Source organism: Chiloscyllium plagiosum, unplaced genomic scaffold (genome assembly GCF_037043375.1).
Source record: "Chiloscyllium plagiosum isolate Xiang-an unplaced genomic scaffold, Cpla_swu_hap1 HiC_scaffold_39, whole genome shotgun sequence".
Lineage (NCBI taxonomy): Eukaryota > Metazoa > Chordata > Chondrichthyes > Orectolobiformes > Hemiscylliidae > Chiloscyllium > Chiloscyllium plagiosum.
The window spans coordinates 36,011,467-36,083,555 of NW_028270177.1; positions in this window are offsets into that span (position 1 = coordinate 36,011,467).

Here is a 72,089-nt window from a genome sequence, read left to right on the forward strand (position 1 = left end):
TGCCACACTCCAGACCCTGATCCCAGTCACCACCACACTCCAGACCCTGATCCCAGTCACCGTCGCACTCCGGTTCCTGATCCCAGTCATCACTACACTCTGGTTCCTGATCCCAGTCACTGCCACACTCCAGATCCTGATCCCAGTCACTGCCTCACTCCAGACCCTGATCCCAGTCACTGCCACACTCCAGACCCTGATCCCAGTCACTGCCACACTCCAGATCCTGATCCCAGTCACTACCACACTCCAGACCCTGATCCCAGTAACTGCCACACTCCGGATCCTGATCCCCGTCACTAGCACACTCCAGACCTTAATCCCAGTCACTACCTCACTCCAGACCCTGATCCCAGTCACTGCCTCACTCCAGACCCTGATCCCAGTCACTGCCACACTCCGGTTCCTGATCCCAGTCACTGCCACACTCCAGACCCTGATCCCAGTAACTGCCACACTCCAGACCCTGATCCCAGTCACTACCACACTCCAGACCCTGATCCCAGTCACTGCCTCACTCCAGACCCTGATCCCAGTAACTGCCACACACCGGATCCTGATCCCAGTCACTAGCACATTCCAGACCCTGATCCCAGTCACTACCGCACTCCGGATCCTGATCCCAATCAGTGACACACTCCAGACCCTGATCCCAGTCACTGCCACACTCCAGACCCTGATCCCAGTCACTGCCACACTCCAGATCCTGATCCCAGTCACTGCCACACTCCAGACCCTGATCCCAGTAACTGCCACACTCCGGATCCTGATCCCAGTAACTGCCACACTCCGGATCCTGATCCCAGGCATTGCCACTCTCCAGACCCTGATCCCAGGCACTGCTTCTCTCCGGACACTGATCCCAGTAAAGGCCACACTCCAGACCCTGATCCCAGTCACCACCACACTCCAGACCCTGATCCCAGTCACTGCCACTCTCCGGTTCCTGATCCCAGTAACTGCCACACTCCAGACCATGATCCCAGCCACTGCCACACTCCAGACCCCGATCCCAGGCATGACACACTCCGGTTCCTGATCCCAGTCACTGCCACACTCCGGATCCTGATTCCAGTGACTGCCACACTCCGGATCCTGATCCCAGTCACTGACACTCTCCAGACCCTGATCCCAGTAACTGCCACTCTCCGGACACTGAAACCAGTCACCGCCACTTTCCGGATCCTGATCCCAGTCACCGCCACACTCCGGATGCTGATCCCAGTCACTGACACACTCCAGATGCTGATCCCAGTCACTGACACACTCCGGATCCTGATCCCAGTCATTACCTCACTCCAGACCCTGATCCCAGTCACTACCACACTCCAGACCCTGATCCCAGTAATCGCCACACTCCAGATCCTGATCCCAGTGACCGCCACACTCCAGACCCTGATCCCAGTCACCGCCACACTCCAGACCCTGATCCCAGTCACTGCCACACTCCAGACCCTGATCCCAGGCACTGCCACTCTCCGGACACTGATCCCTGTAATGGTCACATTCCAGATCCTGATCCCAGTCACTGCCACACTCCAGACCCCGATCCCAGGCATGACACACTCCGGTTCCTGATCCCAGTCACTGCCACACTACAGTTCCTAATCCCAGTCACTGCCACTCTCCGGACACTGATCCTAGTAATGGCCACACTCCAGACCCTGATCCCAGGCACTGCCACTCTCCGGACACTGATCCCAGGCACCGCTACACTCCTGACCCTGATACCAGTCACCGCCACCCTCCGGATCCTGATCCCAGTCACGGCCACACTCCTGACCCTGGTCCCAGTCATTGCCACACTCCAGACCATGTTCCCAATCCCTGCCACACTCCGGATCCTGATCCCAGGCACCGCCACACTCCAGTTCCTGATTCCAGTCACTGCCACACTCCGAATCCTATTCCAGCCACTGCCACACACCTGACCCTGATCCCAGTCATTGCCACACTCCAGACCTTGATCCCAGTAACTGCCACACTCCAGACCCTGATCCCAGGCACTGCCACTCTCCGGACACTGATCCCAGTAATGGCCACACTCCAGACCCTGATCCCAGTCACCGCCACACTCCAGTTCCTAATCCCAGTCACTGCCACTCTCCAGACACTGATCCCAGTCACTACCACACTCCAGACCCTGATCCCAGGCACTGCCACTCTCCGGACACTGCTCCCTGTAATGGTCACATTCCAGATCCTGATCCCAGTCACTGCCACACTCCAGACCCCGATCCCAGGCATGACACACTCCGGTTCCTGATCCCAGTCACTGCCACACTACAGTTCCTAATCCCAGTCACTGCCACTCTCCGGACACTGATCCCAGTCACGGCCACACTCCAGACCCTGATCCCAGTCACTACCACACTCCAGACCCTGATCCCAGTCACTGCCACACTCCAGATCCTGATCCCAGTCACTGCCACACTCCAGATCCTGATCCCAGTCACTGCCACACTCCAGACCCTGATCCCAGTAACTGCCACACTCCGGATCCTGATCCCAGTAACTGCCACACTCCGGATCCTGATCCCAGGCATTGCCACTCTCCAGACCCTGATCCCAGGCACTGCTTCTCTCCGGACACTGATCCCAGTAAAGGCCACACTCCAGACCCTGATCCCAGTCACTGCCACTCTCCGGTTCCTGATCCCAGTAACTGCCACACTCCAGACCATGATCCCAGCCACTGCCACACTCCAGACCCCGATCCCAGGCATGACACACTCCGGTTCCTGATCCCAGTCACTGCCACACTCCGGATCCTGATTCCAGTGACTGCCACACTCCGGATTCTGATCCCAGTCACTGACACTCTCCAGACCCTGATCCCAGTAACTGCCACTCTCCGGACACTGAAACCAGTCACCGCCACTTTCCGGATCCTGATCCCAGTCACCGCCACACTCCGGATGCTGATCCCAGTCACTGACACACTCCAGATGCTGATCCCAGTCACTGACACACTCCGGATCCTGATCCCAGTCATTACCTCACTCCAGACCCTGATCCCAGTCACTACCACACTCCAGACCCTGATCCCAGTAATCGCCACACTCCAGATCCTGATCCCAGTGACCGCCACACTCCAGACCCTGATCCCAGTCACCGCCACACTCCAGACCCTGATCCCAGTCACTGCCACACTCCAGACCCTGATCCCAGGCACTGCCACTCTCCGGACACTGATCCCTGTAATGGTCACATTCCAGATCCTGATCCCAGTCACTGCCACACTCCAGACCCCGATCCCAGGCATGACACACTCCGGTTCCTGATCCCAGTCACTGCCACACTACAGTTCCTAATCCCAGTCACTGCCACTCTCCGGACACTGATCCTAGTAATGGCCACACTCCAGACCCTGATCCCAGGCACTGCCACTCTCCGGTCACTGATCCCAGGCACCGCTACACTCCTGACCCTGATACCAGTCACCGCCACCCTCCGGATCCTGATCCCAGTCACGGCCACACTCCTGACCCTGGTCCCAGTCATTGCCACACTCCAGACCATGTTCCCAATCCCTGCCACACTCCGGATCCTGATCCCAGGCACCGCCACACTCCAGTTCCTGATTCCAGTCACTGCCACACTCCGAATCCTATTCCAGCCACCGCCACACTCCTGACCCTGATCCCAGTCATTGCCACACTCCAGACCCTGATCCCAGGCACTGCCACTCTCCGGACACTGATCCCTGTAATGGTCACACTCCAGATCCTGATCCCAGTCACTGCCACACTCCAGACCCCGATCCCAGGCATGACACACTCCGGTTCCTGATCCCAGTCACTACCACACTCCAGTTCCTTATCCCAGTCACTGCCACTCTCCAGACACTGATCCCAGTAATGGCCACACTCCAGACCCTGATCCCAGGCACTGCCACTCTCCAGACACTGATCCCTGTAATGCTCACACTCCAGATCCTGATCCCAGTCACTACCACACTCCGGATCCTGATCCCAGTCACGGCCACACCCCAGGTCCTGATCCCTGACACCCCAACACTCCAGATCCTGATCCCAGTCACCGCCACACTCCAGACCCTGATCCCAGTCACGGCCACACTCCGGATCCTGATCCCAGTCATTGCCACACTCCGGATCCTGATCCCAATCACTGCCACACTCTCTGGATCCTGATCCCAGGCACCGCCACACTCCGGTTCCTGATTCTAGTCGCCGGCACACTCCAGACCCTGATCCCATTCACTGCTACTCTCCGGACACTGATCCCAGTAATGGCCACACTCCAGACCCTGATCCCAGTCACCGCCACACTCCAGATCCTGATCCCAGTCACTGACACACTCCAGATTCTGATCCCAGTAACTGCCACACTCCAGACCCTGATCCCAGTCACCGCCACACTCCAGACCCTGATCCCAGTCACCGCCACTCTCCGCATCCTGATCCCAGTCACCGCCACACTCCGCATCCTGATCCCAATCACCGCCACACTCCGCATCCTGATCCCAGTGACAGCCGCACTCCCGACCCTGATCCCAATCACCACCACACTCCAGACCCTGATCCCAGTCACCGTCACTCTCCGGACACTGATCCCAGTAATGGCCACACATCAGATCCTGAACCCAGTCACTGCCAATCTCCGGTTCCTGATCCCAGTAACAGCCACACTCCAGATCCTGATCCCAGTCACTACCACACTTCGGTTCGTGATCCCAGTAATGGCCACACTCCAGATCCTGATCCCATTCACTGACACACTCCAGATTCTGATCCCAGTAACTGCCACACTCCGGAACTGGATTCCAGTCACTGCCACACTCCAGATTCTGATCCCAGTCACTGCCACACTCCGGTTTCTGATCCCAGTCACTGCCACACTCCGGTTCCTGATCCCATTGACAGCCACTCTCCGGATCCTGATCCCAGTCACCGCCACACTCCGGTTCCTGATCCAGTCACTGCCACACTCCGGTTTCTGATCCCAGTCACTGCCACACTCCGGTTCCTGATCCCATTGACAGCCACTCTCCGGATCCTGATCCCAGTCAACGCCACACTCCAGTTCCTGATCCCAGTCACTGCCACAGACCAGATCCTGATCCCAGTCACCACCATTCTCCGGTTCCTGATCCCAGTCACTGCCACAGTCCAGATCCTGATCCCAGTCACTGCCTCACTCCAGACCCTGATCCCAGTCACTGCCACACTCCAGACCCTGATCCCAGTCACTGCCACACTCCAGACCCTGATCCCAGTCACCGTCGCACTCCGGTTCCTGATCCCAGTCATCACTACACTCTGGTTCCTGATCCCAGTCACTGCCACACTCCAGATCCTGATCCCAGTCACCGTCGCACTCCGGTTCCTGATCCCAGTCATCACTACACTCTGGTTCCTGATCCCAGTCACTGCCACACTCCAGATCCTGATCCCAGTCACTGCCTCACTCCAGACCCTGATCCCAGTCACTGCCACACTCCAGACCCTGATCCCAGTCACCGCCACACTCCGGTTCCTGATCCCAGTCACTGCCACACTCCAGATCCTGATCCCAGTCACTACCTCACTCCAGACCCTGATACCAGTCACTGCCTCACTCCAGACCCTGATCCCAGTAACTGCCACACACCGGATCCTGATCCCAGTCACTAGCACATTCCAGACCCTGATCCCAGTCACTACCGCACTCCGGATCCTGATCCCAATCAGTGACACACTCCAGACCCTGATCCCAGTCACTGCCACACTCCAGACCCTGATCCCAGTAACTGCCACACTCCAGACCCTGATCCCAGTCACTACCACACTCCAGACCCTGATCCCAGTCACTGCCACACTCCAGACCCTGATCCCAGTCACCGCCACACTCCGCATCCTGATCCCAGTCACCGCCACACTCCGCATCCTGATCCCAGTCACCGCCACACTCCGCATCCTGATCCCAATCACCGCCACACTCCGCATCCTGATCCCAGTGACAGCCGCACTCCCGACCCTGATCCCAATCACCACCACACTCCAGACCCTGATCCCAGTCACCGTCACTCTCCGGACACTGATCCCAGTAATGGCCACACATCAGATCCTGAACCCAGTCACTGCCAATCTCCGGTTCCTGATCCCAGTAACAGCCACACTCCAGATCCTGATCCCAGTCACTACCACACTTCGGTTCGTGATCCCAGTAATGGCCACACTCCAGATCCTGATCCCATTCACTGACACACTCCAGATTCTGATCCCAGTAGCTGCCACACTCCGGAACTGGATTCCAGTCACTGCCACACTCCAGATTCTGATCCCAGTCACTGCCACACTCCGGTTTCTGATCCCAGTCACTGCCACACTCCAGACCATGATCCCAGGCATTGCCACTCTCCAGACCCTGATCCCAGGCACTGCTTCTCTCCGGACACTGATCCCAGTAAAGGCCACACTCCAGATCCTGATCCCAGCGACCGCCACACTCCAGACCCTGATCCCAGTCACCACCACACTCCAGACCCTGATCCCAGTCACTGCCTCACTCCAGACCATGATCCCAGCCACTGCCACACTCCAGACCCCGATCCCAGGCATGACACACTCCGGATTCTGATCCCAGTCACTGACACTCTCCAGACCCTGATCCCAGTAACTTCCACTCTCCGGACACTGAAACCAGTCACCGCCACTTTCCGGATCCTGATCCCAGTCACCGCCACACTCCGGATGCTGATCCCAGTCACTGACACACTCCAGATGCTGATCCCAGTCACTGACACACTCCGGATCCTGATCCCAGTCATTACCTCACTCCAGACCCTGATCCCAGTCACTACCACACTCCAGACCCTGATCCCAGTAATCGCCACACTCCAGATCCTGATCCCAGTGACCGCCACACTCCAGACCCTGATCCCAGTCACCGCCACACTCCAGACCCTGATCCCAGTCACTGCCACACTCCAGACCCTGATCCCAGTCACTGCCACACTCCAGACCCTGATCCCAGTAACTGCCACACTCCAGACCATGATCCCAGCCACTGCCACACTCCGGATCCTGATCCCAGTCACAGCCACACTCCGGATCCTGATTCCAGTAACTGCCACACTCCGGATTCTGATCCCAGTCACTGACACACTCCAGACCCTGATCCCAGTAACTGCCACACTCCGGATGCTGATCCCAGTCTCCGCCACTCTCCGGACACTGATCCCAGTCACCGCCACTTTCCGGATCCTGATCCCAGTCACCGCCACAGTCCGGTTCCTGATCCCAGTCACTGCCACACTCCAAATCCTGATCCCAGTCACCGCCACTCTCCAGATCCTGATCCCAGTCACTGCTACTCTCCGGACCCTGATCCCAGGCACTGCCACTCTACAGACCCTGATCCCAGGCATTGCCACACTCCAGACCTTAATCCGAGGCACTGCCACACTCCTGACCATGATTCCAATCACTGCCACACTCCGGATCCTGATCCCAGGCACCGCCACACACCTGACCCTGATTCCAGTCATTGCCACACTCCAGACCTTGATCCCAGTAACTGCCACACTCCAGACCCTGATCCCAGGCACTGCCACTCTCCGGACACTGATCCCAGTAATGGCCACACTCCAGACGCTGATCCCAGGCACTGCCACTCTCCGGACACTGATCCCTGTAATGGTCACACTCCAGATCCTGATCCCAGTCACTGCCACACTCCAGACCCCGATACCAGGCATGACACACTCCGGTTCCTAATCCCAGTCACTGCCACATTCCGGACACTGATCCCAGTAATGGCCACACTCCAGACCCTGATCCCAGGCACTGCCACTCTCCGGACACTGATCCCTGTAATGCTCACACTCCAGACCCTGATCCCAGTCACTGCCACACCCCAGGTCCTGATCCCTGACACCCCAACACTCCGGATCCTGATCCCAGTCACTACCACACTCCAGACCCTTATCCCAGTCACTGCCACACTCCGGATCCTGATCCCAGTCACTACCACACTCCAGACCCTGGTCCCAGTCACTGCCACACTCCGGATCCTGATCCCAGTCACTGACACACTCCGGACACTGATTCCAGTCATTGCCACACTCCGGATCCTGATCCCAGTCATTGCCACACTCCAGACCATGATCCCAATCACTGCCACACTCCGGATCGTGATCCCAGTAACTGCCACTCTCCGGATCCTGATTCCAGTCACCGCCACACTCCAGACCCTGATCCCAGGCACTGCTACTCTCCGGACACTGATCCCAGTAATGGCCACACTCCAGACCCTGATCCCAGTCACCGCCACACTCCGGTTCCTGATCCCAGTCACTGACACACTCCGGATCCTGATCCCAGTCACCGCCACACTCCAGATCCTGATCCCAGTCACTGCCACACTCCGGATCCTGATCCCAGTCACTGCCACACTCCAGACCCTGATCCCGGTCACGGCCACACTCCAGATCCTGATCCCAGTCACCGACACACTCCGGACCCTGATCCCAGTCATTGCCACTCTCCAGACACTGATCCCAGTAACTGCCACACTCCGGATACTGATCCCAGTCTCCACCACTCTCCGGACACTGATCCCAGTAATGGCCACACTCCAGATCCTGATCTCAATCACCGCCACACTCCGGTTCCTGATCCCAGTGACAGCCACACTCCAGATCCTGATCACAGTCAGCACCACACTCCAGACCCTGATACCAGTCACCGTCACTCTCCGGACACTGATCCCAGTAATGGCCACACATCAGATCCTGATCCCAGTCACTGCCACTCTCCGGTTCCTGATCCCAGTCACTTCCACACTTCGGTTCGTGATCCCAGCAATGGCCACACTCCTGATCCTGATCCCAGTCACTGACACACTCCAGATTCTGATCCCAGTAACTGCCACACTCCGGAACTGGATCCCAGTCACTGCCACACTCCGGATTCTGATCCCAGTCACTGCCACACTCCGGTTCCTGATCCCAGTGACAACCACTCTCCGGATCCTGATCCCAGTCACCGCCACACTCCGGTTCCTGATCCAGTCACTGCCACACTCCGGGTCCTGATCCCAGTCAACGCCACACTCCAGATCCTGATCCCAGTCACCTCCATTCTCCGGTTCCTGATCCCAGTCACTGCCACAGACCAGATCCTGATCCCAGTCACCGCCATTCTCCAGACCCTGATCCCAGTCACCGCCACACTCCGGATCCTGATCCCAGTCACTGCCACACTCCGGTTCCTGATCCCAGTCATTGCCACACTCCAGACCCTGATCCCAGTCACGGCCACACTCCAGACCCTGATCCCAGTCACTGACATACTCCGGACCCTGATCCCAGTCATTGCCACACTCCAGACCCTGATCCCAGTCATTGCCAAACTCCAGACCATGATCGCAATCACTGCCACACTCCGGTTCGTGATCCCAGTAACTGCCACTCTCCGGATCCTGATCCCAGGCACCGCTACACTCCAGACCCTGATCCCAGTCACTGCCAGCCTCCGGATCCTGATCCCAGTCACTGCCACACTCCGGTTCCTGATCCCAGTCATTGCCACACTCCAGACCCTGATCCCAGTCACGGCCACTCTCCGGATCCTGATCCCAGGCACCGCTACACTCCAGACCCTGATCCCAGTCACTGCCAGCCTCCGGATCCTGATCCCAGTCACTGACACACTCCTGACCCTGATCCCAGTCATTGCCACACTCCTGACCATGATTCCAATCACTGCCACACTCCGGATCCTGATCCCAGGCACCGCCACACACCTGACCCTGATTCCAGTCATTGCCACACTCCAGACCTTGATCCCAGTAACTGCCACACTCCAGACCCTGATCCCAGTCACTGCCACTCTCCAGACACTGATCCCAGTAATGGCCACACTCCAGACCCTGATCCCAGGCACTGCCACTCTCCGGACACTGATCCCTGTAATGGTCACACTCCAGATCCTGATCCCAGTCACTGCCACACTCCGGATCCTGATCCCAGTCACTGCCACACCCCAGGTCCTGATCCCTGACACCCCAACACTCCAGATCTTGATCCCAGTCACTGCCACACTCCGGATCCTGATCCCAGTCACTACCACACTCCAGACCCTTATCCCAGTCACTGCCACACTCCGGATCCTGATCCCAGTCACTACCACACTCCAGACCCTGGTCCCAGTCACTGCCACACTCCGGATCCTGATCCCAGTCACTGACACACTCCGGATCCTGATCCCAGTCATTGCCACACTCCGGATCCTGATCCCAGTCATTGCCACACTCCAGACCATGATCCCAATCACTGCCACACTCCAGACCATGATCCCAATCACTGCCACACTCCGGATCGTGATCCCAGTAACTGCCACTCTCCGGATCCTGATTCCAGTCACCGCCACACTCCAGACCCTGATCCCAGGCACTGCTACTCTCCGGACACTGATCCCAGTAATGGCCACACTCCAGACCCTGATCCCAGTCACCGCCACACTCCGGATCCTGATCCCAGTCACTGACACACTCCGGATCCTGATCCCAGTCACCGCCACACTCCAGATCCTGATCCCAGTCACTGCCACACTCCAGACCCTGATCCCAGTCACTGCCACACTCCAGACCCTGATCCCAGTCACGGCCACACTCCAGATCCTGATCCCAGTCACCGACACACTCCGGACCCTGATCCCAGTCATTGCCACTCTCCAGACACTGATCCCAGTAACTGCCACACTCCGGATACTGATCCCAGTCTCCGCCACTCTCCGGACACTGATCCCAGTAATGGCCACACTCCAGTTCCTGATCCCAGTCACTGACACACTCCAGGTTCTGATCCCAGTAACTGCCACACTCCGGATACTGATCCCAGTCTCCGCCACTCTCCGGACACTGATCCCAGTAATGGCCACACTCCAGACCCTGATCCCAATCACCGCCACACTCCGGTTCCTGATCCCAGTGACAGCCACACTCCAGATCCTGATCACAGTCACCACCACACTCCAGACACTGATCCCAGTCACCGTCACTCTCCGGACACTGATCCCAGCAATGGCCACACTCCTGATCCTGATCCCAGTCACTGACACACTCCAGATTCTGATCCCAGTAACTGCCACACTCCGGAACTGGATCCCAGTCACTGCCACACTCCGGATTCTGATCCCAGTCACTGCCACACTCCGGTTCCTGATCCCAGTGACAACCACTCTCCGGATCCTGATCCCAGTCACCGCCACACTCCGGTTCCTGATCCAGTCACTGCCACACTCCGGGTCCTGATCCCAGTCAACGCCACACTCCAGATCCTGATCCCAGTCACCTCCATTCTCCGGTTCCTGATCCCAGTCACTGCCACAGACCAGATCCTGATCCCAGTCACCGCCATTCTCCAGACCCTGATCCCAGTCACCGCCACACTCCGGATCCTGATCCCAGTCTCTGCCACACTCCGGTTCCTGATCCCAGTCTCTGCCACACTCCAGACCCTGATCCCAGTCACTACCACACTCCAGACCCTGATCCCAGTCACGGCCACACTCCGGATCCTGATCCCAGTCACTGACATACTCCGGACCATGATCCCAGTCATTGCCACACTCCAGACACTGATCCCAGTCACGGCCACACTCCAGACACTGATCCCAGTCATTGCCACACTCCAGACACTGATCGCAATCACTGCCACACTCCGGTTCGTGATCCCAGTAACTGCCACTCTCCGGATCCTGATCCCAGGCACCGCTACACTCCAGACCTTGATCACAGTCAAAGCTACCCTCCGGATCCTGATCCCAGTCACTGACACACTCCTGACCCTGGTCCCAGTCATTGCCACACTCCAGACCATGATCCCAATCCCTGCCACACTCCGGATCCTGATCCCAGTCACTGCCACACCCCAGGTCCTGATCCCTGACACCCCAACACTCCAGATCCTGATCCCAGTAACTGCCACACTCCGGATCCTGATCCCAGTCACTACCACACTCCAGACCCTGATCCCAGTCACTGCCACACTCCGGTTCCTGATCCCAATCACTGACACACTCCGGATCCTGATCCCAGTCATTGCCACACTCCAGACCATGATCCCAATCACTGCCACTCTCCGGATCCTGATCCCAGTCATTGCCACTCTCCAGACACTGATCCCAGTAACTGCCACACTCCGGATACTGATCCCAGTCTCCGCCACTCTCCAGACACTGATCCCAGTAATGGCCACACTCCAGATCCTGATCCCAGTCACCGCCACACTCCAGATCCTGATCCCAGTAACTGCCACACTCCGGACCCTGATCCCAGTCACCGCCACTTTCCGGATCCTGATCCCAGTCACCGCCACACTCCGGATCCTGATCCCAGTAACTGCCACACTCCAGACCCTGATCCCAATCACCGCCACACTCCGGTTCCTGATCCCAGTGACAGCCACACTCCCGACCCTGATCCCAGTCACCACCACACTCCAGACCCTGATCCTAGTCACCGTTACTCTCCGGACACTGATCCCAGTAATGGCCACACATCAGATCCTGATCCCAGTCACTGCCACTCTCCGGTTCCTGATCCCAGTAACTGCCACACTCCAGATCCTGATCCCAGTCACTACCACACTTCGGTTCGTGATCCCAGTAATGGCCACACTCCAGATCCTGATCCCAGTCACTGACACACTCCGGAACTGGATCCCAGTCACTGCCACACTCCAGATTCTGATCCCAGTGACAGCCACTCTCCGGATCCTGATCCCAGTCACTGCCACACTCCGGTTCCTGATCCCAGTGACAACCACTCTCCGGATCCTGATCCCAGTCACCGCCACACTCCGGTTCCTGATCCAGTCACTGCCACACTCCGGGTCCTGATCCCAGTCAACGCCACACTCCAGATCCTGATCCCAGTCACCTCCATTCTCCGGTTCCTGATCCCAGTCACTGCCACAGACCAGATCCTGATCCCAGTCACCGCCATTCTCCAGACCCTGATCCCAGTCACCGCCACACTCCGGATCCTGATCCCAGTCTCTGCCACACTCCGGTTCCTGATCCCAGTCTCTGCCACACTCCAGACCCTGATCCCAGTCACTACCACACTCCAGACCCTGATCCCAGTCACGGCCACACTCCGGATCCTGATCCCAGTCACTGACATACTCCGGACCATGATCCCAGTCATTGCCACACTCCAGACACTGATCCCAGTCACGGCCACACTCCAGACACTGATCCCAGTCATTGCCACACTCCAGACACTGATCGCAATCACTGCCACACTCCGGTTCGTGATCCCAGTAACTGCCACTCTCCGGATCCTGATCCCAGGCACCGCTACACTCCAGACCTTGATCACAGTCAAAGCTACCCTCCGGATCCTGATCCCAGTCACTGACACACTCCTGACCCTGGTCCCAGTCATTGCCACACTCCAGACCATGATCCCAATCCCTGCCACACTCCGGATCCTGATCCCAGTCACTGCCACACCCCAGGTCCTGATCCCTGACACCCCAACACTCCAGATCCTGATCCCAGTAACTGCCACACTCCGGATCCTGATCCCAGTCACTACCACACTCCAGACCCTGATCCCAGTCACTGCCACACTCCGGTTCCTGATCCCAATCACTGACACACTCCGGATCCTGATCCCAGTCATTGCCACACTCCAGACCATGATCCCAATCACTGCCACTCTCCGGATCCTGATCCCAGTCATTGCCACTCTCCAGACACTGATCCCAGTAACTGCCACACTCCGGATACTGATCCCAGTCTCCGCCACTCTCCAGACACTGATCCCAGTAATGGCCACACTCCAGATCCTGATCCCAGTCACCGCCACACTCCAGATCCTGATCCCAGTAACTGCCACACTCCGGACCCTGATCCCAGTCACCGCCACTTTCCGGATCCTGATCCCAGTCACCGCCACACTCCGGATCCTGATCCCAGTAACTGCCACACTCCAGACCCTGATCCCAATCACCGCCACACTCCGGTTCCTGATCCCAGTGACAGCCACACTCCCGACCCTGATCCCAGTCACCACCACACTCCAGACCCTGATCCTAGTCACCGTTACTCTCCGGACACTGATCCCAGTAATGGCCACACATCAGATCCTGATCCCAGTCACTGCCACTCTCCGGTTCCTGATCCCAGTAACTGCCACACTCCAGATCCTGATCCCAGTCACTACCACACTTCGGTTCGTGATCCCAGTAATGGCCACACTCCAGATCCTGATCCCAGTCACTGACACACTCCGGAACTGGATCCCAGTCACTGCCACACTCCAGATTCTGATCCCAGTGACAGCCACTCTCCGGATCCTGATCCCAGTCACTGCCACACTCCGGTTCCTGATCCCAGTGACAACCACTCTCCGGATCCTGATCCCAGTCACCGCCACACTCCGGTTCCTGATCCAGTCACTGCCACACTCCGGGTCCTGATCCCAGTCAACGCCACACTCCAGATCCTGATCCCAGTCACCTCCATTCTCCGGTTCCTGATCCCAGTCACTGCCACAGACCAGATCCTGATCCCAGTCACCGCCATTCTCCAGACCCTGATCCCAGTCACCGCCACACTCCGGATCCTGATCCCAGTCTCTGCCACACTCCGGTTCCTGATCCCAGTCTCTGCCACACTCCAGACCCTGATCCCAGTCACTACCACACTCCAGACCCTGATCCCAGTCACGGCCACACTCCGGATCCTGATCCCAGTCACTGACATACTCCGGACCATGATCCCAGTCATTGCCACACTCCAGACTGGATCCCAGTCACTGCCACACTCCAGATTCTGATCCCAGTGACAGCCACTCTCCGGATCCTGATCCCAGTCACCGCCACACTCCGGTTTCTGATCCACTCACTGCCACACGCCGGGTCCTGATCCCAGTCAACGCCACACTCCAGTTCCTGATCCAGTCACTGCCAAACTCCGGGTCCTGATCCCAGTCACCGCCACACTCCGGTTCCTGATCCAGTCACTGCCACACTCCGGGTCCTGTTCCCAGTCACTGCCACAGTCCAGATTCTGATCCCAGTCACCACCATTCTCCGGTTCCTGATCCCAGTCACTGCCACAGTCCAGATCCTGATCCCAGTCACCACCATTCTCCAGACGCTGATCCCAGTCACCGCCGCACTCCGGTTCCTGATCCCAGTCATCGCCACACTCCGGTTCCTGATCCCAGTCACTGCCACACTCCAGATCCTGATCCCAGTCACTGCCTCACTCCAGACCCTGAACCCTGTCACTGCCACACTCCAGACCGTGATCCCAGTCACCGCCACACTCCGGTTCCTGATCCCAGTAACTGCCACACTCTGGATCCTGATCCCAGTCAGTGCCACATTCCAGACCCTGATCCCAGTAACCGCCACCCTCCAGACCCTGATCCCAGTCAGTGACACACTCCAGATCCTGATCCCAGTCACTGACACACTCCAGACCCTGATCCCAGTCACTGCCACTCTCCGGACTCTGATCGAAGTCAGTGCCACACTTCAGACCTTGATCCCAGTCACTGCCTCACTCCAGACCCAGATCCCAGTAACTGCCTCATACCGGATCTTGATCCCAGTCACTACCACACTCCAGACCCTGATTCCAGTCACTGACACACTCCAGATCCTGATCCCAGTCACTGACACACTCCGGATCCTGATCCCAGTCACCGCCACACTCCGGATCCTGATCCCAGTCACTGCCACACTCCAGACCCTGATCCCAGTCACTGCCACACTCCGGATGCTGATCCCAGTCACTGCCACACTCCAGACCTTGATCCCAGTCACGGCCACACTCCGGATGCTGATCCCCGTAACTGCCACACTCCAGACCCTGATCCCAGTGACAGCCACACTCCAGATCCTGATCCCATTCACTGCCACATTCCAGACCTTGATCCCAGTCACTGCCACACTTCGGATCCTGATCCCAGTCACTGCCACACTCCAGACCATGATCCCAGTCACTGCCTCACTCCGGATCCTGGGCCCAGTAATTGCCACACTCCAGACCATGATCCCAGTAACTGCCACACTCCAGACCATGATCCCAGTCACTGCCTCACTCCGGATCCTGATCCCAGTCACTGCCACACTCCGGATCCTGATCCCAGTCACTGCCACACTCCAGATCCTGATCCCATTCACTGCCACATTCCAGACCTTGATCCCAGTCACTGCCACACTCCAGACCTTGATCCCAGTCACGGCCACACTCCGGATCCTGATCCCAGTAACTGCCACACTCCAGACCATGATCCCAGTCACTGCCTCACTCCGGACCATGATCCCTGACACCGCCACACTCCAGATCCTGATCCCAGTCACCCCACACTCCGGAACCTGATCCCAGTCACTGCCACACTCCGGATCCTGATCCCCGTCACTAGCACACTCCAGACCTTAATCCCAGTCACTACCTCACTCCAGACCCTGATCCCAGTCACTGCCTCACTCCAGACCCTGATCCCAGTCACTGCCACACTCCAGACCCTGATCCCAGTCACTGCCACACTCCAGACCCTGATCCCAGTCACTGCCACACTCCAGACCCTGATCCCAGTAACTGCCACACTCCAGACCCTGATCCCAGTCACTACCACACTCCAGACCCTGATCCCAGTCACTGCCTCACTCCAGACCCTGATCCCAGTCACTGCCTCACTCCAGACCCTGATCCCAGTAACTGCCACACTCCGGATCCTGATCCCAGTCACTAGCACACTCCAGACCTTAATCTCAGTCACTACCTCACTCCAGACCCTGATCCCAGTCACTGCCTCACTCCAGACCCTGATCCCAGTAACTGCCACACACCGGATCCTGATCCCAGTCACTACCACACTCCAGACCCTGATCCCAGTAACTGCCACACTCCGGACCTTGATCCCAATCAGTGCCACACTCCAGACCCTGATCCCAGTCACTGCCACACTCCAGACCCTGATCCCAGTAACTGCCACACTCCGGATCCTGATCCCAGTCACCGCCACACTCCGGACCCTGATCCCAGTCACCGCCACACTCCAGACCCTGATCCCAGTAACTGCCACACTCCGGATCCTATTCCAATCAGTGCCACACTCCAGACCCTGATCCCAGTCACTGCCTCACTCCAGACCCTGATCCCAGTAACTGCCACACTCTGGATCCTGATCCCAGTCATTGCCACACTCAGGTTCCTGATCCCAGTAACTGCAACACTCCGGATCCTGATCCCAGTCACTACCGCACTCCAGACCTTAATCCCAGTCACTGCCTCACTCCAGACCCTGATCCCAGTCACTACCGCACTCCAGACCCTGATCCCAGTCACTGCCTCACTCCAGACCCTGATCCCAGTCACTACCGCACTCCAGACCTTAATCCCAGTCACTGCCTCACTCCAAATCCTGATCCCAGTCACTGCCACACTCCGGATCCTGATCCCAGTCACTACCACATTCCAGACCTTAATCCCAGTCACTGCCTCACTCCAGACCCTGATCCCAGTAACTGCCTCATACCGGATCTTGATCCCAGTCACTACCACACTCCAGACCCTGATCCCAGTAACTGCCACACTCTGGATCCTGATCCCAGTCAGTGCCACATTCCAGACCCTGATTCCAGTCACCGCCACCCTCCATACCCTGATTCCAGTCACTGACACACTCCAGATCCTGATCCCAGTCACTGACCCACTCCGGATCCTGATCCCAGTCACTGACACATACCAGACCCTGATCCCAGTCACTGACCCACTCCGGATCCTGATCCCAGTCACTGACACACTCCAGACCCTGATCCCAGTCACTGCCACTCTCCGGACTCTGATCGAAGTCAGTGCCACACTCCAGACCCTGATCCCAGTCACTGCCACACTCCGGTTCCTGATCCCAGTAACTGCAACACTCCGGATCCTCATCCCAGTCACTACCACACTCCAGACCTTAATCCCAGTCACTGCCTCACTCCAGATCCTGATCCCAGTCACTGCCACACTCCGGATCCTGATCCCAGTCACTACCACACTCCAGACCTTGATCCCAGTCACTGCCTCACTCCAGACCCAGATCCCAGTAACTGCCTCATACCGGATCTTGATCCCAGGCACTACCACACTCCAGACCCTGATTCCAGTCACTGCCACACTCCAGACCTTGATCCCAGTCACGGCCACACTCCAGACCTTGATCCCAGTCACGGCCACACTCCGGATCCTGATCCCAGTCACTGCCACACTCCAGACCCTGATCCCAGTAACTGCCAAACTCCAGACCCTGATCCCAGTGACAGCCACACTCCAGATCCTGATCCCATTCACTGCCACATTCCAGACCTTGATCCCAGTCACTGCCACACTTCGGATCCTGATCCCAGTAACTGCCACACTCCAGACCTTGATCCCAGTCATGGCCACACTCCGGATCCTGATCCCAGTAACTGCCACACTCCAGACCATGATCCCAGTCACTGCCTCACTCCGGATCCTGATCCCAGTCACTGCCACACTCCAGACCATGATCCCAGTCACTGCCACACTCCAGACCCTGATCCCAGTTACTGCCACACTCCAGACCCTGATCCCAGTCATGGCCACACTCCAGACCCTGATCCCAGTAACTGCCACACTCCAGACCCTGATCCCAGTGACAGCCACACTCCAGATCCTGATCCCATTCACTGCCACATTCCAGACCTTGATCCCAGTCACTGCCACACTTCGGATCCTGATCCCAGTCAATGCCACACTCCAGACCTTGATCCCAGTCACGGCCACACTCCGGATCCTGATCCCAGTAACTGCCACACTCCAGACCCTGATCCCAGTCACTGCCTCACTCCAGACCCTGATCCCAGTCACTGCCACTCTCCGGACCATGATCCCTGACACCGCCACACTCCAGATCCTGATCCCAGTCAGCCCACACTCCGGTTCCTGATCCCAGTCACTACCACACTCCAGACCCTGAACCCAGTAACTGCCACACTCCGGATCCAGATCCCAGTCACTAGCACACTCCAGACCTTAATCCCAGTCACTACCTCACTCCAGAACCTGATCCAAATCACTGCCTCACTCCGGATCCTGATCCCAGTAACTGCCACACTCCGGATCCTGATCCCAGTAACTGCCACACTCCAAATCCTGATCCCAGTCACTGCCACACTCCAGACCCTGATCCCAGTAACTGCCACACTCCAGACCCTGATCCCAATCAGTGCCACACTCCAGACCCTGATCCCAGTCACTGCCTCACTCCAGACCCTGATCCCAGTAACTGCCACACTCCGGATCCTGATCCCAGTCACTACCACACTCCAGACCCTGATCCCAGTAACTGCCACACTCTGGATCCTGATCCAAGTCAGTGCCACACTCCGGTTCCTGATCCCAGTAACTGCAACACTCCGGATCCTGATCCCAGTCACTACCGCACTCCAGACCTTAATCCCAGTCACTGCCTCACTCCAGATCCTGATCCCAGTCACTGCCACACTCCGGATCCTGATCCCAGTCACTGCCACTCTCCGGACCATGATCCCTGACACCGCCACACTCCAGATCCTGATCCCAGTCACCCCACACTCCGGAACCTGATCCCAGTCACTGCCACACTCCGGATCCTGATCCCAGTCACTACCACACTCCAGATCCTGATCCCAGTCACCGCCACACTCCAGACCCTGATCCCAATCACCCCACACTCCGGATCCTGATCCCTGACACCACCACAATCCAGATCCTGATCCCAGTCACTGCCACGTTCCGGTTCCGAATCCCAGTCACTGCCCACTCTCCGGACCCTGATCCCAGTCACTGCCACACTCCGGAACCTGATCCCAGTCACTGCCACACTCCGGATCCTGATCCCAGTCACTCCCACACTCCGGATCCTGATCCCAGTCACTCCCACACTCCGATTCCGAATCCCAGTCACCACCACATTCCAGACCCTGATCCCAATCACTCCACACTCCGGATCCTGATCCCAGTCACTCCCACACTCCAGGCCCTGATCTCAGTCAGTGCCACACTCCAGGCCCTGATCTCAGTCAGTGCCACACTCCAGGCCCTGATCCCAATCACTCTACACTCCGGATCCTGATCCCAGTCACTGCCCACACTCCAGGCCCTGATCTCAGTCAGTGCCACACTCCAGGCCCTGATCCCAATCACTCTACACTCAAGATCCTGATCCCAGTCACTGCCCACACTCCAGGCCCTGATCTCAGTCAGTGCCACACTCCAGGCCCTGATCTCAGTCAGTGCCACACTCCAGATCCTGATCCCAGTCACTGCCACACTCCGGATCCTGATTCCAGTCACCGCCACACTCCAGATCCTGATCCCAGTCACTGCCTCACTCCAGACCCTGAACCCAGTCACTGCCACACTCCAGACCCTGATCCCAGTCACCGCCACACTCCGGTTCCTGATCCCAGTCACTGCCACACTCCAGACCCTGATCCCAGTCACCGCCACACTCCGGTTCCTGATCCCAGTCACTGCCACACTCCAGATCCTGATCCCAGTAAGTGTCACACTCCAGAACCTGATCCCAGTCACTGCCGCACTCCAGATCCTGATCCCAGTCAGTGCCATAGGTGGGCTTTTTTATAACATCAAGTATCAACCTCGACATTTTTGACAGGAGATTCGAGTCAGGGCTCCTTTGAAAATGTCGAACTACGATTCCATTCTGACAGATCTCATCATGCAGATCAGGCAGGTGGAGGTGGGGGTGGAGTGCAGAAGCAGACCATGCCATCTTTCCCACAGTAGTCAGCTGGCACATTCTGTAATTTAAAGGTCCAACATGATAGACAACCATTTTGACAGCTCCAAAGGGATTAAGTGCATGACCGAAGTGTGAGGGTAGGGTACCAAGTGGGTAGAGTGCCAGGTATGAGAAGTTAAGGTGCCAAATAGGTAGGGTGGCAGGTGGGCAGAAGGTAGGGTGCCAGATTGGTACACTGCCAGGTTGGTAGGTTTAAGGGAGCAAAGAGGCCAGATAAATGAGGAAGAGTTTGGGATAAGGCTGAAGACTACAGGTCCTGGTGGGAGTGCAGGTAGAGGAAGGTGCTGGGGAGTGGGGATAGCAGAGTTCCACTGGGTAGACGGTTTGGGGCACATAGGGGATGGTAAGGGGTCTGAGGACGTTACAGTTCAGAGTGTGTGAGATTGAAGGGGGGTCAGTTGAACAGTTACTCAGGAGTTGCTGTAGGTTTTGGAATCATTCTGCAACAATTAAAACAAACCATGTTTCATAACCACTTGACCACATTTACCCGTACTTATTCAAGATCAACCCAGAATCCAAGAATGATAATGACACAGAGGCCATTCCCGTGCCAACTGTTGGAAAGAGCTAATCCAGTTTGTCCCACTCCCTACATTTTCTTGTCGCTCCCCCCCCCTCCGTAAAACTTTTCCCTTCAATTATTTGTCCAATTTCTTTGGGAAAGGTACTAGTGTATCTATTTCAGACAGCGCATTCCAGAGCACAGCAACATGCTGCATTACACTCAGTAAACATTGCAAAACTGGGAAAGTGTCTGCACCTTCTGGGTCTCCAGATCTATTTGACCTAACTCTGAGCTAAAGATTCTACTCTAAGCGCAGCCAGATTTCTCTGGCCTGGGCCCCCAGCCTTGACACAAGCACAGCAACCCCACCTTCTGACTTGGGCATAGTAGGCCTGGAGTCTTGGGCCTTGTCGTACTCCCTTGTCCCACCCTTAACACTTCACACCATGGATTTGTAACCGGGTTTTCCAAGCAGCTTGGAAAACCCGGTTACAAATCCATGCAGTCGTCTTCTTGACCTCTCCGCCTCCATCCTACTCCGACCTATCACCCTCACCTTGACCTCTTTCCACCTATCACATTTCCAACGCCCCTCCTCCAAGTCCCTCCTCCCTACCTTTTATCTTCTCCTGCTGAACACTCTCTGCTCATTCCTGAAGAAGGGCCTGTGCCCGAAACGTCGAATCTCCTGTTCCCTGGATGCTGCCTGACCTGCTGTGCTGTTCCAGCAATAAAGTTTCAACTTTCCACCAGCTTGTCAACCAACCTGTGGATCTTCAGATACAACGGTAGAAGATGGTCAGAGTGAGAGGGTGTCCTGGTTGGCCAGGCCTGAGGCAGAGTGGGGTCACTCAAACTCCAGTGTCTGGCCACAAGCTGATGAGTTGTTCCTGGAAAATGTAGCAATGGAAACAAAAGTAAGCACGTGCTTTATCCCATGTGTTTTGCCTACCACATGTGCTGAGTCTATCCCATGTGCCACTTGGCCTGAGAAGAGAAAAGAGAAAGAGGAGAGAATTATTAAACTCTAGGTTTCTCCTCTTCAAAGATACTCCTTACGGAATACCGAAACTATAGGACCCCTTCCTCCGATTTCCGGAGAATCCAACCCACTCTGTGAGTTACGCGGTGTAAGATTAACCTCAATGCTGCTGAACACTGTCTCTTAGACATTGTGAGTCCCCTTTGTGTTTTATTATCATGTTAACTCTCCCAACATGAACACTGAAACCGGACGCAGAGCAATTATCTCCATTACAAATCCCACTCTGACAACGGGATAGCATGGGGTCAATCAGGCTGACATTCCTGATGGATCATACAGAACAACAGGAGGTATTCAAAGTGAAGCTTTATATCAGAGTTCCCTACAGCACAATGTAACACAGCTATCAGCATTTCAGGCCCTGAAAGGAACGTGCCTGCACATAGATACACAATGCTGTTCACATTTCTTGTATATCTTGTCTCTGTGATTCCTTGACTTGTAAGGGATGAAACTGAAATATAGACGCGAAGTTATGAATCCATCATTAATATATTAAACACTTGTACACACTTGCTGTTAACTCCTGCCCGGACTGCAGCTTCAATATACTCTGCATTGCTCCAGTAGCCTCTTAGATACAAAACAGCATTTCGTTAAACTCACTCCCAGTAACGGCGGTAAAAACAATGACTGCAGATGCTGGAAACCAGATTCTGGATCAGTGGTGCTGGAAGAGCAGCTCCTTGGATGCTGCCTGAACTGCTGTGCTCTTCCAGCACCACTAATCCAGAATGACTCCCAGTAATGCCATCTGAGAACCAATGTTCAAAATGACTTCCCTGCACAATACATTTCTTGCATGCGCAGTTTACTTCCCATCATAACTTTGCTGTCAGTTTTTGCTGCACAACTATTTTCTTTCTTAAATTCTAACTAACCTCTTAAATCACTACCTGCTCAAGATCAATACCAGGGGAGCACAGGACTGGTAGGTGCCAATTTTACCTCAAGAGGCCCATTGCCCTGCCCCCAGAACACCAGGGAAAATTCAGCCACAAGGCAGACCAATAGGAGAAACTATACCCTGCCCCCCCACTCCTGCAAAATATGAAACAATCAGGCACTCTGTGGAACTGTTCCTCCAATCACACGCTCTCCCTCTCCCTTATTTGTTGCTGAGAGGCTCATTCATGAACCAACCAGCAGCAAAGGTGAGAGCGAGAGACAGCCTGGGATTGGAGGATATTGTTAGTGGGCGTGATGGTGAGTTGCCAGACTCCAGGATCAGAGAAGTCTGTTTTTATTTGGTTCAGGTAGAGTGAGGAGGGAGCCTTCAAGTTTTGGGGAGTATGGTTATGGCGGAAGGCTGTGAAGGGATGAAGGTTGCAAAGGAGAAAGACCAGCTTTAAACCTGTTTTTTAAAAAACAGACTCAGAGAACCAATGGGAATCCACTGTGGCTATGACTTTCTTACAAATGAATGTGGAATCGCTAATAAGTCAGCGTATGTTTAGGATTACTCTCTGGGGAAACCATACAGTGAATGCTGTCATAATGAACACTGTGTCAATTGTTAAACATAAATCTGAGACTGAGGTCTGAGATGCAGCGAAAAGGGTCATAACTGCCCAGATAAAACCATTGGGTTTTGTGTGTTTGGGATGGAAACAGCATTAGCGGTGATCTCATCAGTATGGCAGTGTGCTTAAGGTGATGGCTCCTTGTGTGTTGGCCTTTTTTGTAACAGTCCCCTGAATGAAGTGTCAATCAGTCACTGACCTGGGCAGGATTAGACTTTTGCCAGGATCAAGGCCAGCAGCAGTGTTACTGAGGAGGTGGTGGCAGCTGCCAGTACTGCACCCACCTCAGGCCTGGAGCCAGCCTTGGACCATGCACAGAGGAAGCTGAGCCTCCAGAGGAGGGGTATCAGCAGCAAGAGAGGAAAGGCCTGGTGGCAGAATGGCTATCAGTGTGTCCCCCGGCCTTCCAAGATGGTGGTTAAGTCTCAGCACTGTGTTCAGGCCCTTCCTGGGCTGGCGCTCGGCCCCCTTCTGTCGGCTTTCTTTTTTCCTGCTGCTCCTTTTGTTTTCTCTGTAAGACCCTTTCTCAGCCGGACAAGAGCCTACTGAGCATGTGCGGCAGTGGCGGGAATAAAGGCAATCAGTGAAGCCTGCCCCAGGAGGAGGCTGACCAAAAACTCCAGGCCAGGCCCAGGCCCAGGCCCAGGCCCATCAAAACCTATCTTTTAGATAAGGCCTTTAAGTTCTGGATTTTTTTTTCTTTTTCTTTTGGCTGTTTCTTTGTATTTCTTTGCTTGTCCTTTTTTTTAAAATTTGGTTTTGTATTTTGTAACTTAATTCACTGTAGAATGGCGACTTTGTACACTTTTCGATGTTCTCTTATACTTGTGCACCTGAGGTAACAGGACAATGAAATCTAATTCTAATTCCTGATGTTGGGTCCCTCGACCAGAGTACTGGGCTACCTTTAAATTAGGCATCTCCCACTTGGGAGCCTATAGTGAACCCAGACAGGTGAGACCCCATCACTTGGGTTAATGTTTTTTCCTTTCGTTTCTTTTTTTTTATACTTTTTTTTTCTTTTTACGTCACACTACCACCTGACAACAATAGTGCTTATTTTTCCCCTGCACCTATGTTTTGTGTGTGCGTGTGTGTGTGCAGGTGTCAGACATAGTGAAAAACAACAAGTGTGTAACCACTTGGGTTAATACCAGCAATGGTGGCTTGAGGCTTTTAAATGACAATTAATTACTCACTTTGGGGGCCTGAATTCAAGGCCAGGCAGGAGAACCAATCACAAGACTTCATGCCATTGATTTAATCAGAAAAGAGGCAAAGAATCCACCATGAGTAGAGCGGTGCTGGAAAAGCACGGCAGGTCAGGCAGCGTCCGAGGAGCAGGAAAATCAATGTTTCGGGCAAATGCCCTTCATCAGGAATGGAGGCAGGGAGCCTCCAAGGTGGAGAGACCTGCCTTTAATCCTTCTGATTAACCCAGCCCCCGATTCACCAATAAATCCTCCCCAATTAAGTGGGTGAGGAGTAAACTCACATTTTCAACTCTAGTTCTCTCACTTGTTTTTTTTTTGTTGGATTTGTCTCCATACTGTAATCGCTGTGATGCCTTCGAATTTTGATCTGTCCCGTCTCAAGTGGCTAAACTGAGCTGCCTTAAGGTGATCACATCTATTGCAGTAAAAGGTAAGTTTTGGAACTTGGGTTGAGTGAATTCACCACTGGCATTTCATCCAACCCACATTTTCACTAAGATCCCGATATTAAAAATATTGATCACGTTCTGGGAAAGGAAACAGCAACTGAGAACTCAGTTGAGGGTGAGACTAAATTAACATTGCACATAAGACTGGAATTCCCCAGGCTGGAATTAATGTCTAAAATAAAATGACTTCAGTAAAATCTCTTTCTCCTGCCTTCCCAGTATTCTGACACAAGTCTAAAGGAATGTTTAGAAACTGAGTTAAAGATGGAGCAAAGTATCTGGGCAATTCCACAATTTATTATTCTGAGCAAACCAGTTGTACCTCTCAATCTAACTGATACAGAGACAGCACAAAATCTGCTGAATAAATTGCAGCTCATTCTTCAGCGTTCAGACTCAGGTTTGATCTAGCATGATTAGGGGTAGGCCTGTAACTGGATAACCCATTTATAACCCGAAACCTTCACTGAAGACATCTCGAGACAAAACATGCTTTTTCCATGTGTCCTGTTCACAGACTGCCTTTCCTGCATTGAGCTGTAATAGATTGGGATTGACTCACTGTGACTGATGTACATTTGCCTGGGAGTTTATGACATTCCCCACTGCATTTTGATTTAAGGTTTATTGTCACAGGTATACTCAAGTACAGGAGTACAGTGAAAGGTGTACAATGTGGCGGCAGGCAACACCATCTTCAGTACAAAGGTATCCAGATACAAAATGTAGGTACAGGTATTAATAAAGATGAACAAAGTTTGAAGTAAAGCATTTCCATTCTTGGTATAAGTAGAAACATAAAGTAATGTGAAAAGCTAATATTACATTCTTTCCTGATGTTAAGTGGAAAAATAAAGGAATAAAGATGAAAGTTCAACAGTCTTTCTTAAGTGCACTCCACCAGACTCCCGGCTGTCCAGGAAACCTCAGGCTTCCTGTTCTCAACAGCACAGATGCTGGGGGACTGACACTTCACCCTCGTGCAAACCACACCGAGCCTAAACCCACAGCCCCTTCCCCACACCATTCCCCACACCGGGCCCACACCCCCTTCCCCACACCGGGCACACCGCCCCTTCCCCACACCGGACCCACACCCCATTTCCCACACCGGACCCACACCCCATTTCCCACACCGGACCCACAGCCCCTTCCCCACACCGGGGCAACACCCCATTCCCCACACTGGGCACACCGCCCCTTCCCCACACTGGGCACACCACCCCTTCCCCCCCACCAGGCCCACCACCCCCTTCCCCCCACCGGGCCCACCACCCCCTTCCCCCCACCGCCTTCCCCCCACCGGGCCCACCACCGCCTTCCCCCCACCGGGCCCACCACCCCCTTCCACACCGGGCCCACCACCCCCTTCCCCACACCGGGCCCACCACCCCCTCCCCACACCGGGCCCACAGCCCCTTCCGTCCCCACACCGGGCCTACAGCCCCTTCCCCACACCAGGCTTCCAGCCAACACTGCTCTGGGCCCACAGCTGCTACCACATTTCCCTCAATGGCATCGCTGTTGTTGTTGCTTCTCTCTCCAGAACTCCAGAAGGTAAATTTGAAAAGGCAAAAGAAACAGAGAAGAAAAGAAAATGCAGCTGGCTTGGAGCACTTGGGCCTACTGTGCTGGTGCCACCATCTTGAATAGCTGACTCGCTCTCTCTCCTCCGCACTGCTGGGCCCCACTCTCTCCTGCTGTCTCTCGCTCTCTCCTCAACTTTGCTGGGTCCCACCCTCTCCTTCCACCACTGCCTTAAGAAGAAAAGAGAAAAATTGACTCTGTCAGTACTCAACGTGAAATTAGAATGGTGAACAAGCCGGAATGGTCTGTAAATATATTTAATGATTATGTGTAAATGGATCAGCTATGGATCAGTAGATGATGATTGATTTTTATCGTAAAGTCTTGGAACGGTGATGAGTATTGTAATGGAGCTACCTACAGACCAAGATCTTCACTCAGCAATAATGTGCTCTAATGGCCTCCCATTAAATGATTCAACTGTTGAAATGGTGTTCTGGCCTCAATTTTAGTCATCAGAGAATTGGTTGAAAGTTTGAGTTATAAAGAAAGGTTGGATAGATTGGGGCTTTTACGCTGGAACTTAGGAGGTTGAGAGGCGACCTATAGAAGTTTATAAAGTAACAAGAGGTATAGATAGAGTTAATGGTCGTTGTCTTTTCCCTTGGATGAGGGATTTCAAGACGAGTGAGCACATTTTGAAGGTAAGAGGAGAGGGATTTAAAATACACATGAGGGGCAAATTGTTTACACAGAGGACAGCTCTCAAGTGGAATGAATTTTCTGAGGAAGTGGTGGATGTGGACACAGTTACAATGTTAAAAAGGCATTTGGATAACTACATGAATAGGAAAATGTTGACTTTCAGGCAGATAGTAGTCTTCTTGTTACAAATACGCTGTGCTTTTATTACTTGCAATGCAAGGGACTCAATCCCTGACCTACTTTTATATTTTAGCCTTGTTTTTAAATCCTTACACAAAAGCTTTGGAGGGATATGGACCAGGAGCAGGCAGGTGCAACTAGTTAAGTTTGGGATTATGTTCAGCATGGGCAGGTTGGACCAAAGGATCTGTTTCTGTGCTGTGTGTCTCTATAAAAGGAAGCATTTGCAGGGCAGTGGAGAAGAGGTGAATGGGGCAAGGTGAATTATGGCTGGCTGAATGGCCTCCCTCCATGCTATAATCATTCTCTGATTCCTTCGAAAAGACCATTGTTTCTTTTCCTTATAGTCCCTGTCATACCCAGAAGTTGAGCACATGGTGAAATCCTTCCTTCAGCAACAAAACTAAACGTAAGGAAGTTGCTGTGTGGAGATTTCAGTTGACAAAGCCCCCCTCCAAGGACACGAGTCATTGCCAAGCTGAGCAGCTGAATTCCAACAGCTAAGACTCAATCTTTCATTTATTGTCGTGTGCAAGATCCAAACTGTTTAATGCTCACTCCCCAACACCTTTTACAGCTTCAGTGAAGGGTTCACATCTTCAAGGGGGAGGGGAGAAGATAAATTGAAAGATAAAGGGGTAGGGTGAGGGGCTGAAAGGAAAGAAGAGGGGAGGGAAGATAGGAATGTCTAGCGTGTTCAGGTAAGTGAACATTGACAGGGTTTGTTGCATAATTTATTTATATACAAGAGACAACGTGTGAGGACAAAACCGGAACTCTCTGGATCAAATCCCAGGTCTATGTGATCTGACGTGACGATGATGTAATGCGAAAGTGAGGATTGCGGATGCTGGAGATCAGTCAAGATCAGTGTTGCTGGAAAAGCACAGCAGGTCAGGCAGCATCCTAGGAGCAGGAAAATTGAAGTTTCGAGCAGGAGCCCTTCATTCTGAATCATTCCCGGCCTGCTGTGCTTTTCCAGCACCATTCTAATTTTGTCTATGACGATGCCCCATTTGGACATTGGCAGCTATTCTTAGGGTAAAGCTGTAGTTAACCCTTTCCATTACAGAGAAGAGACAGGAAGGGAGGAAGGGGTGAGGAGGACGGGAGACGGGAGTGGAGGAAGGGAATGGTGGAGAGTTGGAGTGGAAATTGCAAGTGGAAAATATTTGGTAGGAGCCAAGGAGGGGAGGGAAGTTAGAACAATAGAAGGAATGGGGCAAAGGAGGCAAGATAAAAGGTCAGTGAAGGAGATTTGAGATGAGGAAATGGGAGCAAATAATGTTGGAAGAGAATTAAGCAAAGAGAAGGATGATAGCAGGAGGGGGGAAGATAAAAGGTCGGGGTCTGGAGAAGGACAAGGCAGGAGAGATCTGCTGAAGAAAAGAAATATCTGGGAATACAATAGGAAGAAAGAAATCAATGTTTTGTCTCATTTTCTTCATATTTTTCTCAAATTTGAACACCAGAGAGAAAAAAAAAGCAAATTTGTTCCAGAAACTGAACATTTAATACATTAACTGATGTACAATATAATTTCCCGTGTTTCCTTCAAAAGCTTCTGTGACCATTGCCAGCTCACATTATTCAGCTTACTGCACAGACCCAGGGCTGAATGTCTAAAGGTAAAACCCAACTCCTGTTTGTCCCACCCGGGATGCTCTTTGCTGAGGACGTGCTCCTCCTCAGGTTCCCCAAGTGTTCCCAAGAGGCAGGACCTGACGGAATGCTCTGTGATTTCCTCCCGGAGTCATTTCTCTCACAGCCAGCTCATGGACGTCAGACAGACTGAATGCCAAGAGTCTTCCAAAGGTATGGGCGGCACGGTGGCCCAGTGGTTAGCACTGCTGCCTCACAGCGCCAGGTACTTGGGTTCGATTCCAGCCTAGAGTGACTGTCTGCGCTGAGTTTGCACATTCTCCCCGTGTCTGCGTGGGTTTCCTCCGGATGCTCCAGTTTCCTCCCACAATTCAGCGATGTGCAGGTCAGGTGAATTGGCCGTGCTAAATTGTTCAGCGTAGATTAGGTGCATCAGCAAAGGGTTAAATGTAGGGGAATGGGTCTGGGTAGCTTACTCTTCGGAGGGTCGGTGTGGATTTGTTGAGCCAAAGGGCTTGTTTCCATACTGTAGGGATTCTATGATTTCTATGACATGGCTGCAGTTAGCTCAGCAATGCACTTGGGCCCTTTGATTTTTGGGCCCGCAAAATACTCGTGGCATCTTTCTCAAAATTGACTGCAGTCAGCTTAGCTGACAAAGAAATACAGTGAGAGAAGAAAACCCAGTTCTGATATTCAATTTAAATGCCCAGGTAAATGTATTCAGTGACTGTTAGTCGAAGATGACTATATATTGGCAAGGCCTCTGGTCAGTAATCTGAGGCTTTTAATTAATCAGGTCAAGTCCAAACAAAATCAATCTGGACATGTCTCATTAGGAATTCCATTATTTACTTCAAAATATTCATGTTGATTTTTTTTATTTTAAAAATCTCAACCAATTCAAAATGATTTTCAAAATCCTGACTGAGCATCACATCATTCTTTCTAACTTGACCAACTGTGAAGGCAATTTAAATGTGACACATCTGAACAAGATTGTCACTGACTAGTTATAGTTAAACACCAGGTAATCTTTTCCCCTTCCCTAATCTGGGACTGTTCAATTGTTCAGTTGATTGTCCAACATTCTTGCAATCAGGCAACAATCAGTTTTTTAACAGGGCTCAAGTGTCTGTGGTGCAATCAGTTAGCGCGTTCAGCTGTTCACCAAAAAAGATTGGTGGTTCGAGCTCACCTAGGGATGTGTTTTGGGTGGCACAGTGTCTCAGTGGTTAGCATTGCTGCCTCACAGCATCAGGGTCCCAGGTTCGATTCCAGCCTCGGGCAACTGTCGGTGTGGAGTTTGCACATTCTCCCCGTGTCTGCGTGGGTTTCCTCCGGGTGCTCTGGTTTCCTCCCACAGTCCAAAGATGTGCAGGTCAGGTGAATTGGCCACGCTAAATTGTCTATAGTGTTAGGTACATTAGTCAGAGGGTAGTAGGTCTGGGCGGGTTACTCTTCAGAGGGTTAGTGAGGACTGGTTGGACCGAAGTGCCTGTTTCCACACTGTAGGGAATCTAATCTAAAGTGATCCCAACAAGCTAGTTCAAGAACAACTACATCCACCCGAATATTGCTATAGCAGTGGAGATGGTGGGAATGTCACTGGTCTTGTATTATGGGCAATATGTGTCCAAATCCCTCAGCAGGGCCTGATGGAGTTTTAAATTCAATTTTAAAATTTGGAATATGTCAGATTTGATGATGACGAAGACATTTTCTGTTGATTGGTGTGAAAAATGTAATTCCCTAGAATAAAGGAAATCTGCCAACCTCCCGCTGGGTTGGTCCAGGGACATCCACAGCAATGTCATTAACTCTTAATTACCCTCTAAAATGGACTCAAAGGCAATTAAGAAAAATGCTGGTCTGGTCAATGACACTCACATCCTATGAAAGAATAAAGAAAAGTATATTTGGTTCCAAAAAAATTCCCATTCTTCTAAAGATCAAAATCACCACAAAGAAAAGAGACTCAATGACATTCGAGTTAGTTGTCAGGTAATGAAGTTCACCTTTTATCTCACCTTTCAGGTGTTTATGTTCAGGGGTAGTGAGGCAGCTCTTTGTTGAATTGAAACAGAGCAGGTGTAATTTGGCTTTGGTTTTATCGCTGGCGTCTTACAGCCTGGAACGCCTTTAGCCACAACGAGAGGAGTGGAGCCCACTGACAGAGAGGGACAGCTGTGGAAATTACTGCAAGGGCCTTGACTGCTTTGTCTTGCCTCGGCCCCGAATGGAAAGCTCCGGAAGATAAAGGAGTAAGCAGCAGCAACACTGCAGTTTGCAAAAGCAAGAGTGACCTCTAGTGCATCATATAATTGTGACTGCAAGACACCCCTTTCAATCAACTCCTCATTCAAAACCCTTCCACTCAATTGTATTGTTATTTCAATATGTTTCAGCACTGAATTCCACAGAATCCAAATTCTTGAACAATGCACATACTTTTTGAAAGACAGAAGCCTACAAGAATAACAATCTGCATTTAAACAGCGTCTTTAAAGGGGTGAGTTTTGTGTCCCTCCTTTGTTTTGTTTCAGGGCAGGGGGTATGTGTGAAACATTCTGTGCACCCACGATGGGTCCTTTACAAACCAACCTGATCGAGATGTTGTGAGGCATCTCTGGGGCTGGTGAGAATGGAGCCTGGAACTTCCAGCCCAGAGTTTAGGGGCACGATCAATGCAGGACAGGATGTGTCAAACAGCTCATCCAGCCTGAAGCTCATTGAGACCCTGAAGGGATCTATTTTTCCATGGGATGTAGCATCACTGACAAGGCCAGTATTTGTTGCCCATCCCTATTTACTCTTGAATAAAATGTGTTGCTGGGGCATTTTCAAAAGGCAGTGGAAGAGTAAGTCGAGTTGCTGTGGGTACATGACAAAATATCGTAGGTGCTAGATATTAGAAATAACTACAGAAACCACAGGAGATTCTTGGCAGCTCTGACAGTATCTGCAGAGCGGGAAACAGAGCCATGTGATTGTCACAGTGTCATAGAGTCATAGACTCACAGACTCTGGCCCAACCAGTCCACACCGAACATGATCCAAGACTAAACTAGGTCCACATATTTACATTTCTCCCCTGGGTTTGCTTCCAATGCAAGCTCAAGGAACAACACCTCATTTTCCACTTAGACAGTTTACAGCCTTAGACAGTCTCCACATTGAATTCCATAACTTCGGTGCATAAACACTGCCTTCCAGTTTTGATTTCATCCTCCGTGTCGTGTTTTTAAGTGGCTTTGCTCTCAGTAGATTGGACACATTTTCTGCAGCTCAGGCCTGTCCTTTATACCTATTGTACGTCTCCCTTTCCCCTTCCCATCATGACTACTCCCTTTGCCCTTGCTCTGGGCAACCTCCCGTACTATTCCACTCACTTCTCCTTCCCCACTCTCAACTGCGTAAAAGCCCCCATTTTACAGCCATGCTCTGAAGGAGAGTCACACAGAATTTGAAATGTTACCACTGTTTCTCACTCCACAGTTGCTGCCAGACGTGCTGAGTTTCTCCAGCAATCACTGTGTTTACTTTTGGTCTGGAGTCATATATGGGCCAGACGAGGGAGGGGTGGCAGATTTCCTTACCTGAAGAACATTTGTAAACCAGTTTGGTTTTTACAACAATCAATGATATGCTCATCATCATGGCTGTTTATACTCCCAGTGATGGTCACTATTTTCTCCTTGTAGTCCCAGTGATGGTCACTATTCTCTCCTCATGGCCCCAGTGATGGTCACTCTACTCTTCACGTAGTCCCACTGATGGTCAGTATTAGATTAGATTAGATTCCCTATAGTGTGGAAACAAGCCCTTTGACCCAACAAGTCCACACCGACCCGCCGAAGAGTAACCCATCCAGACCCAGTTTCCTCTGACTCATGCATCTAATATGCACCAAAGGCAATTCAGCATGGCCAATTCACCTAACCTGCCCATCTTTGGACTGTGGGAGGAAACCGGAGCACCCGGAGGAAACCCACACAGACACAGGGAGAATGTGCAAACTCCACACAGACAGTCACCCGAGGCTGGAATCGAACCTGGGTCTCTGCTGCTGTGAGATAGCAGTGCTAACCACTGAGCCACCGTGTCATGTCTATTCTCTTCATCTTATGGAGTGATAGAAGTCTACAGAAAACAGGCCCATTGGCCCAACTTGTCCTTGCTGTCCAGTTTTCACAATTAGCTTGCATTTGGCTGGTATCCCGCCACACCGATCCCATCCATGTATCTGTCCAAATGTTTCTTTAATCACAAAATTGTACTCGAGTCCACCACTACCTCAGGCAGCCTGTTCCAGACACTCACCAGCCTCTGTGTGAAAACACTGTCTCTTTTGTATTTCTCCCCTCTCACCTTAAACCTATGTCCTCTAGTTTTAGACTCCTCTACCACAAGGAAAAGCTGTTAGCTATCTCTGCCTCCCATCATTTCATTGACCTCAATAAGGTCACCCCTCAGTCTCCAGGCAAAACAAAACGCCCAACCTATCCTTATAACTTAAATCTTCCAGTCCAGGTCGCATCCTAGTAAATCTTTTCTGCATTCTTTCTAGTTTAATTATATCGTTTCTAAAATAGGGCAACAAGAATTGCACACAGTGCTCCTAATATGGCCTCACCAACACCTTGTACAGCTGCAACAAGATGCCCCATCTCTGATACTCAGTGTTCTGACTGATGAAAGCTAGCATGCTGAAAGCTTTCTTCACCACCCTGTGACTCCGCTATGAACCTGCACGACTGGATCTCTTTGTCCCATAACACTCCGAAGGGCCCTCCCATCCACTGTGTAAGTCCTGTCCTGGTTTGGCTTACCAAAATGCAGCACCTCACATGTATCTAAATTCAACTCCATCTGCCAATTCCTCAGCCCACTGGTCCTGTTGATCAAGATCCTGCTGTATTCCCAGATAACCTTCTTCATTATCCGCTGTCGCACCAATCTTGGTGTCATCCACAAATGTAAGTGAGGTGATGGAAGTAAAGCACACACAAGAAGCCAGAAATGGAGGGAAGTAGAGGGCTGTATGACCTGAGGCAGTTACAGAAAAATGGATGGCTAAGGTGGGAGGGGGTTCAAGCCCCAAGGTAAGAATTTGAAAAATAATGGTATATCTTCCCTGGAAGCCGATACAGTTTGGTGAGCACTAAGATTCTGAGATGAATTTGAATCAATGGGAACTGGGCCTTCATATTCAGTTAATAGTTTTAGTTAGAGAGTGAATCTTTCTTTGTGACAATTATCATCAAATGGAGAACGTGTAATTTATTTTCTCTCATGCAAGGTGATTCGGATATTTGCAACGCTTAAACTCCCTTCTGCTCTTTTCAGATCTGCTCCAGAAAAACACTGGAAACGAGTTCCAATAACTCAGGCACAGATGCTGCCTGGGTGGTAAGTCTAGGCACCATCTCCACTATAAATAAAAGGCAGTCACGTTTGATAGATATTAATAGAAATCATTTACGTGGGGTGGGAATTTGAAACTCAACATTTTGTTTTGAAGGCGTGACATATTCATTCTCTGGAGAGAATTGAACGACAGGTGCAGTGGTCCCAGATTGACAGTGATGTGTTGGACTGCCAGCTCACTCACTGCATCATTCATGAGGTTATCAGTTAATGTTCCGAAATGATATGTGACAAGAATTCTTCTTCTTAAATAGAACTGGTCGAGAATGTACCAGACAATAGGGAATGGGAAAGATGTCAAATACTAAGATGGCAGCTGTGGCAGGAGGGAGTGTTTGAGTGTCTGAGCCCATCTGCTCCCGATCTCCAGGTCGACCACATCCTCTCCTTTTTTTTTTTGACTTCTTCATTTATCTTTCATATCAAGCTTTATCTTTTCTATCTATGGGGCTATGGTGGATGAAGGCAATTTCTGCGGCAGCTCCGTGACAGATCCATTCCTCATGGCCATGGCAGCTGCAGCTTCAGCGTTGGTGACTTGGTGGATCCAGCCAATTCTTTCTGGCCATGACGGTGATGTGATGGCTTCAGCAGAAGCTACAAGTGATGGGCCCAGTCTATTCCTCCTGGCCTTTGGTAGCAATATGGTGGCTCCAAAACCGGTAACTTGGTGGGCCCGGCTCAGTCCATTCCTCCTGGTCATGGGTGGCAATGCGACGGGCTTTGGTAGTGGATTTGGAGATGGCATTGTGTTGGATAGGGCCTGGGAATCCTTGAGGCAGTACCAAGGGGGCTGCTGCAGCGAGGGAGGGGTTGTGAGTCCAGTCCGTACCTCCTCACTGGGCCAGCCTCAGAGGTGGTTTCGGTGTCGGGCATTCTGGATCCCCATCAGAAACCCAAGAAATATGAAAGGAACAAAATATGAGTTTTGCCTTACTTAATTCTTTTATAAATTTTCTGAAATTACATTGGTGCTGGAGTATGGCAACTTAAACACTTTTCACTGTAATTTCCTAAATACAAGTAATAATGAATTACCAATTTATTTTTCAATTGCTCTGTCCCTTCCCTATCTTCCCATTATAAATTCTTGTTTCTGACTGTAAGGGACATGTCTTTTTCTTCACTAATTTTTTTCCTTTTTACCTACCCATAGAAGCCTTTACAATCAATGTTCATGTTCCGCACACACATACTCTTATACTCCATTTTTCCTTTCTCAATCAATCTCTTTGTCCAATTCTAAACTGCTCCCCACTCTTTGGGGCTGTAATGTTTTTCTAGCTAATTTGTGTGTCACTTCCTTCGATATAATACTACCTCTGGCTGCACAGTGGTTAGCAGTGCTGCCCTCACAGCACTATGGACCCGGGTTCAATTCCAGCCTCGGGCAACCATCTGTGTGGAGTTTATATGGTCTCCCCGTGTCTGTGTGGGTTTCCTCCTGGTGCTCCTAATGCCTCCCACAATCCAAAGATCTGCAGGTTTGGGTGGATTGGCCACGCTAAATTGCCCATAGTATCCAGGCTAGGTGGATTAGCTATGGGAAATGCAGGGTTACAGGGATAGAGTGGGGCTGCATCTAGGTTGAATGCTCTTTGGAGGGTCGGTGTGGACTCAATGGGCTGATTGGCCTGCTTCCACACTGTAGGGATTCTATGATTTCCCTTGTAAGCCATGTTTTCGCCTCCTTCCCCATTTTGCTTCAGTGTCGGCATGAATGAATGTGTTGCAGTTCACCCATGGACTCTTTGAATGTTTTCCATCATCAACGTTTTAAATAATGGTCTCTAATTATGGGATGAAAGAGGAAACAACATAGCACGCTAGATGATCAGCCATGATCATATTGAATAGCGGAGCTGGCTTGAAGGTTGTATGGCCTACTCTTGTTCCTATTTTGTATATTCTTATGTTTCTCCTAAAAGGATAACATTTGAAGAGTAAAACCCATCAGCTGAACGTTAACCCACATTTATGGTATTTACCAGGTGAGAGGACAGAGTTGATCACCAAGCCTTACTCCTTGTTCTTATTCTGAGAATGTATCTTCACTGCTCTGGAGGTGATTTCCATTAGTTTGGGGCCTAGTTGGTTTGATCTACCTTTGTCCAACCAGAGTTGTCTTCAGACCATAAGACCAAAAAATATTGAAACAGAAGTGGGCCATTCAGCCCATTGAGTCTGCCCCACCATTCAACGAAATCTTAGCTATTCCTGATAATTTTCTCAACTCTAGTTTCCCACAAAGCCCCCAGGGCCTAATGGATAAACCACTTCCCTCCTAAGCCAGGGAATATGGGTCAGTTAGCGAGTTTTGAGAAGACTTGTAACTCAGGTTGAGATTCAGGTTTGCTCACTGAGCTGAAAGGTTTATTTTCAAATATTTTGTCACCATTCTAGGTAACATCATCAGTGAGCCTCCAGATGGTGTAGCCCACTTTCTATTTATATGATTGGGTTTCCTTGGGTTGGTGATGTCATTTCCTGTGGTGATGTCATTTCCAGTTCTTTTTCTCAGGGGGTGGTAAATGGGATCCAAGTCAAAATGTTTGCTGATAAAGTTCTGGTTGGAATATCATGCTTCCAGGAATTCTCATGTGTGTCTCTATTTGGCTTTTCCTAGGATGGATGTGTTGTTCCAGTCGAAGTGGTGTCCTTCTTCATCCATATGTAAAGATACTAGTGAGAGAAGGTCATGTCTTTTTGTGGCTAGTTGATGTTCGCGTATCTCACTACTGCCTTTACATACAGATGAGGAAGGACACCACTTCAACTGGGACAACACATCCATCCCAAGACAAGCCAAACAAAGACATGCACAAGAATTCCTAGAAGCATGGCATTCCAACCGGAACTCTATCAACAAACACATTGACTTGGATCTCATTTACCACCCCCTGAGAAAAAGAACAGGAAATGATGTCACCACAGGAATTGACATCACCAACCCAAGGAAACCCAAATATATAAATAGAAAGTGGGCTGCACTACCAGTGCTTCATCCGGATGCTCACTGAAGATGTTACCTAGTATGGCAACAAAATGCCTGAAAATGAACCTTCCAGCTCAGTGAGCTAGCCTACATCCATAATGGGTTAGTCTTCGAGGTAGGCCCATCTGGGATGCATCAACTTTTCATTAAGCAAATGTAAAGAAGATATTAACAAATTTTTAAAATTAATGACAGCCTGAAAGGTTATGGGAACAGGCAGGAAAGCAGAGTTGAAGTGAGATGAGATTAGCCATGATTATATCAAACGGCTGAGCAGTCATGAAAGGCTGAATTGCCTTCTCCTGCTCCTCATCCTTATCTCCATGACCCTTGATTCCCTGTTTGATTAAAAATCTGTCTATCTCTGCCTTAAATACAATTAAGAACCCAGCCTCTTGCTTTCATTCGTTGGGGTGCAGAGTATAAAAATTGGCAAGTCATGTTGAAGCTGCATAGGACTTTAGTTAGGCCAGATTTGGAATACTGTGTACAGTCTGGTCGCCATGCTACCAGAGGTATGTGGAGGCTTTGGAGAATGTACAGGAACAGTTTAATAGGATATTGCCTGGTTTAGAGGGTTTTAGCTATGAGGAGAGATTAGACAAATTTGGTTTGTTTTCACTAGAACATCAAAGGATGAGGGAGCTGATCGAAGTTTACAAACTTATGGGAGGCATGGACAGTTGGAGACATTCTCCTGGTGTAAAATTGTCAATTACTATGGGACATTGGTTTAAGGAGAGAGGGGGAATGTTTGAAGGAAGAGTAAGAGGCATGTTCTTTTCAGAGAGCTTGGTAAGGGCTTGAAATGTGCAGCCAGAGGAGGTAGTGGAGGTGAATATATTAGCAACATTTAGCAGGCATCCTGACAGATACATGAATAGGCAGGGAATCACCATTGGTGGTCCCTCGCAGAGGAGGATGACTCTTTCCCACTCTCAGGGTGAGTCTGTAGGTGGCTGGACAGACCGATGGGGCTACCGCAGGCTCTGTTACACTTGGGGCAGAAGGTGACCAAGGGAAGGATTGAGTGGACCGTTAGTGTGGCAGCCCGCTCCTTTCACTGCTTGCCCCGGGTTTCATTTGTTCCCTGCAGCAAGTCTCGAGGTACTCGATACCTTCCCAGATGCTCCTCCTCCACTTTGGACGGTCTTGGGCCTCTGATTCCCAGGGGTCTGTGGGAATGCTGCTCTTTGCCGTTGAGGCCTTGAGGGTGTTACTGAAGCACTTCCTCTGTCCACCATACAGACCATATAGAGGCAAAAGGTTTCTCATTTCGGAGGGCGTCATGTAGTAAGTATAGGAGTTGGGACGCCATGTTATGGCTCTATAGGACATTGGTGAGGCCAGTTTTGGAATACTGCATTCAATTGTGGTCTCCCTGCTGTAGGGAAGATGTTGTGAAAGGGTACAGAAAAGATTTACAAGGATGTTGGAGCATTTGAATTACAGGTAGAGACTGAATAGGCTGGGACTGTTTTCCCTGGCACGTCAAAGACTGGGGGGGTGACCTTGTAGAGGTTTATAAAATCAGGAGGGGCATGGGTAGGGTGAATGGCCAAGGTCTTTTCCCAGAACTAGAGGGCATAGGTTTAAGGTGAGAGGGAAAAGATTTAAAAGGGACCTAAAAGGCAACGTTTTTACACAGAGGGTGGTGCGTGTATGGAATGAGCTGCCAGAGGACGTGGTGGAGGCTGGTACAATTACAGCATTTATCTGGATAAACCACTTGCCTCCAAGGTCAAGGATTGTGGGTTAGGCTTACGGTTAACCCCACCTCGGATGCATGATTAGGAAACTTTGCAAGGGATATGAGCTAAATGCTGGCAAATGAGGCGAGATTAATGTAACCTGGTTGGAATGGATGAGTTGGACCGAAGGGGCTGTTTCCCTGCTGTACATCTCTATGGAGCGAGGGGCCTATTTCTGTGCTGTACTTTATTCTTTGTTCTCCAGATCCCACTACAGGAAATTTGATTTATTTGATTTATTTATTTACTTATTGCCACATGTATTTCAATACAAAATAAAGTGAAAACTCTTGTATAGTGTCACCACTCTCCATCTTAAGTGTCACCATCTTAAAACGCAGAAAAATAAACTACAACATAGACTTCAATGGCTGAAAAATAAAGAAATGAAGAAAAAGTGGTCAACTTTACAGACTTTCTTGTTTAGCTGTCTAACTAGTGCTTTGTATAGTTTTAGCATGACTTTCCCTTTTTTTTATATATTCCATTCCTTGACATAAATGTTAGCATTCCATTTGTCCTCCCAATTACTTGCTGAATTATAATGTGAGTTTTTTTTTGTGATTCATGCACAAGGATTTCCAAACTTCTGCAAAGTCTAGTTCTACAGTTTTGACTTTTTGGATTTCAGAGCCTTTTAAAAAGAGAGGGTGGGCCCCTCCATCCTTCCTGTCCCCCTCCCCCCTCAACCCCCAGGCTCTCCATGGTGCAAGGTGAGGTAACTGCCTATTTCACAGTGGGTTTCAAACTTTCCCAGAACCCTCTCAAAACCTCCAGGGGTTGGGCCAACTTCTCCACAATGATTAGTTTACAGCCCCTCAGAGGGGTTATGAAATGTAGTCTGGTCCAGAACCTTTTGAAAGATGGCCTTACCTATGACACCCCCATTCCATTTTTGTACCCCCATGCCTCCTCCATTCCGACGCAACGCTAAGGGATGCTCCAACCAACCTCCACATGGGTCCTTAGAGTGCCATGTCAACTCAGTGCCAACTCACTCCCTACCTACCTCAATGGCCTTTATATACCATTCACCCAAGACCTACACTGTTCACAATCCATCAACCGTTAAGTAACAATGTCATCAATGTTTTCAAAACACCCATCCATAAAATAATTGCTACTATAATCTTATCGAAGTGTCGATCAGCCGGATATTTAAAGTATCAATAACAGAAACATTAAACCCTCCATATCTCTTAAACGTGTGCAAATAAGCATTGATGATAGATATCACAGAATAAAAACAGCTTACGATAAGTTCAGATAGTTGTCAATCAAGCCACATCCACATTTCTCTCCAGCTGTGTAAACAGAGATAATCCATTTATGAGAATCTGGGCTCTCAGCCAAATGTGTGTAATGAGGCTTGGGCTGGAGGACCTAAAATCTGTCCAAGTAACTGAACTGCATCCCAAAGCCCTGAGGCTCTCTTCAGTACACTGCAATGGTGTACATATAGGGCTGGGCAAATCCAAAGTCACCCCCCCATATACACTTCTCCCCACCCTCTCGCCAGACTGAAAGTGAACTAAGATAGACATTATGTTAATTTTTTCTTTGAGAGAGATATATATATATATATATATATATATATAAAATTTGTTGGCCCTTGGGTCAAATCACCACCAGTCGCTTCTCTCTAATAAGAGAGCAGCGTCTATGGTCTGGTAAGACTATGGCAACACACGCATACACACACAGGTGCACACACACACAGAGACATGCGCACATACACACACACACAGAGAGGCACACACACACAGAGGCGTGCACACAGACACACAAAGACACACACACAGAGGCACACAGACACACACAGACATACACACAGGAGCACACACACACCACACAGGTGCACACACACAGGCACACACAGAGGCACGCTCACACACACCCAGACACACACACAGGCACGCATACACACACACACAGATAACTTGTTGTTATAATAGTGCCTGAGTATGGCAACTTAAACATTTCTTCCTGGAAAAATACAAGTGACTATAAATGACATTTCTGTTCTATTCTATTTCTACCAGGCCTCCTGATTGGGGAATGTATGCTTGCTAGCACCAACCCAACCCTGTGCCTCTCCCCCTAGACTTTCCAATCAGAACAATAGTTTCCTCTGGTTTCCCACTGTTGCTGTTAATATCTTGAAAACCTAAATCCAATCAGCCTGCTAGTTGCTAAATTCCAGGGAATTCAATGCTAGTTTGTGTATTCTCTCCTGGTGACTTAACCCTTGAGTATCATCCTGCTCCACATCCTCCACGTTCACAGGGCTCCCCATGGAGTCGAACCAGGGTGAACACAGCATTCGGGGTCCACTCCATCCACAATTCCTTTTTTTTTCTTCTTTCTCTGCTTTTTCGATTTGCTTTAACCTTCTTGAGGAGAGCTCAGAGAGCTTCAAGGTGTCCAGCGTATCGGAAGGGAGGTTTGCGCTGACGGTGGCTGGGGGGTGGGGGGAGACCAGTTTGGGCCCAGCTTGTGACCAGCAGCTTCAGCGGCAGCTGCATTGCTGAGATTGGCCCAGTGTTGGTCGAGGCAAGATGGCACGAAAGAAAGGTGACATGGTTCTGCCAAAGCAGCGAGGTGAAGGGACTCAGGGCTGGCCAATTGCTTTGTGCCAACGTTGGTCTCAGTGACAGATTGGATGAGCCCAGATCCAGACTCATGGCTAAGCACTTAAGAGGGACTGTAACGCTGAACTTTTAACTTAATTTCTTTATTTTTCTATGTTTATATTCCATGTTTGGTTTATTTCTGTGTTTTAAGATGGTGCTGGACAGTGGTAACATAATACAACATGCTTCACTGTATTTGTTACAAATACGTTTGACAATAAATAAATAAAGAATAGCAAATAATAAATCCCCCCCCTTTTATTCTAATCCTTAGGAAGAAATGCCATCATTAACATTTATGCTGTTTGCAAATTGGCTGTCACATTTTCCACATTGCCACCATAACTACAGATCTGAAGTACTTCAGCTGTGTCTACAATATCCTGAGGAATGTAGTTAAGGCAGCTATAGAAGACTTTGAGTTTGTCAGGGAATTAAGCGATATGAAGGGGTCAGGATCACCCATGGTCATATGAAACGGTGGAGTAGGACCAATTGCCTGGCTGCTCTCCTCCTGCTTTTATTTCGTAGAATCATAGAATCCCTACAATGTAGAAGCAGGCCATTTGGCCCATCGAGTCTTCACTGACCCTCCAAGAGCATCCCACCCAGACCCACACCCCCTGCACTATCCCAGTAACCCTGCATTTCTCATGGCTAACCCACAGAGACCGCTCATTCCTGAACACTGTGGGGCAATTTAGCATGAGCAATCCACCTAACCTGCACATCTTTGGATTGTGGGAGGAAACCGGAGCACCCGGAGGAAACCACATAAACACAGGGAGAATGTGCAAACTCCACACAGACAGTCACCCGAGGCTGGAATTGAACTCAGGGTTCCTGGTGCCGTGAGGCAACGGTGTTAACCATTGAGCAACCGTGCCACCTGGAGGTAGGTCAGGAGCTTCATCAGCTTTAAAGTCTGAATTTCTTTAATATGATTACTATCAACATGATGGATTTTTACAATTTGTCGCTTCCTTGAGTTCTGATATTCCTGTTGGTGCAGCTGTGCAGAATTCCACTATCAACCAACAACACAATGTGACCACTTCTTGGCTTACGCAGTTTCTCCTAGAGTTCCTGCCCCCTGATCTGTCCAAAGAAAAAATTAACCTCTCCCTGGGAGTGATTTGCTTCTTCACCTCACGGGAATTCTCTGAGTTTCTCTTTCTTTCCCTGTCTGTTTCCATCTGCCTGCCTGCCTATTATATCCCTTGTGAGACAAGAATCTCTGTATCTCTGTTAAAAAGTCTTCCATGACTCGACCTCCATTGCTTGAAAGACTCATGACCTTCTCAGGAAAAGAAAATGCCCTGGTCTTCACCTGAAGTGGAAAGTGTTGACTGGGAGAGACATGGTGACAAGAACTAGCCTTCCATCTCTTGATGACTTTCCAAGCTGTGCTTATCTAGGGGCATTCTCAAGTCAAAGCAGCAAACCTTCCTCTGAAGGGATTTACAAGGAAAACCAAGTCTACAAGACACCACAGTGCCCTGCTGGCACATGCCAAGCAACAGGTCATCAGTTTGCCTTCTTACCCGTATGAATGGAGGGAGATGAACGATAGGAACTAAGCTTCCAGGGTGCTGATTATGTTTTGAATTATTGTATGACAGCATCCGTTCTTTTGTAAGAACAATAATACTTGTCACATAAATGGAGTGCCAATGTCTGTCAACAGGAAGCAAAGCAAATTTTTAAAAGATGTATTGATAGGATGAGGGAACCATGGTATGTCCATCATCTGTTGCCCCTAGCTGGTTACCCAGGAAGGCATCAGTTGGCCACTTTACATAAAACATCGAATATTATCGCGCAGTACAGGTCCTTCGGCCTTCAATGTTACGCCAACCTGTAAAACCAATCTGAAGCCCATCTAACCTAAGCTTTCTCATCCATATGTCTATTCAATGACCATTTCTTCAGCTGTTGCAGTTCACTTGGGATAGATACAACCAAAGTGGTGCGAGGGAGTATGTTCCAGCATCTTGACTCAATGATGCTGAAGGAGCAATGAATCATTTCCAAGTAATGAAGGTGAGTGGCTGGAAGAGGAACTTGCATGTGGTGATACTCCTGTGTAACTAAATGGTAAAGATCATAAATATGGAAGGGTTGTGTCTAAGAAGCCCTGGTGAGTTGCTGCGATGTATGTTGTAGATGGTACACAGTGCTGTCATTATGTTGTTGCTGGAGGGAGGGTATATTAAAACTCGGGGCTGGGGTGTCAATCAAGAGGGCGACTTAATCTTGACATTTAGTGAGTAACTCCCTCAAACTCAACATGCCCCGAAGCACCTTTATGAATCACTTTCAATATGGGAAAACATAGCAGTTATTGTGCACAGTGAGATCCCACAAACAACAAGTACATCACTGTAGTGTCTTACAGCATGAAAACAGATGCTTCGGTCCAACTTGTCCATGCTGACCAGATATCCTAAATAAATAAGTCCCATTTTCCAGCATTTTGCCAATATCCATCTAAACCCTTCCCACTCATCTACCCATCCAGATGCCTTTTAAATGCTGTAATTGTACCAGCCCCCACCACTTCCTCTGGCAGCTCATTCCATACACGCAACACCCTCTGCGTGACAAAGTTGCCCCTTAGGTCCCTTTCATACCTTGCCCCTCTCATCTTAAACCTATGCCCTCTTGTTTTGAACTCCCCTACTCTGGGAAAAAGATTTTGCCTATTTATCCTATCCATGCCCCTCACGATTTTATAAACCTCTATAAGGTCACCCCTCAGCCTCCGACGCTCCAGGGAAAACAGCCCCAACCTGTTCAGCTTCTCCCTGTAGCTCAAATCCTCCAACCCTGGCAACATCCTTGTAATTTTTTTCTGAACCCTTTCAGGTTTAACGATATCTTTCCTGTAGCAGGAAGACAAAAATTGAACGCAGTTTTCCAGAAGTGGTCTGACCAATGTCCTGTACAGCCGCAACATGACCTCCCAACTCTGAAACTTAGATTTTTTTTTGAGGAATAAATGTTGGTCAGCACACAACAAATAATGTCATAGGATCATGTGCATTTACCAATCAGGGCAGGCTAGGCCTCAGTCTGACACCTCATTAAAAGTCGGAACAATCCGCAGCGCATCCTTCTCCTGGGCCTGCAGTTGAGCGTGAACCTGGATGTGAGGCCTCAAACATCTGGAGTGGGACTTGAATTGCACAATATTCCAGCCCAAAGGCAAATGGACTGGGTATTAGGTCACAGCTGGCACTGGTTTTGCAAGAGAAAGTCAAACACACTGTGTGACCCATTACCACCCGAGATTAGCTGAATTACCATGGAGTCAAAAGGTGTAAAGGTGAAATAATTCTTCTCCAAAGTAGTTAGCTCCACTGCCATATGTTAGTCATTTGTTGAGTGAGCCACAATAGCATTTTCCTTTGATTAAATGTAATTTAAAAATTATAGTGTGTTTAATGATCCTTCTGCTTGTTTCTATTTCAACAGGCTTGGTACTGTCATCAAATAGTTTGGCTGCTTCCCTCTGTTATCTTCCTATAAAACTTTACTGAATACCAGTGTGTATCAAACCACTGAATAAAGCTATCCCAGAGCCCTATTAAACTCTGAGAACTACGCACTAAAAGGCACCTTTTATATTAACCCACTAATTGGTAATTTACTTCCCTCCTGTTGGCTCAGAGCAGCCAGTTCAGAAATGCTGTAAAGTAAAACAAGTGGAGGAACTTGCATTTATATAGCTCCTTCCACGACCGTGATGTGACATTTCTGAGTCTATCTGAGAGGACACGCAGGACCTTGGTGCATCTGTTAATGGTCAGTCATTTATAGCTGCTCAAAGGAATTATTTCGCAGACACTGGGGTCTGTTCAGTTATGGGACGCTCCAGGCGCTTCCAACGTATGTGAATATAGTTTTGTATAAGTAAGAATTGCCTTTGGATTGTTTTGTTGGATAGGGTCAAACTCCAGTGTTGTTTGTTTCTCCATATGGTATTGTATAGAACTGAACTGCTTTAGTCACTAATTATGTTTATAAAGCTATTTTTATGAATAAAGTAGTTTTGAAATTTTAAAAAATGTGAGTGTGTGATTATAATTAAAGGAGAGAATACACAGTTACTTTGAATAATGATTTAGAGGTGCCGGTGTTGGACTGGGGTGTACAAAGTTAAAAATCCCACAACACCAGGTTATAGTCCAACAGGTTTAATTGGAAGCACTAGCTTTCGGAGCGACGCTCCTTCATCAGGTGAAGTGTATAAATACTATGATATTTTTTTAAAAGTTCAGACGGCCTCATGACTGTGCACTCAGGAAGGAACACGACCATCCTGACCTTGGTCGGACCAGCACATGACTCCAGCCCCATGTGTTGCCATACGCTTACCCCTTAACAGGTCCTTGAGGTAGCCCAGCAAGCCTTTGAGTTACATCAAGGTAACCACCCTCACCCACTCTCTAAGACTGAATTGTAAAAGTAAATTAGTTGCCCTGTGAACTAGAAGGAGAAGGATTCCATATCCGTTCCAATGAAGTTACACATTATAGGCAGACTGTGATTTACAATTTTTAAAGGAAAGATGATTGTTAATTATGCAATTTTGTCATGTGCTTTCCCAGTGGAATTTCTACTCCATTGTTCTATGGAGAAATGTCAGATGTTACTGTTTATGTATAAATATATCTCTTTTCATTGCATTAACGATCTGGTGACACATATTAATCCAATCTATTCATTCCACTCCTCAGCACTCACTCATAAGCTCCTTCAATTTGAGTTTCATTATCAAACTCAGGAGTGATGTGTAGTATTTAGCTCACAGTAACTGCTTCTAAAGATGTGACCATAGGAATATCAGAGAACATAGAACAGTACAGCACAACAGGCCCTTCAGCCCAGGATGTTGTGCCGACCACTGATCCTCATGTATGCACCCACAAATTTCTGTGACCATATACATGTCGAGGAGTCTCTTAAATGTCCCTAATGATCCTGCCTCCACAACTGCCGCTGGCCACGCATTCCATACTCTCACAACTCTCTGTGTAAAGAACCTGCCTCTGACATCCCCTCTATACTTTCCTCCAACCAGCTTAAAACTATGACCCCTCGTGTTAGTCATTTCTGCCCTGGGAAATAGTCTCTGGCTATCGACTCTATCTATGCCTCTCACTACCTTGTATACCTCAACCAGGTCCCCTCTTCTCCAATGAAAAAAGTCCGAGCTCAGTCAACCTCTCCTCATAAGATAAGCCCTCCAGTCCAGGCAGCATCCTGGTAAACATCCTCTGAACCCACTCCAAAGCATCCACATCTTTCCTATAATAGGGCGACCAGAACTAGACGCAGTATTCCAAGTGCGGTCTAACCAAAGTTTTATAGAGCTGCAACAAGATCTCACGACTCTTAAACTCAATACCTCTGTTAATGAAAGCCAAAACACCATATGCTTTCTTAACAACCCTATCAACTTGGGAGTTTCTGAACACGTCAGAGATCTGAAGGTTATACAAACGATAGTGCAAAGTGTTGACATTGATTGTATGGTATAAGCATGGTAGAACTGGGTTTAGTTCATGCTGTATCAGGTAATGGTTCTGGCAGAATCTATACAGAACATTTTATAGAATCCTCACAGTGTGGAAACTGGCCATTTGGCCTAACAAGTCCACACCAACCCTCCGAAGAGTAACCCATCCCAGACATTCCCCTGCCCTATTACTCTACACTTAACACTGGTCAATGCACTTAACCCACACACCTCTGAACACTGTGGGCAATTTAGCATGAGAGTGTGTTGCTGGAAAAGCACAGCAGGTCAGGCAGCATCCGAAGAGCAGGAGAATCGACATTTCAGGCCGGAGCCCTTCATCAGGAATGAGGCTTGTGGGTCAGGGCTGAGAGATAAATGGGATGGGGTTTGGGGGGTGGGGGGGAGGTGGCTGAGAGAAGGGTAGCTCTCTCAGTTACTTTCTCACCAGCCCCTCCCATTTATCGCTTCACCCCTAAGGCTCCAAGCCTCATTCCTGATGAAGGGCTCCAGCCCAAAACATCGATTCTCCTGCTCTTCGGATACTGCCTCACCTGCTGTGCTTTTCCAGTAACACACTCTCAACTCTGATCTCCAGACCTCATTTCTCCTGCAATTTAGCATGGCCAATTCATCTGACCTGTACGTCTTTGGATTGTGGAAGGAAGCCAGAGCAAACCCACACAGACATGGGGAGAACGTGCAAACTCCACACAGACAGTCGCCCGAGGCAGGAATTGAACCTGGGTCCCTGGTGCTATGAGGCAGCAGTGCTAACCACTGAGCCACTGTGCTATGAGTTTGATTAGCTCCAGCTAACCTGACAATATCATACACTTTGGTAAAGAAACAGTCCTGCACAAGGTCCCAATCTGATCAATCCTAACCATTGTAAGTATATTTAACTAGTTAATATTAATTGTATCTATTCCAATTATGCTATAAACCATACCTTGATATGTAAGGCAAGGGCTTATACTTGGTAATGTTTCAACTCCAACATACCCCTTCCTTGGAACTTAGAGCTGTTCCTCTGTCCACAGATGCTGCCAATCCTGGTGGGCCTCTAAAGCATTTGCTGCATTTGTATCTGATTTCCATCATTTTTCTTTTTATGTACAGATGCAAAAAGGTTTAGAAAGGATATTTCAGAGCATAGGACGCAGTCCCAATGGTGGAACGATTACAAACAGATGTGGAAGAAGCCAGAGCATGAGAAGCAAAGACATATTACAGAGCTGTAGGAGACTATAACGTTAAGGAGAGAAAGGATGTGGAGTGATTTGAAAACCAGGATAGGAATTTTAAAATTTCGACTTTGTTGAACTGGGAGCCGATTTCAGTCCAGGATGTAAGTGACTTGGTGGGAATAAGGGCATGGGCTGTAGAGGTTTGAACAAGTTTATGAAGTTAGAACATGGAAAGCTGATCCGGAAAGCATTATGTCAAGATGGCACAAGCACATGGCACATGAGTGACCCAGCCCTAAAGTAGGAGGAGAAAGTGAGGACTGCAGATGCTGGAGATCAGAGCTGAAAATGTGTTGCTGGAAAAGCGCAGCAGGTCAGGCAGCATCCAAGAAACAGGAGAATCGACATTTCAGGCATAAGCCCTTCTTATGCCCGAACAAGGGCTTCTTATGCCCGAAGAAGGGCTTATGCCCGAAACGTCGATTCTCCTGTTCCCTGGATGCTGCCTGACCTGCTGCGCTTTTCCAGCAACACATTTTCAGCCCTAAAGTAGGACAATATTGTAAAAGTGAAAGGAGAATAGTCTCACAGTAGGCATGCGGTTTAAAGGTCACCTTTGACTGGTGCAAATTTCTGCTCACCCAATACTGGATGTCAGACAAGCACTCTGACAACTAGCAGCATTGAAGGAGTCAGGGGTGTTGGCAGTGAGGTACAGTTGGGAGAGGACCATGTCCGTGTAAACTAACACAATGCCTTCAGGTGCTGTTGCTGGGAAGCAGCCTGGAGATGAGAAATGGGATTTGGCCAAAATGGATTCTTCAGGGGAGAGATTGTCACCCGAGGTCACGTTACAGAGGGACCTAGAGAAATCCATGACACTGCTCATAACGAGATGGGTAAGAATGGGATCAAGTGAGAACACTGGGTCTGGGTGGGATGCTCTTCACAGGGATGGTGCAGATGCAGTGAACTAAATGTGCTCTTTCTGTGTTGTAGGGATTCTATCATTTCTCCCCTTCATAAATCCATGCTGACTCTGTCTAATCCTGTTACTATCTTCCAAATGCTCTGCTATTCCATCTGTTATAATGGATCTATCATTTTTCCCACAACTGATACCAAGCTAATCAGTTGATAATTTGTTGTTTTCTCGCTACCTTTCTTTTTAAATAGTGGGATTACTTAAACTGCCTTCCAATCCAGAGGAACGGGTACAGAGTCAATGAATTTTGAAAGATGGCCACCTTTATTTCTAGGCCTACATCTTTAAGTACTCTGGAATGTAGGTTATTGGGAAGTGGGGCCGTATTTGATTTTAGTCTTGTTAGTTTCCCTAACACCATTTCTCTAATGATACAAGTACACAATCTTTTATCCGAAATCTGAAAAGCTCTGAAATTCGAAGTTTCCTTTGTGAAGTTCTTTTCTCTATAACGAGGTTGTCTGGCATGTAAACAGCTGCCCCAACTCCACACCCACTCGACCCCACATCACTCAGGTGTGACATGGTGGCGTGGCCCAGCACTGGCAGGCATCAATTCTGTCTCAGCGCTCACAGGACTCACAGGGGCACTTGCTGATCGGTCAGTCTCACTCACTTTCACCGTGTAACCATCACTTATTCCAAAATCTGAAAAATTCCAAATTCCGAAAACCAGCTGGTCTCGAGGGTTTCGGATAAAGGCTTGTGGACCTGCATTAATTTCTTTCAATTCCTCCTTCCCATTAGACCCTGAGTTTCCCCAGATTTCTGAGACATTATCTGGGTCTTTCGTTTTGAAGACAGAGCTAAAGTACATACCTAATTGGTCTTTGTTCCACATTATAACTTCCTCTGTTTCTGAATGTAGAAGACTTATATTTGTCTTTACTTTTTACATACTTATAGAAGCTTTTAATATCAGTTTGTATGTTTTCTGCAAAACTGCTTTTTTTCCACCTTAATCAGCCCCTTTGTCTCCCTTTGCTGCAACCTACACTGGTCCCAAACCTCAGATCTATTGGGGTTTCTTTGGCCAATTTGTACCCCTCACAGTTAGATTTAATATTATCCCTAATTTCTCCTGATAGCCATGGTCTGACCATGTTTCCCATTTTATTTTAATGTTAGACTGGGTTAATTCACACAGAGGGTGGTATGTGTATGGAATGAGTTGCCAGAGGATGTGGTGGAGGCTGGTACAATTGCATCATTTAAGAGGCAGTTGGATGGGTATATGAATAGGAAGGGTTTGGAGGGATATGGGCCGGGTGCTGGCAGGTGGGACTAGATTGGATTGGGATATCTGGTCAACATGGATGGGTTGGACCGAAGGGTCTGTTTCCGTGCTGTACGTCTCTATGACTCTATGACTATGACTCTAAATCACTTTTGCAGTTTCTCCATGTTCTCTTTAAATGTTTGTCATTGCCTTATCTACCATCATACTTTAAAATAATGTTCTCCGATTTACCATAGCCAGCTTGTGCCTCATGTCATCATAGTTTCCTTTATTTACATTCAGGACTCTAGTCTCAGAAACAACAGCATCACTCTTCATCTGAGTGAAGAATTCTTTTCTTTTGTCATCCTCTTTCATCAGGCAGAAGATACGGAGTTTGAACATACGTGCTAACAGATTGAAGAACAGCTTCTTCCCTACTGTTATTAGACTGCTGAATGGACCTCTCTAACTTCAAATAATGTTGATCTTGTTTTTGCACACCTCCTGTGCGCCTCACTCTGACTAAGCACACTATGATCTGTCTGTCCTTGTTTGCTATGATCTCCCTACACTGTTCACAAAGCAAAACTATTCACTGTACTTAGGTACACATGACAACACTAAATCAAATCACATAATTAGATTGTCAATCATTCCTCCCTCATTACACAACACCCAGTCAAACATAATCTTCTTTCTAGTTGGTTCGTCTATTTAACTATAAAGTTATCCTGTCTGCTCTTCAAAGATTCCTCCCCTGGGCTTTTGCTCCTGATGTGATTTGCACAATCTGTATGTAGATCAAAGTCGCCCATAATTACACCTGTACCTCTATGACTTCCATCTCAAATCTCCTTTTTATTGCCTCGCCCAATATTACTCCTACAGTTTGAGTCCACAAACAATTGCTACTTTCATTTGCTGTCCCTTTGTTTTTCTAAGCTCAATCCATACAGATTTCGCACCAACAGACTAGAGTATCTTTCCTCCCAATCGCATTAAGTTTCTTTTCATTTGTTCTTTTTACATACTGAAAACCCCTTGACGTTCAGTTTCCATTTCCAGAATTAGTTTGACCGCAGGTAGAACACTCGTATGCCTAGCTGGGGGAGACGGGGTTGGCCACCTAGAATCAAGGGATGCAATCTTAGAACTAGAGATGGATAGCAATGGAATCCGCTCTTGAGCCAGAGCTCCTCCACTCTGAGTGCTTTTCTTTCTCTTTTTCTTGTTTTATTTTTTAGTTTTTCTTCTCTCCCTACCCTATGGAGGGAGCTTGGTCAAAGAGGCAGCGGTGGTGATACTGGGGTCCCGGAGTTGGAGCTTTGGTGGTCAGCCACGAGGTAGAACCCTGCAGAACAATGCCATCTCAGCCTCCTCGAGGTCCAGACCGTGGAATTGGGATTCTGGGACCTGGAATGGTAACAGAGCGGGATTCTGAGGACCCAGAATGATAGCAGAGGAGGAGCCTGCAGCAAAGTGGCTGGTGAGCCTGGATTGGTAGTGGGACAGCAGTGTTGAGAGGTGGAGATCAACAAATTAAGCCTTTGTGAAGAGTGTAAGCCCTCGTAGGGAAAGCCCAGTGTGGACCGACTGTAGGCCCGTGACAAAAGGAGGACTGTAACATTGAACCTTCACTTTATTTTTTTTAGTTACGACTTTATATTGAGAGGAACTGTAGTGGGGGACTGTATTTTTTTATTTTTCTACTTTGTACCCATGATTTTGTAGCTAAGATGGCACTGTGAATGGCAATTTTGTACACTTTTCAGGGTGCTCCCGCATCCCTGTATTCGAATCTCATAATAATTCATACTAACTTAAGGCTGAGATGAGGAAGGATTTCTTCACTCAGAGAATGGTGAATCTTTGATACTCAGAGGGCTGTGAAAACTCCATTATTCAGTGAGTAGGTTCAAGACAGAGGTTGATAGCCTCATTACAAAAGGTATGGGGTCAGTGCCGGTATAATGGGCTGAATGGACAGTACTGTACTATTTCTGTAAGTCCTCCTGGTTTAGTTGTAGCTTCTCATAACAACTCTCCTTGATCACTCATGGTGTAGAATGGCATAGTGGGCTGATTGGCCTCATCCTATCCTGATGTTCCTGGTACAAGATTATGTTATAGTGAAACCCATATTTACGACACACAGCTCAGTGACCTTGGGCATTTGCCAGGCTTAGGGTTGGGGGGGGACCTCATGGATTCTGCATCTTAATGTTTGTTATGTCTTGCTGTCAAGGACTGTAATTGTAATGAGTCTCTGTACAAAAAGAATACTTTTCATTTGTAATGGAGTCTTCACAAACATGATGCACAGAAATTATTGACAGTCCCAGTGAAACAGTGCGTGGCCTTCTAACAGATGTCCTGAAGGCAAAATACTGCACAACTATTTGAAGTTTCTTTTCCTTGCATGTTGCTCATGCAGTTTCCAATCTGTCAAACACGATTAAACGTTGGGAACTCTGCAACTATCACACACCTGCTTGCCTGCGCACCATAATAGTTTGTACCTCTGGTCTCACCTAAAATGCGGAAATAATGTTTTAAGATTTGTTTAACGTTGCTGCGGAAATGAGCTGACAATTCTCATACCGTGTTACTGCAGCACTCCAGAAACTGATCAGAGACAGCTAATGGAGTAGCTCAGAGCCACTCAATTGCCATACAGACAATATACAATTTCAACCTACAAGCCCTTGTGACATGTCCCCACCAGATGCAAGACCATCAGCAGGGGATGTCCCACTAGAAACACATTGGTTCTAACCAGATAGGGCACTTAGTCTGTCCAATTAGATTAAATTAGGTTCCCTACAGTATGGAAACAGGCCCTTCAGCCCAACAAGTCCACACCAACCCTCCAAAGAGCAACCCACCCAGACCCATACCTTATATTTTCCCCTGACTGATGCACCTAACACTAAGGGCAATTTAACATGACTAATTCACCAGACTTGCACATCTTTGGACTGTGGGAGGAAACCGGAGCACCCGGAGGAAACCCGTGCAGACACGGGGAGATGTGCAAACTCTACACAGAGAGTCACTCGAGGTAGGAATCGAACCTGGTGCTGTGAGGCAGCAGTGCTAACCACTGAGCCACCGTGCTGCCCCAACTACCCAGTTAGTGGGTAGTTGCATGTTTTGAAACAGGGTTTTGGTAGTAAAGGCATAGGATTTCAGATGAAAGGACTTTTTTTATCTACAATTCCCACCAAACATTTTCATGATTTCTTGATAGGAGAGATTTTAAACATTGCTAAAAACAAGGCGTGAAATTGACCATTGGGCTCTCCATCATTAGAGTTGCCTGGTGCTGGGTTCGCCTGAGGGTCACCGTGCCTCAGATGAAGGAAGAGGCTGTGAAGGAAAGACCTTCATGGTAACCTCAGTGTGAAGGTGCATTCATGCTGTTAGCGTCGCTCTGCATTGCCAGCTGTCCTGCCAACTGAACTAACTGACCCCCCAGCACAATCCCTGTGCAGAGGATGTTGATTTGTTGGATTATGACTGGCATAGAGATACAGAAGCCATTAACTTTGAAATAACTGATTAAATTCAGGCCAGATACATTGACTCTGATTGGTCCCTGTGATAGAGATGGAGCACGGATTGGCTGCTTCAACAGCCTTTTTCTCATTGAGAAAACATGCAATATGTTCACATGTTCTTTTTGTCTTGGTAACCAGTTTTATAGAGCAATAGTCATGCAGCATGGAACTAGACCCTTTGACCTAACTCGTCCATGCCAAACATGTTCCCAGAGTAAACTAGTCCCACTTGCCTGTACTTGGCCCATATCCCTCCAAATCTTTCCTCTTCCTGTACCTGTCCAACTCTCTTTTAAAGGTTGTAACTGTACCTACAGCTGTACTTCCCCTGGCTGTTCATTCCACACATGAACCACTCTGTGTGTGGGAAGAGTTGCTCCTCTGGTCTCTTTTAAATTTATTTCCTCTCACCCTCGAAATATGCCTTCTCGTTTTGAACTCCCCCACTCCAGGGAAAAGAGCTTTGCTAATCACCTTGTCTATGGCCCTCATGATTTTATAAATGTTTTGACATTTATCAACATCATTATCATTTATGCCTTGCCAAAGATGTTTTGGAAACTCAATGTCATTACACCTGCTACATTATCCTGATCTCTCCTTTTTTTTCCTGGCCTTCAGTGAGGTGAGTCAGGCTTGACCTTTTCTTTGGAATCCCTGGGTAAGTTATTACCCTTACCTCCTTGCCAGAGGAACCTTTGAGAGCTCAAAGGAGTTAGAGCCTTAGACCACAATCTCTACAGGAAGGGTGAAGGAAAGAAAGATTGTGAAAATCCAACAAATTGGGGGAAGTTGAATTTAACAGGGGCTTGTTGTAAATTTCCCATTTTCAATCTCTGCCAAGGTGTGAGATGAATTGATAGGCTGACTGCCTGTTAACTGGGAAAAAAACAAAAGTTGGAAGCCACAGCCCTGTCCTTTGGGAAAGGTCACCAACAATCAGGAATGAGAGAGGTCGAGAGTTCAGTGGGTTGGGGTGGGGGCAAACAAGGCCATTCAGTGAGGGAGAGATTAAGAAGGGGCCTGGGGCTATTGGGATAAAGAGAGCTGTCATCACAGGAGAGAGGGCAGTCAGTGCTGGGAGCCAGGAGAGTGAGTGTGATGATTGCAGTGGGAGTCAGAGACAGGCCATGATGACAGAGCGTAGCTAACGTCTTCCTTGATGGATTGGAGATAAGACTCCTTCTCCTCCTTGGCCAACCAGTGTTCTGTAACCTTCTCAACCCAGCAGTTTGTGTCCCTTCAACATTGCTTAGTTTTTAGAGTTTTGGCCAGGGGTCTAACATTGAAAGCAGCCCCCGCCCCCACCCCAGTGTGAATGAAGTGTTTTAACATGTCAACAGGTCACTCACAACACATACAACCCAACATCATAAAATTGGCAATAGATACTTTTACAACAACTTGGGAACAATTTCCATGTTTATAATCTGCATCACCCCCGAAACTATCTCCTGCCTGACTTATTAGAATCCCTACCATGCAGAACGAGGGCATTCTGCCCATCTAGTTTGCACTAATCCTCCAAAGAGCATCCCATCCAGACCCACGTCTCCATCATAGCCCTGTAACCCTACATTTCCCATGGCTAACCCACCTAGCCTGCACATCCCTGGACACTATGGGCAATTTGGTGTGGCCAATTCACCTAGCTTTCACATCTTTGGACTATGGGAGGAAACCCACACAGACACAGGGAGGACACGCAAACTCCACACAGACAGTTGCGCCAAAGCTGCAATTGAACCCAGGTCTTTGGAGCTGTGAGCCACCACACTGCCATTCAATCCCAAAGAGGGCTTTTTCAAATTTCTGCATAAGGACGATTGACTCTTGATCTTATTAAATTTTATTGTAAGACAATTTTACACTGGATGGTCTAAACAAGTTAAGTCTCTTCCCATCGGGTGGCACAGTAGTTCAATGGTTAGCACCGCTGCCTCACAGTGCCCGGGACTCAGGTTTAATTCCAGCCTCGGGCGACTGTCTGTGTGGAGTTTGCACATTCTCCCCGTGTCTGCGTGGGTTTCCTCCGGGTGCTCTGGTTTCCTCCCACAGTCCAATGATGTTCAGGTTAGATGAATTGGCCATGCAAAATTGCCCATAGTGTTCAGGGATGTGTAGGTTAGGTGCATTAGTCAGAGGTAAATGTAGAGTAATAAGGTAGAAAAATGGATCTGGATGGGTAATTGTTTGTAGTGGATTGTTGGGCTGAAGGGTCTGTTTCCACACTGTAGGATTCTATGAATAGCTCTCTCATACACATAATTTCGAGGCCTGTAGCCTGCCTGTTTCTTTTTAAATAAATTTTCTCCATCAGATAAATAAGCAATACAAAACACCATTATTAATTAGGTGAGAATGGTATAAAATGCCAAAGCATAACTTCAGCCACAGTGGTCCAGGCAAAATGGCAACTTCTTTTTACATATCGAGTCGACCTTTCTCCATTGTTAAATAGATTTGCTGACACCAACATTACCACAGGTGTTGTAGCTATGTTTGTCCCACAGTTGCTTTGTCCCTCCTGGGATCGTCTATTGGGTTCATTTTCCTTTAGCTACCTTCACATGTTCTCTACTTTGCCATATCTTGTTGGTGAGTAGCTCAGTGAGGGTTCCTTATTCGAAAGGAGTGATGTCAATTCATGCCTGACCTCAAGTCTATTTTAAGCGCAGAGCACTGAACTTTCCTTAACATCAAAACCTATCAACTGGGTTCCACATCGCCCTCCAGCAATGAATATATCAGTGCACACGATTCCCAGTGGCCTTCATTAAAATGTGCTCACACCACATGTAATGAATTTGGCTCCAATAGCACTTTTCATCATTTATAGATCCATGACAGAGAGATATGTTTGGCACTCTTAAAGTCTTCTGCATGATTCCAAACCTAAGTGGGTTTATAATTTGTAAGTCTGGAATAAGAACTCTGACTTTTGTTTATTCTATGGCCCAGTTTCTCAATAAAAGCTGTTTACACATTAGAGCAATTTTTGAGGTTTCAAATTAACATTATGCAAACAGAATAATCGTTTATGTGCTGGAAAAATAAATCAACCGATAATTTCATGCAAATTCATCAACTGCGTGCAGAATGCTGTTTCTGTGTTTACAACCTCCTCCGCTCCCCTTACTGCGAAATGCCTGAATCAGCGGCTCATCCTGCATTGCATAGAGCTGTAGAATACCTTCAGTGTGGGAGCAAGCCATTCAGCCCACAGAGCCCACACTGATTCTCCGAAGAGCGTCCCGCCCACTTACCCCCACCTGCATTTCCGATTGTTAACCCACATGTGGGAGGAAACTGGAGCACCCAGAAGAAGCCCATACAGCCACGGAGAGAAAGTGCAAGCACCACACAGTCACCTGACGGTGGAATCAAACCTTGGTCCCTGGCATTGTGGGGCAGCAGTGCTAAACACTGAGCCAAAATGCCACCCACAAACCAAATCCGACTTCTACAGACAAGAATAAGACAGTAACATGGAAATTGTCAAACCTATGCTTAAGCTGGTCCCAAATAATTTGTTCCACTGTTTTACTAATTACTGACGTACAAAGAAATGATTAACTCCGCTTTGAAATAGGATCTGAGGAGGCCTGGACAGCCCTGTGACAGTGAAGGTTGCCATATAAATGCAAACTCTTTGTTTTTCCCTTTTTGTTGATTCCTTCCGTGTCATGAAGTGGCACAGGTCTAACAATATCCTGTCTATTGAGTTGCTTCTTCCAATCTGCCCAGGCTTTGAATCTCTAAGAAGTGAATCCAACTCTCCAGCCAGTTGTGTACATATCATTCACAACCACAGGAAGTGCCAAAGGGTTTTACAGCCAGCAGGTACTTCTGCAGTATGACCGTACATGTGAAGATATAAAAGGGCATGCTATGTGCCAATCCACAAGATCAAGGCTGATTTGTTTGTGTTCCCAGTTCCACATGCCCACAGAGCCCTCGAGAGCTCCTTGTAAAAACGCTCTAGATGAAGGAATAGAGGAATAAACTCTTAAAACCAAGAGTTCATAACAATCAGAAAGTTTGAACAGGGTACTCTAGAAGGGAAAAGGTCAAAGGAAGCCTGTTGGAAATCCTGAGGATTGCGATGGTGGTCACCAGGATAGATGTGGGAAGATGTTTCCACTGGAGAAGATGTTTAAACGAGGCCATGAATATAAAATAGGCTCGAATAAATTCAAAACAGAGAATTCATCAGGAATATCTTTCTTCAAGGAGCTATAAAAATGCTTCGACATGGAATAGATTGGTTCAAGGAGCTCGAATTAGAACAAATCCAAAGCTGTTCAGATGGAGTGAGATGAGAAAGCTGGGAGGTGGATTTTGTAAAGTATAGACACGAACCTGGACCTGAGGGACTGAATGTTGTGTCTCTGTGCTGTAAACCTTAATGTGATCATGTTTAAGGTGAGAGGGAAAATGTTTAAAAGGGATCTAAAGGGCAACCTTTTCACACAGAGGGTGGTACGTGTATGGAATGAGCTGCCAGAGGAAGCCAGTACAATTGCAATATTTGAAAGGCATCTGGATGGGTAAATTAATAGGAAGGGTTTAGAGAGATATGGGCCAAGTGCTGGCAAATGCGACTAGATTAGATTGGTCAGCATGGTCAGCACAGATAAGTTGGACCAAAGGATCTATTTCTGTACTGTACAGCTCTATGACTTTATGGCTCTATAACTGCAAGGCTTGTCCAATACATTGACACATTCTCATTTATTATGATCACTATAAATTATTCCATAATAAATTTCACAAAGAATCTTTTTGTACTTTTTAAAATAGTACCCCTTCAGTTCAAAGGGCAAGATTTTTATTTAAATGTTTAACATAGGCTAAAATCCAATCCATATCCATAATAAAAGGTGGTGGACTGGAAATATCACTTTATTAAACCTATATCTATTGGTATAAACAGAGATTACAATATTCATTAGACAATGTTCAGGCATATGCTTCTCTAGTCAGTTTTATTCCAATTCACACAGCCATCAAATCCAACCTTGTTCCTCATTTATACAAAACCAAGCAGGTTCTCACCCAATTATCCTTTATCCACATGGAAACAAGTTCCACTTGGACTCAGGGACTCCTGCCAGACCCTGACTAGATAATAATGTCTGTGGCTCCCATTTATCCGCTGACCTCCAAAACGGCCCGTGCTTGTATTGCTCACTCATTGCAAATGTCTCTTCAGTGTTCTGTTTTGCTGAAAGCAAGCCCACAATCGTCAATGTGGTCAGATGCAGAGAACCAGATGTTCCGTGGGGATGTATAAAGGTAAACCCAGGAAGTTGGACAAATTACAATGGCTTAAATCCGACAGAAGCAGAAGCAAAAACTGTAAAAGGGTCACGAGACCCAAAATATTAAATCTGCTTTCTCTCTGCAAATGCTGCCCAGAGTTTCTCCAGCAAGTTCTGTTTTTTTGTTTGTTTCAATCTCCACTGTCTGCAGGTCTTTGTTTTATTTTAGTGGGTTGAATCAACACGCAGAACCTTAATAAAATTGCGAATGTAAAGATGCACTAAGTTTAAATATGAGACAACAACGATGCAATTGATGAAGAAGGAGAGGAATGATTGATAAAGACTGGAAAATTAACCAGGTATGTGAAGGGCTGGCTTTCAAGATACAATCTGAACGAACCTCTGTCAGGTACTGAAAATGACAGTAATTGTCGTGTGAGGGAGATTGCGCTAGAAGTTTGGAACTACAGTAGCTAAGAACAGAGATGTTTATTGTAACATCAACATGTGCATAAAGTAAATACATACTCAAACACGAGTCTGAGCCTATCTGAACAGACAAACCCACACCAAATTAAGAGGTAATGAAGAAGAGAGATGGTAATCTTTTGAAATATCCAGAAGAAAATAGGTCGCAGAAGGAGGTTAGGTCACTGCAAAAGTGAGGAATTTGAGACGAGATGTCAGAGTGAATAGAAAAAGCGGAGAAAGATACAGAAAGCAGAAGAACACAAGGAGCTAAAGGAAAATGACACGGATGGGGAAGAAGTACATGGTGGATAATGAAGGGAGCTCTGAGACCCTCCCAAGAATGCGTACACAGGCTCCTAAAGCCCCAAGAGGGAATAAATGAGTACCAACACACTGTCACAGCTATGATATTGTATTAACATCTGTTACAGACTGACATTATGCTGGAGCAAGCTCACAGACTATTTTGCATGTGCTGGAAATGACTAAAGACTGCCAAAATAAATACTGTTCTTTATTTCCCATTAGCCACACTCTAAACTGTATTTAAGGCCAATTCTTAATTTAATATAACTTATTCAAACCTAATGCAGACATAATGACACACAGACTAAAACAAAGTGAATGCCAAATTCTAATGATTTTGCGTGACCCCTCTTACTAAGTAGATTCAGCAGACAGCAAGAAAGTAAATCAAGACGTGCATTTATCTAGCACCTTTCATGACCTCAGCGTGTCCCAAAGTACCTCATAACCAATAAAGTTGGAATGTAGGAAATGCAGCCAACTCACATACAGAAACCTCCTGAAGTCATCAATAAAATAATGACTAGATACTCTGTTTTTCTGTATTTCGCTTGAGGGGCATATATAGACCAGAACAAAGAGTACAGCATCAATGCTCGTCACAATAATGCCTGGGATCTATTCCAGCTACTGGAGGGTGCAGACTTAGTTCAACATTTCACCTGAAAGATGGCATCTTCAGAAGTACAGCAGTCCCTCTGCACCGCACTGGAGTGCCATCTATAATCTTCTCACCAGGCCCCTGGGGTGGCTTTCCAGTTTGCAGCTCCTACCATTGGTCAACACTGGTCTCCTTCCTACATGCTTGGTCTGCCATCCAGCCCTATAAGTTCCCGACAATAATTTTAAAACATGCACGTCTTCCCAAAAAAACCTACTTTTTCCTCTCTAAGGGAAAGATGAATATGGTTAACCACTAAATGAATAAATATGGTTAAAAAGCAACTCAATAAAAGAAGTAACAGAGAAAATGTAGCATTTTAGAAATTGCTACTCTATGCCAAGACCAAAAAGGAAAGGTCAGTCTTTTATCAGTCTTAGATCATCAAATTGTTGATGTATGTTTCTCATGAAATGCATAAATTAAGTTATGACCAATTGGAATTTGTATTTTGTGTTTGTCCTGATGAGTATAAAATGAAGTGTTGACAATGTCTCTTCCTTCAGCAATGTAAATTGTTATTATATTACATGAATGTGGTGATATTTTTAAAAACTTCATTTGCAACAGTTCATAAACCTTTAAGTTCTCCTCTCATGCCTTTTACAACTGATCAGTGAAATTAGGCTTGACTCTTCCTACAACTAATCTGTGTCTTGGATGTTAAAGACACCCATTCTGTAGATATGCAGTGACTGATTCACCTCTCAGCGTGTCACAGCTTTTGTTGAGTTTGTTATCCTGTGTTGGTGACATAATTGCAAAGACGTAGCTTCATGCATGACTTAAACTGCCTTTATTACATGGAAATGTAGCTGTTAAACCAAGCCTTTCAACTGAAAATTACTTTGGAAAGGTTTTATAGGTGAAATTTAAAGATATCCTTGTTGATTATTACATTACAGTGATACAAATGAAACTGTTTAAAAGTCACTAATTAAGAGACTGCAATGCATAGTGAAAGGGATGTGTAATGAAGTCCTTTCAAAAATAATCCAATGGCTTGCAGCCTTTATATTATCTGATATCATATTCATCAATATATGAAGCAAGTACTAGTGGAGCAGGCTCCTATCAAGTGGAGAGACGGAGGAGTGAAAATCATTGGATATAGATGTTATTTGAGGAGTTTTAATGGATGTAAATAGCTGTCTTCATTCCAAAGCATTTTGATGAAGGGCTTTTCAAGGAGCTCATTCAAAACAGGTCTTGATAGCAAAGATGTGAATAATTTGATCTGCTTCCTGTCATCAAAGCCTTCTTTGCAGGTGTCAGTTGCTGCTCAATGATGGTATTTTTTTTCAATGATTGTGCACTTGTCTCTAGTCGGAAGGTCATGGGATTGAGTCACACTCCACAGACTAGAATACATGATCAATGATTGCACTCAATTGCTGTATCAAGGGAGCACTGCTTTATGAGAGGTGCTCTCTTTGGATTGAATGGTTAAACCAAAGTCCCATCTATCCTCTCAGATGGAAGTTAAGAATACAACAGAGAGGAGCAACAGTGGGCCTTTCGTTCAGACTATGGTTGAACTGACTGTGGCCTCGACTGTCCCCCTTATCATAGAATCTCTACAGTGTGGAAGCAGGCTGTTCAGCCCATCAAGTCTGCACCAGCACTCCAAGGAAAATCCTACCCCTTTACCCTGTCACTGTAATCCTGCATTTCCCATGGCTAATCCACCTCAACTGCACACCCCCACCACTATAGCCAATGTAGCATGTCCAATCCACCTAACCTGCACATATTTGGACTGTGACATGCAGCCACGGGAAGAATGTTCAAACTCCACACAGACAGTCACCTGAATTGAATCCAGGCCCCTGGCATGTGAGCCAGTAGTTCTAACCACTGTGCCACCCCGAGTAATCCTTGACTTATTTCAGACTCAAAAATCTGTCGCGCTCAGTTTTAAATATGTTCAATGATCCAGTTTTCACTGGTATCCGAGGTAAAGAATTCCAAAAATAACAATCTTCTGAGAGAAGAAATTCATCCCCACTTCCATTTTAGTGGGAGACCTCTTATCCTGAATCTGGACCTGTGGGTTATAGACTCTCCGAGAGGGGAAATATCCTCTCAGTATCACTTTGTGAAGCCACCTCAGAATGGTAACGATTGGCACTTCTCTGTGTGATTGACAGAGCATGAAGAAAGGAAATCTTTCAAGGGTTTTTGTGATGCAGTGGTAGTATCCATAGCTTTGGGCCAGAGACATGGGCTCCGGTCCCACCTACTCCAACAATGTATCATAACAAGCCTGACCTGAATCTTTTCTATTAGCTATTGAGAAACTTGTCAGTTCCCAAGATGTTGTTCAAAGAACTGAATTAGATAGATATTATCTCATCACTGTTTCTGGGGAGTTTCTTTTATATAAAGTGTCTCATACACTTTTCAACTCAACAACATCTCTACTTCAAAGCATCTCATTGGATGTATAAGGCACTTGGAAACATCAAGAAAAATGTGCTTTATAATTGCACAGACTTTCTTTCTGTTTTGAGCAAGGAGTGTGATTACTTACAGTGTGGAAACAGGCCCTTCAGCCCAACAAGTCCATACCAATCCTCTGAAGAGCAACCCACCCAGACCCATTCCCCTACGTTTACGCCTTCACCTAACACTATGGGTAATTTAGCATGGCCAATTCACCTAACCTGTACATCTTTGGACTGTGGGGGAAACCCACGTAGACATGTGTAAATTCCACATAGACAGTTGCCTGAGGCAGGAGTTGAACCCAGGTCCCTGGCGTTATGAGGCAGCAGTGCTAACAACTGTGCCACCCAATGGTGCTCTTAACAATTACTGAAATAGACACAGAGTTGTAGCTAACACTCATCCAGATCAGGATGTGGGAAACCAAATGTTGAAAGGCGATATCAATTTATACCTCATGATAATCAATGTAAGACTAAAAGCTTGCACATTCTATGTTTTTAGCAATGTGGTGTTCTTCAGCCCAGGAATAGGCAAATTGGCCCAACAAGTAACACAGGTCAAAAATATCACGTGATATTGAACGTCTGTAGCATCACCCAGAATTGGCCATCCCTTGTGTCATGATCAGCATCGTCTCTGAATGATAATGAACAACAGATAGAGGGCAATGTCCCATGTTAATACAGCACTTTGCAATGATATTACCATGCAAGACTGGCTCCTGTCATCTGGTTTCTCAATCTAAGTGAGGGAATGGTTAACATAAGGATTTCAGACTGAGTCATGTGTTAAGAATTTCAATTACTCAAATGTAGAGCTGTTTACATGTACTGGAGCTTTGTACAGAAGACAGAAAAAAACACTCAGAGCACTGCACACAGATTGCGAATATTTGTCTGTCTAGACACAGTGATTTCTAGCTGTAATGAAACTGCTGCATCTATCACCACCTCAGCATTTGCTCTCAATGATCAGAATGACTGGCAAGAAAAAAACAGGAAAACCAAATGGTCACATTCTGAGAAGTAAGCACTTACAGTCTGCAGGCTTTTGCTGCAGAATGAAACAGCTATGCACGGGTTATAGGATCACTTGATGGGAAGTTTCCAAATTGGTAGATGGAACAAGCTGTATGGTGGGTCATTAGAAACATGCTAGTCAATGAAATACATTAATGCTTACACTAACTTTCCTATTTCGGAGCTTTCTTGGAAATTGCGGAATGCTAACACCAGTTTTCAATTTAAAGTTGAGTGTTTGAGCAGAAAGGGATTAGAGATAATTCCCGGCAGCTCAAGTGACTGCAGCTCGCGTTCCAGTTCAGAAGGTAACGGAGAAACAGAAGTGCAAGGATCAATAGTGTCTCCTGCAACTCAATCCTTTATGAATCATTGGCTTTTATAGCAGCTGGTTCTTCTCTATGCTTCCAAGGCAAAGAACTTAAGTTGCTATTGCTCCTTTCACACCTTCAGAAATCCTTCATGTGCCTCACAGTTACTTCTGTTTTGGAGACAAGTTCAGCAATAAACTTGTGGACAAACAAAGATGGACAAACTGCCATTGAGATAAATGATCAGATGCTCCTTTTCTGGTTGAAGAGGGAATATTAGCCCAACCGAAGCAGAGGGCTGCTCTCCCATGAGAGAGAAAGAGATGACTAGCGGTGGGTTAACCTGAGGCTCACTACGCCTCAGGTTAGGGGAGAGGTTGAGAAGGAGAGTCCCACATCGTAACCTCACCCAGCTCGGGAATTGAACCTGCACCGTTGCCAGCACTCTGCATCAGCAACCAGCCATTGGACAACTCTGCTAACTGACCTCCATTAACTATAATATCGAAAGAGTTCAGTGTTTTTCTTCAAATGGTGCCACGGGATGTTTTACAGTCACATAAACGGATATATTTAGTGTCGATTTAACATCTCTACCTCAGGCACCTCTCAGCATCTCCAGTAATGAGTTCTCCTTTGGAGAAGCACTCATGTCAGTCTAGGTTACAGCTATAGTATGTTACTAGACCAGTCAATCCAATAGAACTAGAATTCATAATATCTTGTGGCATTTTAAATATTTGAATTCGAGTTTTTGGAAAATCAGGAATAAAAACTTTTTTAAAGAAATGTTCAATGCAATTATCTAACAATGTGTTCAAGACGTGTAATTAGAAATAAAGACATATTTTGAACTGGGAAAGGGAAAAGGAAATCAGAGGAAATCTCATCCTGAGCCCGAAGTGGAAGGTCAAATCACAGCTGTTGATTTGAGAAGCCATTTGAAGTTTGGAGGAATTATAACATTGCAAAAAGCTTTAAGACTGTCACTGGGCACTGGTACAATGACAGAAGAGTATTTGGCAGAAGATTCAGGCTGTTCATGTTTCACTGTAAAAGTGCTTTCTCATAAAGAAAGGAGGAGAAAGTGAGGTCTGCAGATGCTGGAGATCAAAGTTGAAACTTTATTGCTGGAACAGCACAGCAGGTCAGGCAGCATCCAGGGAACAGGAGATTCGACGTTTCGGGCACAGGCCCAAAGGCCTGTGGAAGGGCCTGTGCCCGAAACGTCGAATCTCCTGTTCCCTGGATGCTGCCTGACCTGCTGTGCTGTTCCAGCAATAAAGTTTCAACATAAAGAAAGGAAGAATGCTGATTGAGAGAATGATACAACATAAGAAGAAGTCATTCAACTCACCCTACTCACCAAGCAGATTACTCACCTAAACTGAGTCCCAAAGACTTCATAGCCAATGGAATATTGTGGGAGTGGTATCTCAAATGTAAGATGGGAATTGTAACAGTTGGCAAACAGCAAAGGGCCTGATGGCCTGAATCGTAGGCCCTAGGCTCTTAAAAGAAGGTAACTGCAGAAGTAACTGTGATGAGACTGCATTGGTTGTAACCTTTCAAACTCTTTCAGAGCCACTACCTTCGACAACAAATGAAGAGACCAAAATAGGAAATGCTAAAGAAACTCAGTAAGCCTGGCAGCATCTGTGGAGAGAAAGTAGAGTTAACATTTCAGGTCCAGTGAGCCTTCTCAAGAAGGTATGAGGAGTGTTACATATCTCATGTTTTAAAGCATTCTTCAAATTGAAGATTGAGATCAGTCAACAGATAAATGAGATTCTTGATCAGATCAGCTGTTTTAGGAATTGGTTTATGGGTAGGTGTTGACTGAGAACTCCCCTGGTCTTTTTCAAGTAATAACATTGGAGATTTCACATCCTCTTGAAAGGGCCTGGGTTTTAATGTTTCATCTGAAAGATGGTATCTTCAAAAATGTAGCACTCCCTCACAGTGTACTATATACCACTGCACAGTGTCAGACTTGCTATTTGCTGCAGATACTGGTGTAGACTGTGAATCCATAATCTGCTGGCTCAGAGGTGAGAGCACTACCATTGAACTATAAACTGACACCTAAGCTATGCTGTATGTGCTGTGATGTTAACCACCACCAGCTTGTGGGACAGATAGTTTATCTTCTTTCTTTGATAGGGAGTAAGGGCCAACTTGGTTTACAAGGGAAACCATCTTGCCTTAAACCAGATGTAGTTTATTGCATGCTAGCAATCAGATGCACGTTACCTTAGATTAGATTTCTTTTAGATTAGATTAGATTACATTAAATTACAGTGTGGAAACAGGCCCTTCAGCCCAACAAGTCCACACCGACGCGCAATCCACCCATACCCCTACCCCTACATTTTACATTTACCCCTTACCTAACACTACAGACAATTTAGCATGGCCAATTCACCTTACCTGCACATCTTTGGACTGTGGGAGGAAACCGGAGCACCCGGAGGAAACCCACGCAGACACGGGGAGAACGTGCAAACTCCACACAGTCAGTCACCTGAGGCGGGAATTGAACCCGGGTCTCTGGCGCTGTGAGGCAGCAGTGCTAAGAAAGTAGAGTTAACATTTCAGGTCCAGTGAGCCTTCTCAAGAAGGTATGAGGAGTGTTACATATCTCATGTTTTAAAGCATTCTTCAAATTGAAGATTGAGATCAGTCAACAGATAAATGAGATTCTTGATCAGATCAGCTGTTTTAGGAATTGGTTTATGGGTAGGTGTTGACTGAGAACTCCCCTGGTCTTTTTCAAGTAATAACATTGGAGATTTCACATCCTCTTGAAAGGGCCTGGGTTTTAATGTTTCATCTGAAAGATGGTATCTTCAAAAATGTAGCACTCCCTCACAGTGTACTATATACCACTGCACAGTGTCAGACTTGCTATTTGCTGCAGATACTGGTGTAGACTGTGAATCCATAATCTGCTGGCTCAGAGGTGAGAGCACTACCATTGAACTATAAACTGACACCTAAGCTATGCTGTATGTGCTGTGATGTTAACCACCACCAGCTTGTGGGACAGATAGTTTATCTTCTTTCTTTGATAGGGAGTAAGGGCCAACTTGGTTTACAAGGGAAACCATCTTGCCTTAAACCAGATGTAGTTTATTGCATGCTAGCAATCAGATGCACGTTACCTTAGATTAGATTTCTTTTAGATTAGATTAGATTACATTAAATTACAGTGTGGAAACAGGCCCTTCAGCCCAACAAGTCCACACCGACGCGCAATCCACCCATACCCCTACCCCTACATTTTACATTTACCCCTTACCTAACACTACAGACAATTTAGCATGGCCAATTCACCTTACCTGCACATCTTTGGACTGTGGGAGGAAACCGGAGCACCCGGAGGAAACCCACGCAGACACGGGGAGAACGTGCAAACTCCACACAGTCAGTCACCTGAGGCGGGAATTGAACCCGGGTCTCTGGCGCTGTGAGGCAGCAGTGCTAACCACTGTGCCACCGTGCCGCCCAGTAAGTAAGATAGATATTGCTACAAAGGCAATGTGAGATCTGTAGATATACGTCTGCACCCTACTAGATACTATGGTGCCCTGCCTTCCCAACCCAAGTCCTCATGACACCATCTGAGTGGGGAGAGCTTAATGCAGTCTCCAACTCTTTCAGAAACATTAGCTCATATACCAAGCAATATAACTCATCACTTAAATTATTTTCAAATTTAAAAGAAAATGTTCATGGTATGTTGCTGACTAAACCAGCAATTCTTGTCCATCCCTAATTGCTGAGATGGCAGTTAAGAGTCAACCACATTGCTGTGGGTCTGGAGTCACATGTAGGCTAGACCAGGTAAGGATGGCGGATTTATTTTCCTGAAGGACGTGAGTGAATGAGATGTTTCTTGTGATGATCAACAATGAATTCGAACACCTTTGGAAGATTAGTTTGGGGTTCTGGATTACTAATGTGGTACCGTTATCACTAAACCAACAGCATCCCTATGAGGGGAGATTGGCATCACTCAACAGGGCACTAATTCTCTAATCTGAAAATGTATTGCTGGAAAAGCGCAGCAGGCCAGGTAGCATCCAAGGAGCAGGAGATTTCACTGAAATCCTTGTAGAGGGAGGAAGAGAGCTTCTTCAAGGAAGTCATCCTTGCAAGAGGATTCGCAGTAGGTTAAAATCTTCTAGGAGAAAGTGAGGACTGCAGATGCCGGAGATCAGAGCTGAAAATGTGTTGCTGGATGCTGCCTGACCTGCTGCACCTTTCCAGCAACACATTTTCAGCTCTGATCTCCAGCATCTGCAGTCCTCACTAATTCTCTAATGACTAATTAGGACACAGCAATTCAGCCCCTTGAGCCTGTGCCAACCATTTGATACAATCATGGCTGATCTCATCTCGGCCTCAACTTCACTCTTCTTCCTGCTCCCCTTAACCCTTCAACCCATTCCTAATGAAAGATTTGTCTATGTCGTCCTTAAATTTACTCAGCATCCACTGCACTCTGGGGTAGTGAATTCCAAAGATTCATGACTCTTTGAGGGAAGTAACTGAGGGAAGTAATACTTCAGGAAGCAAGGTGGAGGACAAGATCCTGTCTACATTGATGGAGCTGAAGGCACAACAACCCCTCTACTTCCACAGGAGGCGAAGGAAATTTGGCACATCCATAAGGACTCCAACCAATCTTTCAAGATGCACCAGAGTAAGTATTCTATATGGATGCATCGCAACTTGGTATGGCAACTGCACTGCCCAAGGCCATAAGAAACTGCAGAGAGCTATGAACATAGGCCAGTCCATCCGTTGACTCCATCTACACTTCTCACCGCCTTGGAAATGCAGCTAACATAATCAAAGACTCCTCCCACTCCAGTTATAATCTCTTCCAACCTCTTCCTTCAGGCAGAAGAAACAAAAGCTTCAACACGCATTGCAACAGTTTCAAGAACAGCTTCTTGCCCGCAGTTATTAGACTTCTGAATGGACCTCTCAAATTTCAAATCTAATGTTGGTCTTGCTTTTTGTGCACCTTCTCTACAGCCATAACGTTGTACTCCTCGCTCTGTTTGATCACCTTATGAATTTTGTCTGGTATGATCTGCCTGTACTGCACCCAAAACAAAACTCTTCACTATACCTAGGTACATGTGATAGTAATATATCAAATCAAATCAAATCATCTCTGTTTTAAGTCTGCAACCCCTTATCCTGAAGCACTAATCTCTTGTTCCAGATGGCCCCATGGGAGGAAACATCCTCTCCATGTCTACTTTGTCAGTCCCCTTTAGCATCTTATGTATCTCAATTAGATCTCTGCTCATTCTTCCAGCCTCCAGAGAATATAAGCCTAAATTGCTCAATCTCTCTTCATAAGACTAACATCTCAAAGCTAACAGAGTGGCTCAGTGGTTAGCGCTGCTGCCTCACAGCACCAGGGATTCAGGTTCGATTCCAGCCTCGGGCGACTGTCGTGTGGTGTTTGCACATTCTCCCCGTGTCTGTTTGTGTTTCCTCCCACAGTCACAAAGATGTGCAGGTCAAGTGAATTGGCCATTCTAAATTGCCCATTAGTCAGAGGGAAATGGGTCTGGGTGGGTTACTCCTTGGAGGTTCAGTGTGAGGTCAAAGGACCTGTTTCCACGCTGTAGGGAATCTAATCGTGCTTAACTATCAGAGACTCTGGGTAAATTCAATGTTCCTCTCTCTAATTGCCACCTTGTTGGTTTTTGATTTAGATTATATAAGACAGAGTGGCAGTTCCTTAGTGCAAACCCATCCACAGCCCAAGTACACTCGGAGGAAGGGCAGAGGTGAGGAGATGGGAAAAGAATTTCACAAGACATTTTTAGTCTCCATGTTGTCTTCTTCCACAACTGAATTAAGTGATCTCCTACATCGCCAGTATTGTTCAATTCAAACATTCATGCAGAAGTAACCAGAATTTGGTCTTGTGGTGAATCAGAGTTGAGTCAACATTTATGTTCATTAAATTGCCACATAATTAGGAAGTTAAGTGCTGAAGTTGCAGTACACTGCTCACATTGATGGCATATTTTCCACAGCACCGGATCTGGTCGCACTCCCAACTCCAGGCCTGTGGAACTTTTCACAGCATGGTCACTGATCTGCAGAAGATATAATGGTTTGTACGTAATTCATAAACCTAGAGATAGGAAGAGAAAGAAAGAGGAAAAATGAGGAGAGATGAACTTGAGCATACCATGAATGGCTGGATGGTGACATTTCTGAAATACGCTGTAAGTCTATCAACATCTCGCGGGAGAGGTAAATCCCTCAGCTTGAGCCCCTTAGCTTGTATGTAGCTCCACCTCTGGCAAATAATCAACATGAACTGATATTCACAGATACCGATGTACCTGGGTGGCATGGTAGCTCAATGGATGGCACTGCCACCTCACAGGGTGCTCTGGATTCCTTCCCCATAGTGCAGGGATGTGCAGGTTACATGGATTAGCCATGGGGAATGCAGGGTTACAGGGATAGGGTAGGGGGATAGGATGCTCTTTGGAGGGTCAGTGTGGACTTGATGGGCTGAAAGGCCTGCTTCCACACTGTAGGGATTCTTTGATTATACCTGATTCTTACCGAATATTGTCAGTCAGTAAACAGAGAGAGGAACTGACCACATTAAGGAAAGCTCCCATAGAATAGCACTTCTCATGAATCACAGAATCGTTGTGGTTCAGAGGAGGCCATTCGGCCCATTGGCTCTCTGAACTTTTTCACTTTGCGCCAATCTCTGG